The sequence below is a fragment of the Bos grunniens genome, chromosome 20 (genome assembly GCF_055505025.1).
Source record: "Bos grunniens cultivar Pamir isolate PY7600 chromosome 20, Bosgru_T2T1.0, whole genome shotgun sequence".
In the NCBI taxonomy this organism is placed as follows: Eukaryota; Metazoa; Chordata; class Mammalia; order Artiodactyla; family Bovidae; genus Bos; species Bos grunniens.
Genome location: NC_141184.1, coordinates 72,606,852 through 72,671,379, shown reverse-complemented (window position 1 = coordinate 72,671,379; position 64,528 = coordinate 72,606,852). Strand labels below are relative to the sequence as shown.

General features: G+C 51.7%; 1 protein-coding gene and 4 pseudogenes across 3 annotated transcripts; 2 read left to right on the top strand and 3 right to left on the bottom strand.

Annotated features, from left to right (window-relative positions):
* Positions 1 to 9,709: 9,709 nt before the first annotated feature.
* LOC147350724 (5S ribosomal RNA) lies at positions 9,710 to 9,829 on the top strand (annotated as a pseudogene).
* Positions 9,830 to 32,557: 22,728 nt separating this feature from the next.
* On the top strand, positions 32,558 to 39,976 carry LOC147350722 (uncharacterized). The gene is made up of 3 exons (XM_086362312.1): positions 32,558 to 32,922; positions 36,723 to 36,802; positions 39,380 to 39,976. The coding sequence occupies exons 1-3, from the start codon at positions 32,842 to 32,844 to the stop codon at positions 39,699 to 39,701; spliced, it is 483 nt and encodes a 160-aa protein (XP_086218438.1). The 5' UTR covers positions 32,558 to 32,841; the 3' UTR covers positions 39,702 to 39,976.
* On the bottom strand, positions 32,970 to 33,833 carry LOC147350723 (uncharacterized; annotated as a pseudogene). The gene has a single exon (XR_015148591.1). The product of XR_015148591.1 is annotated as an uncharacterized LOC147350723 (transcript).
* Positions 39,977 to 53,865: 13,889 nt separating the features above from the next.
* Positions 53,866 to 57,346, bottom strand: LOC147350721 (uncharacterized; annotated as a pseudogene). Its single transcript, XR_015149019.1, has 2 exons — positions 55,834 to 57,346; positions 53,866 to 55,124 (listed from the first exon to the last, which is right to left on the bottom strand). The product of XR_015149019.1 is annotated as an uncharacterized LOC147350721 (transcript).
* Positions 57,347 to 60,787: 3,441 nt separating this feature from the next.
* On the bottom strand, positions 60,788 to 60,904 carry LOC147350720 (5S ribosomal RNA; annotated as a pseudogene).
* Between the last annotated feature and the right edge of the window lie 3,624 nt (positions 60,905 to 64,528).

Here is a 64,528-nt window from a genome sequence, read left to right as displayed (position 1 = left end):
CATCCCATAGGGCATTTTTCGTTTCTTGAATGTCCTAAGTTTCCCTGGTCACATAGCCTTCCAAGATGCTATTTTCCCGGCCTGAAATTCTTCCTGCATCTCAACCCTGGTTTACCTAGGTTCAACCTATGGACCTCAACGAAATGGTGCCTCTGGAAAGCCTTCCCTGACACCCAGGTTTTGTGGTGAGGGAAGAGGCCCCTCTTATAGGTTCTCAAAGGATCTGCCTGTGATGTATCATTAGAGTCGTCTCAGTGAAAGCAGGAACTCTGTGTCTTCTTCTCTCCGCCTTCTATTCCCTGAAACTTATTACATGCCTCCTAGCTCATCGTAGGTGCTCAGTATTTACTTAGTGTGTGAAAGACAGAAAAGCTCTTGGAAGCCTCAAGGGGTCACTTGGCTCGGCACTTTTGATCTCTTTGTATGTTTGGCGATTCAATTCTTTCCTTTCCTGGGTTGATGTGTACACTATATTCGAGGCACAATCTAAGGCATGAAGACATATCCATACATAGAGGTTCTTGCTTTCAAGGAACTCGTACAGCAGATTTCTACAAGTTAGGGCTTTTCAAAGGCTCTAGAAGCATGAGAACGTTCATTATGCTCCATTTTCATTTCAAAGAACGATCGTTTGACTTCCATAGCAAAGGTGGAGACCTTCCAACGTTGAGTCCATTACTTATACCTTGACCATTTCAGGCAAGTCTTGTGGTTCCTTCTGGACGTGTGTGGCTCTTGCAGAAATGTGAAGATCTTCCATCGTCCTCAGACTTTGGTGTCATTTGCAATCATCCAGAAAGCTTCCAGGTCTAGGTTCCAGACCACCACCACACACAGTCAGTAGCCAACGGAGTGGATTCCAGGAATACGTGTTGTTCACCCGCATTACCGTTGATATTGTTGCTGCACACTCAATGCAGTGGGCAGGGCCTGGATTGTCCACTGGGTCTCATGCGGAATGGAAAGAAGGGCTTCCCCCCCCACACACACACCACCCCCACTGTTGACAGCCTTGTGACTAGAAACGGTCCCCGAAACAAGAATCAGACAAACCAGAGAAGCCCAGATGATAGTCCTTGAGATGAAGGAACTAAGCAGCTGGTTGAGATGGCACCAAGGGGAAAGGTTGCTCTTTTTGTCTGCCCCTCTACTCCTTTCTTCCTGGACACCTTAGGGCTTCGTCATGGAGATTTGAAAGAAAGTGCACAAAAGTCATATGTGTTGAATCAAGATTTTGCATTTAACCATCTCTCAAAAAGGAAGAGAGCTTCACCTGCACATGTTTCTTTCAAAAACGTCCATTGCTTTTCAATTCTGGGGTTTCTCTCTTGCCTTGTTCAGTTAGCCTTAACAGTAAAAATCAACGAAAACTACATAAAGATTCAAAGATACCAACAAAGGACAGCTTCTGTTTTTGAAATCATCTTTCCATTTAGTAGAACACGAGCTCTATTCTTTGTATTTTGCCTAGGGAATGAGCAATGTCCTGGTTCAGATGGCAAGGCATCCGCGCGCAGGAGACTGGGGTTTGATCCCTGGGTCGGGAAGATCCCGCCGGAGAAGGAAATGGCAACCCACTCCCAGTATCCTCGCCTGGGAAATGCCACGGACAGAGGAGCCTGATGGGCCGCAGTCCATGGGTTGTATTAAAGTTGGGCTCAACCCAGCAACTACGAACACAAGTATTTCCAAAGACCACACTCAAGTGTGTGTGTGTGTGTGTGTGTGTGTGTGTGTGTGTGTGTGTGTCTGTATCTCCTCTTGCCGTCTTGGAGTCTGTCTCGGAATCTTCATGTATTTCTGCCTCTGTATCTCCTGACAGCCAGCCGCCGGCCCGTTCGTCTTGCCCCCGCCTCTCCCAGGCGCTCTGGCTCTGGCTGAGGAGCTTGCGCAGGCCAGCTGTCTCCCTTGGCGTGGGTGCGTGCGAGTGTCTGTGTGTCTGTCTGTGTGCCTGCCTGTGGCTCGTCTGCTCTCTCAGGAAGGTCGAAGGCTTGGCGTGGGGGCAAAGGGGGGGCCTCGGTAGTGCGAAGGGGAGGGGCTGAGGCGCTCCGCTCGACCGCGCCTCCCTGGCTTCTGCTGGGTTTGGGCACCGGACAGGTGCCGGGCAAGTTGGGCGCTCAAGTTTCGCTGCGCCTAGGCCCGCAGGAGGTTCAGAGGCCCCTGGGCCTCTGGGGTTGGGAGGCGGCGGGCGCCGAAGACCGACACATCTGGGGCCGCGCGGGCCTGAGCGGCGAATGGGATCCGGGGGAGGCCCCGCTCAGCCAGCGCGGCCGGGTCTGGAGTTGCCGCGGGTGGGAGGGCGCCGAGACCTCCGCACCCCTCAGCCCAGCCCCCAGGCCCCGCGCGCACGCATGCACGCACGCCCTCCCGGTCAATGGGGGGTCCTGGAAGCCCCTCGGGCCCCCGGGCCCGGCCAGGCGCTTGCTGCTCTGGTGTTGGCGGTGTTCCGGGGGGCGGGCCGGCGTCAGCAGGCTGGAGTCCGGTCGCGGGTCGTGCGGCTCAAGTACAGCACGCCCCGCGACGAGAGGTGCGGCCCGTTGGCCCGACCTGCAGGGCAGAGCGAAAGGGAGGCGAAGCGCAAGGCTCTTAGGGCGCCCCGAGCCAAGCGCCACTGTCTCAGGCCGTATCAGCCTGAAGGCGCCCGATCTCGTCTGATCTCGTGAAGCTAAGCAGGGTCGGGCCCGGTTAGGATCTTGGATGGGAGACCACCTGGGAATCCCGGGTGCTCGAGGCTTTTTGCCTACCAGAAGAGGTCCTTTAGCCCCCGCCGCGCATCCCGATTCTTGGATCCCCCCCCGCAGCCCCAGCCCCTCCCGGGCCGCGGGGAGCGGCTGGCCGGGGCCCCGACTCCCGCTGCAGACCTGGGTTGCCTCCGCGCGGCCCGCGAGCCCCTCCGCATTCGCATTCGGCTTCCAGGACACCCGACGACCGGCAGTCCCGTCTCCATCTGGGGCTCCTTTGGCTTGCCTCAGGCAATCCCGGGGCTTGCACGGACTCCCGCCAGAGCCCCAGCCCCCGCCCCACCCCCTGCCTCGCAGGCCATCGCGCATGCGCATGTGCGCACGCACGCACAGATAGATGTGCCCAAACGGGGCATCTATCTTGTTCACTTATACCGTGGGTGTGTCCATGCCTGGGAGTCGGACTGCTGAACCATACGCTACTTCCACTTTTAGTTCCTTCGGGAACCTCCATATTCTTTTCCATACCGGCTCTACCCACGCCCATTCCTACTCCCCGTGGAGGAGAGTTCCCTTTGCTCCACATCTTCTCCAGCACTGGTTATTGACAGACATTGCAGTGAGGCCCAATCGGACTCATGTGAAGTGGTCCCTCCTTGGAGTTTGGAGTTGAGCCTCTCCAATCATTAGTGATGTGGAGCAAGATGACCTTTTGGAAATGCAGATGCAATGCTGTCACCTCCCTGCTCCAACGGCTCTCGTATTTTCCCAGCATATTGAAGATACGACCACTTCCCTTCAGGCTTGCTCCTCACGTTCTTCTCTGATGTCTTTTGCCTGGAATGCCCTCTGCACTCTTTGGCTTCCATCCCATAGGGCATTTTTCGTTTCTTGAATGTCCTAAGTTTCCCTGGTCACATAGCCTTCCAAGATGCTATTTTCCCGGCCTGAAATTCTTCCTGCATCTCAACCCTGGTTTACCTAGGTTCAACCTATGGACCTCAACGAAATGGTGCCTCTGGAAAGCCTTCCCTGACACCCAGGTTTTGTGGTGAGGGAAGAGGCCCCTCTTATAGGTTCTCAAAGGATCTGCCTGTGATGTATCATTAGAGTCGTCTCAGTGAAAGCAGGAACTCTGTGTCTTCTTCTCTCCGCCTTCTATTCCCTGAAACTTATTACATGCCTCCTAGCTCATCGTAGGTGCTCAGTATTTACTTAGTGTGTGAAAGACAGAAAAGCTCTTGGAAGCCTCAAGGGGTCACTTGGCTCGGCACTTTTGATCTCTTTGTATGTTTGGCGATTCAATTCTTTCCTTTCCTGGGTTGATGTGTACACTATATTCGAGGCACAATCTAAGGCATGAAGACATATCCATACATAGAGGTTCTTGCTTTCAAGGAACTCGTACAGCAGATTTCTACAAGTTAGGGCTTTTCAAAGGCTCTAGAAGCATGAGAACGTTCATTATGCTCCATTTTCATTTCAAAGAACGATCGTTTGACTTCCATAGCAAAGGTGGAGACCTTCCAACGTTGAGTCCATTACTTATACCTTGACCATTTCAGGCAAGTCTTGTGGTTCCTTCTGGACGTGTGTGGCTCTTGCAGAAATGTGAAGATCTTCCATCGTCCTCAGACTTTGGTGTCATTTGCAATCATCCAGAAAGCTTCCAGGTCTAGGTTCCAGACCACCACCACACACAGTCAGTAGCCAACGGAGTGGATTCCAGGAATACGTGTTGTTCACCCGCATTACCGTTGATATTGTTGCTGCACACTCAATGCAGTGGGCAGGGCCTGGATTGTCCACTGGGTCTCATGCGGAATGGAAAGAAGGGCTTCCCCCCCCACACACACACCACCCCCACTGTTGACAGCCTTGTGACTAGAAACGGTCCCCGAAACAAGAATCAGACAAACCAGAGAAGCCCAGATGATAGTCCTTGAGATGAAGGAACTAAGCAGCTGGTTGAGATGGCACCAAGGGGAAAGGTTGCTCTTTTTGTCTGCCCCTCTACTCCTTTCTTCCTGGACACCTTAGGGCTTCGTCATGGAGATTTGAAAGAAAGTGCACAAAAGTCATATGTGTTGAATCAAGATTTTGCATTTAACCATCTCTCAAAAAGGAAGAGAGCTTCACCTGCACATGTTTCTTTCAAAAACGTCCATTGCTTTTCAATTCTGGGGTTTCTCTCTTGCCTTGTTCAGTTAGCCTTAACAGTAAAAATCAACGAAAACTACATAAAGATTCAAAGATACCAACAAAGGACAGCTTCTGTTTTTGAAATCATCTTTCCATTTAGTAGAACACGAGCTCTATTCTTTGTATTTTGCCTAGGGAATGAGCAATGTCCTGGTTCAGATGGCAAGGCATCCGCGCGCAGGAGACTGGGGTTTGATCCCTGGGTCGGGAAGATCCCGCCGGAGAAGGAAATGGCAACCCACTCCCAGTATCCTCGCCTGGGAAATGCCACGGACAGAGGAGCCTGATGGGCCGCAGTCCATGGGTTGTATTAAAGTTGGGCTCAACCCAGCAACTACGAACACAAGTATTTCCAAAGACCACACTCAAGTGTGTGTGTGTGTGTGTGTGTGTGTGTGTGTGTGTGTGTGTGTGTCTGTATCTCCTCTTGCCGTCTTGGAGTCTGTCTCGGAATCTTCATGTATTTCTGCCTCTGTATCTCCTGACAGCCAGCCGCCGGCCCGTTCGTCTTGCCCCCGCCTCTCCCAGGCGCTCTGGCTCTGGCTGAGGAGCTTGCGCAGGCCAGCTGTCTCCCTTGGCGTGGGTGCGTGCGAGTGTCTGTGTGTCTGTCTGTGTGCCTGCCTGTGGCTCGTCTGCTCTCTCAGGAAGGTCGAAGGCTTGGCGTGGGGGCAAAGGGGGGGCCTCGGTAGTGCGAAGGGGAGGGGCTGAGGCGCTCCGCTCGACCGCGCCTCCCTGGCTTCTGCTGGGTTTGGGCACCGGACAGGTGCCGGGCAAGTTGGGCGCTCAAGTTTCGCTGCGCCTAGGCCCGCAGGAGGTTCAGAGGCCCCTGGGCCGCTGGGGTTGGGAGGCGGCGGGCGCCGAAGACCGACACATCTGGGGCCGCGCGGGCCTGAGCGGCGAATGGGATCCGGGGGAGGCCCCGCTCAGCCAGCGCGGCCGGGTCTGGAGTTGCCGCGGGTGGGAGGGCGCCGAGACCTCCGCACCCCTCAGCCCAGCCCCCAGGCCCCGCGCGCACGCATGCACGCACGCCCTCCCGGTCAATGGGGGGTCCTGGAAGCCCCTCGGGCCCCCGGGCCCGGCCAGGCGCTTGCTGCTCTGGTGTTGGCGGTGTTCCGGGGGGCGGGCCGGCGTCAGCAGGCTGGAGTCCGGTCGCGGGTCGTGCGGCTCAAGTACAGCACGCCCCGCGACGAGAGGTGCGGCCCGTTGGCCCGACCTGCAGGGCAGAGCGAAAGGGAGGCGAAGCGCAAGGCTCTTAGGGCGCCCCGAGCCAAGCGCCACTGTCTCAGGCCGTATCAGCCTGAAGGCGCCCGATCTCGTCTGATCTCGTGAAGCTAAGCAGGGTCGGGCCCGGTTAGGATCTTGGATGGGAGACCACCTGGGAATCCCGGGTGCTCGAGGCTTTTTGCCTACCAGAAGAGGTCCTTTAGCCCCCGCCGCGCATCCCGATTCTTGGATCCCCCCCCGCAGCCCCAGCCCCTCCCGGGCCGCGGGGAGCGGCTGGCCGGGGCCCCGACTCCCGCTGCAGACCTGGGTTGCCTCCGCGCGGCCCGCGAGCCCCTCCGCATTCGCATTCGGCTTCCAGGACACCCGACGACCGGCAGTCCCGTCTCCATCTGGGGCTCCTTTGGCTTGCCTCAGGCAATCCCGGGGCTTGCACGGACTCCCGCCAGAGCCCCAGCCCCCGCCCCACCCCCTGCCTCGCAGGCCATCGCGCATGCGCATGTGCGCACGCACGCACAGATAGATGTGCCCAAACGGGGCATCTATCTTGTTCACTTATACCGTGGGTGTGTCCATGCCTGGGAGTCGGACTGCTGAACCATACGCTACTTCCACTTTTAGTTCCTTCGGGAACCTCCATATTCTTTTCCATACCGGCTCTACCCACGCCCATTCCTACTCCCCGTGGAGGAGAGTTCCCTTTGCTCCACATCTTCTCCAGCACTGGTTATTGACAGACATTGCAGTGAGGCCCAATCGGACTCATGTGAAGTGGTCCCTCCTTGGAGTTTGGAGTTGAGCCTCTCCAATCATTAGTGATGTGGAGCAAGATGACCTTTTGGAAATGCAGATGCAATGCTGTCACCTCCCTGCTCCAACGGCTCTCGTATTTTCCCAGCATATTGAAGATACGACCACTTCCCTTCAGGCTTGCTCCTCACGTTCTTCTCTGATGTCTTTTGCCTGGAATGCCCTCTGCACTCTTTGGCTTCCATCCCATAGGGCATTTTTCGTTTCTTGAATGTCCTAAGTTTCCCTGGTCACATAGCCTTCCAAGATGCTATTTTCCCGGCCTGAAATTCTTCCTGCATCTCAACCCTGGTTTACCTAGGTTCAACCTATGGACCTCAACGAAATGGTGCCTCTGGAAAGCCTTCCCTGACACCCAGGTTTTGTGGTGAGGGAAGAGGCCCCTCTTATAGGTTCTCAAAGGATCTGCCTGTGATGTATCATTAGAGTCGTCTCAGTGAAAGCAGGAACTCTGTGTCTTCTTCTCTCCGCCTTCTATTCCCTGAAACTTATTACATGCCTCCTAGCTCATCGTAGGTGCTCAGTATTTACTTAGTGTGTGAAAGACAGAAAAGCTCTTGGAAGCCTCAAGGGGTCACTTGGCTCGGCACTTTTGATCTCTTTGTATGTTTGGCGATTCAATTCTTTCCTTTCCTGGGTTGATGTGTACACTATATTCGAGGCACAATCTAAGGCATGAAGACATATCCATACATAGAGGTTCTTGCTTTCAAGGAACTCGTACAGCAGATTTCTACAAGTTAGGGCTTTTCAAAGGCTCTAGAAGCATGAGAACGTTCATTATGCTCCATTTTCATTTCAAAGAACGATCGTTTGACTTCCATAGCAAAGGTGGAGACCTTCCAACGTTGAGTCCATTACTTATACCTTGACCATTTCAGGCAAGTCTTGTGGTTCCTTCTGGACGTGTGTGGCTCTTGCAGAAATGTGAAGATCTTCCATCGTCCTCAGACTTTGGTGTCATTTGCAATCATCCAGAAAGCTTCCAGGTCTAGGTTCCAGACCACCACCACACACAGTCAGTAGCCAACGGAGTGGATTCCAGGAATACGTGTTGTTCACCCGCATTACCGTTGATATTGTTGCTGCACACTCAATGCAGTGGGCAGGGCCTGGATTGTCCACTGGGTCTCATGCGGAATGGAAAGAAGGGCTTCCCCCCACACACACACACCACCCCCACTGTTGACAGCCTTGTGACTAGAAACGGTCCCCGAAACAAGAATCAGACAAACCAGAGAAGCCCAGATGATAGTCCTTGAGATGAAGGAACTAAGCAGCTGGTTGAGATGGCACCAAGGGGAAAGGTTGCTCTTTTTGTCTGCCCCTCTACTCCTTTCTTCCTGGACACCTTAGGGCTTCGTCATGGAGATTTGAAAGAAAGTGCACAAAAGTCATATGTGTTGAATCAAGATTTTGCATTTAACCATCTCTCAAAAAGGAAGAGAGCTTCACCTGCACATGTTTCTTTCAAAAACGTCCATTGCTTTTCAATTCTGGGGTTTCTCTCTTGCCTTGTTCAGTTAGCCTTAACAGTAAAAATCAACGAAAACTACATAAAGATTCAAAGATACCAACAAAGGACAGCTTCTGTTTTTGAAATCATCTTTCCATTTAGTAGAACACGAGCTCTATTCTTTGTATTTTGCCTAGGGAATGAGCAATGTCCTGGTTCAGATGGCAAGGCATCCGCGCGCAGGAGACTGGGGTTTGATCCCTGGGTCGGGAAGATCCCGCCGGAGAAGGAAATGGCAACCCACTCCCAGTATCCTCGCCTGGGAAATGCCACGGACAGAGGAGCCTGATGGGCCGCAGTCCATGGGTTGTATTAAAGTTGGGCTCAACCCAGCAACTACGAACACAAGTATTTCCAAAGACCACACTCAAGTGTGTGTGTGTGTGTGTGTGTGTGTGTGTGTGTGTGTGTGTGTCTGTATCTCCTCTTGCCGTCTTGGAGTCTGTCTCGGAATCTTCATGTATTTCTGCCTCTGTATCTCCTGACAGCCAGCCGCCGGCCCGTTCGTCTTGCCCCCGCCTCTCCCAGGCGCTCTGGCTCTGGCTGAGGAGCTTGCGCAGGCCAGCTGTCTCCCTTGGCGTGGGTGCGTGCGAGTGTCTGTGTGTCTGTCTGTGTGCCTGCCTGTGGCTCGTCTGCTCTCTCAGGAAGGTCGAAGGCTTGGCGTGGGGGCAAAGGGGGGGCCTCGGTAGTGCGAAGGGGAGGGGCTGAGGCGCTCCGCTCGACCGCGCCTCCCTGGCTTCTGCTGGGTTTGGGCACCGGACAGGTGCCGGGCAAGTTGGGCGCTCAAGTTTCGCTGCGCCTAGGCCCGCAGGAGGTTCAGAGGCCCCTGGGCCGCTGGGGTTGGGAGGCGGCGGGCGCCGAAGACCGACACATCTGGGGCCGCGCGGGCCTGAGCGGCGAATGGGATCCGGGGGAGGCCCCGCTCAGCCAGCGCGGCCGGGTCTGGAGTTGCCGCGGGTGGGAGGGCGCCGAGACCTCCGCACCCCTCAGCCCAGCCCCCAGGCCCCGCGCGCACGCATGCACGCACGCCCTCCCGGTCAATGGGGGGTCCTGGAAGCCCCTCGGGCCCCCGGGCCCGGCCAGGCGCTTGCTGCTCTGGTGTTGGCGGTGTTCCGGGGGGCGGGCCGGCGTCAGCAGGCTGGAGTCCGGTCGCGGGTCGTGCGGCTCAAGTACAGCACGCCCCGCGACGAGAGGTGCGGCCCGTTGGCCCGACCTGCAGGGCAGAGCGAAAGGGAGGCGAAGCGCAAGGCTCTTAGGGCGCCCCGAGCCAAGCGCCACTGTCTCAGGCCGTATCAGCCTGAAGGCGCCCGATCTCGTCTGATCTCGGAAGCTAAGCAGGGTCGGGCCCGGTTAGGATCTTGGATGGGAGACCACCTGGGAATCCCGGGTGCTCGAGGCTTTTTGCCTACCAGAAGAGGTCCTTTAGCCCCCGCCGCGCATCCCGATTCTTGGATCCCCCCCCGCAGCCCCAGCCCCTCCCGGGCCGCGGGGAGCGGCTGGCCGGGGCCCCGACTCCCGCTGCAGACCTGGGTTGCCTCCGCGCGGCCCGCGAGCCCCTCCGCATTCGCATTCGGCTTCCAGGACACCCGACGACCGGCAGTCCCGTCTCCATCTGGGGCTCCTTTGGCTTGCCTCAGGCAATCCCGGGGCTTGCACGGACTCCCGCCAGAGCCCCAGCCCCCGCCCCACCCCCTGCCTCGCAGGCCATCGCGCATGCGCATGTGCGCACGCACGCACAGATAGATGTGCCCAAACGGGGCATCTATCTTGTTCACTTATACCGTGGGTGTGTCCATGCCTGGGAGTCGGACTGCTGAACCATACGCTACTTCCACTTTTAGTTCCTTCGGGAACCTCCATATTCTTTTCCATACCGGCTCTACCCACGCCCATTCCTACTCCCCGTGGAGGAGAGTTCCCTTTGCTCCACATCTTCTCCAGCACTGGTTATTGACAGACATTGCAGTGAGGCCCAATCGGACTCATGTGAAGTGGTCCCTCCTTGGAGTTTGGAGTTGAGCCTCTCCAATCATTAGTGATGTGGAGCAAGATGACCTTTTGGAAATGCAGATGCAATGCTGTCACCTCCCTGCTCCAACGGCTCTCGTATTTTCCCAGCATATTGAAGATACGACCACTTCCCTTCAGGCTTGCTCCTCACGTTCTTCTCTGATGTCTTTTGCCTGGAATGCCCTCTGCACTCTTTGGCTTCCATCCCATAGGGCATTTTTCGTTTCTTGAATGTCCTAAGTTTCCCTGGTCACATAGCCTTCCAAGATGCTATTTTCCCGGCCTGAAATTCTTCCTGCATCTCAACCCTGGTTTACCTAGGTTCAACCTATGGACCTCAACGAAATGGTGCCTCTGGAAAGCCTTCCCTGACACCCAGGTTTTGTGGTGAGGGAAGAGGCCCCTCTTATAGGTTCTCAAAGGATCTGCCTGTGATGTATCATTAGAGTCGTCTCAGTGAAAGCAGGAACTCTGTGTCTTCTTCTCTCCGCCTTCTATTCCCTGAAACTTATTACATGCCTCCTAGCTCATCGTAGGTGCTCAGTATTTACTTAGTGTGTGAAAGACAGAAAAGCTCTTGGAAGCCTCAAGGGGTCACTTGGCTCGGCACTTTTGATCTCTTTGTATGTTTGGCGATTCAATTCTTTCCTTTCCTGGGTTGATGTGTACACTATATTCGAGGCACAATCTAAGGCATGAAGACATATCCATACATAGAGGTTCTTGCTTTCAAGGAACTCGTACAGCAGATTTCTACAAGTTAGGGCTTTTCAAAGGCTCTAGAAGCATGAGAACGTTCATTATGCTCCATTTTCATTTCAAAGAACGATCGTTTGACTTCCATAGCAAAGGTGGAGACCTTCCAACGTTGAGTCCATTACTTATACCTTGACCATTTCAGGCAAGTCTTGTGGTTCCTTCTGGACGTGTGTGGCTCTTGCAGAAATGTGAAGATCTTCCATCGTCCTCAGACTTTGGTGTCATTTGCAATCATCCAGAAAGCTTCCAGGTCTAGGTTCCAGACCACCACCACACACAGTCAGTAGCCAACGGAGTGGATTCCAGGAATACGTGTTGTTCACCCGCATTACCGTTGATATTGTTGCTGCACACTCAATGCAGTGGGCAGGGCCTGGATTGTCCACTGGGTCTCATGCGGAATGGAAAGAAGGGCTTCCCCCCACACACACACACCACCCCCACTGTTGACAGCCTTGTGACTAGAAACGGTCCCCGAAACAAGAATCAGACAAACCAGAGAAGCCCAGATGATAGTCCTTGAGATGAAGGAACTAAGCAGCTGGTTGAGATGGCACCAAGGGGAAAGGTTGCTCTTTTTGTCTGCCCCTCTACTCCTTTCTTCCTGGACACCTTAGGGCTTCGTCATGGAGATTTGAAAGAAAGTGCACAAAAGTCATATGTGTTGAATCAAGATTTTGCATTTAACCATCTCTCAAAAAGGAAGAGAGCTTCACCTGCACATGTTTCTTTCAAAAACGTCCATTGCTTTTCAATTCTGGGGTTTCTCTCTTGCCTTGTTCAGTTAGCCTTAACAGTAAAAATCAACGAAAACTACATAAAGATTCAAAGATACCAACAAAGGACAGCTTCTGTTTTTGAAATCATCTTTCCATTTAGTAGAACACGAGCTCTATTCTTTGTATTTTGCCTAGGGAATGAGCAATGTCCTGGTTCAGATGGCAAGGCATCCGCGCGCAGGAGACTGGGGTTTGATCCCTGGGTCGGGAAGATCCCGCCGGAGAAGGAAATGGCAACCCACTCCCAGTATCCTCGCCTGGGAAATGCCACGGACAGAGGAGCCTGATGGGCCGCAGTCCATGGGTTGTATTAAAGTTGGGCTCAACCCAGCAACTACGAACACAAGTATTTCCAAAGACCACACTCAAGTGTGTGTGTGTGTGTGTGTGTGTGTGTGTGTGTGTGTGTGTGTCTGTATCTCCTCTTGCCGTCTTGGAGTCTGTCTCGGAATCTTCATGTATTTCTGCCTCTGTATCTCCTGACAGCCAGCCGCCGGCCCGTTCGTCTTGCCCCCGCCTCTCCCAGGCGCTCTGGCTCTGGCTGAGGAGCTTGCGCAGGCCAGCTGTCTCCCTTGGCGTGGGTGCGTGCGAGTGTCTGTGTGTCTGTCTGTGTGCCTGCCTGTGGCTCGTCTGCTCTCTCAGGAAGGTCGAAGGCTTGGCGTGGGGGCAAAGGGGGGGCCTCGGTAGTGCGAAGGGGAGGGGCTGAGGCGCTCCGCTCGACCGCGCCTTCCTGGCTTCTGGTGGGTTTGGGCACCGGACAGGTGCCGGGCAAGTTGGGCTCTCAAGTTTCGCTGCGCCTAGGCCCGCAGGAGGTTCAGAGGCCCCTGGGCCGCGGGGGTTGGGAGGCGGCGGGCACCGAAGACCGACACCTCCGGGGCCGCGCGGGCCTGAGCAGTGAATGGGATCCGGGGGAGGCCCCGCTCAGCCAGCGCGGCCAGGTCTGGAGTGGCCGGGGGTGGGAGGGCGCCGAGACCTCCGCACCCCTCAGCCCAGCCCCCAGGCCCCGCGCGCACGCATGCACGCACGCCCTCCCGGTCAATGGGGGGTCCTGGAAGCCCCTCGGGCCCCCGGGCCCGGCCAGGCGCTTGCTGCTCTGGTGTTGGCGGTGTTCGGGGGGCGGGCTGGCGTCAGCAGGCTGGAGTCCGGTCGCGGGTCTTGCGGCTCAAGTACAGCACGCCCCGCGACGAGAGGTGCGGCCCGTTGGCCCGACCTGCAGGGCAGAGCGAAAGGGAGGCGAAGCGCAAGGCTCTTAGAGTGCACGGCGCCAACGGCCTCCGGCTCCGGCCGTATCAGCCTGAAGGCGCCCGATCTCGTCTGATCTCGGAAGCTAAGCAGGGTCGGGCCTGGTTAGGATCTTGGATGGGAGACTACCTGGGAATCCCGGGTGCTCGAGGCTTTTTGCCTACCAGAAGAGGTCCTTTAGCCCCCGCCGCGCGTCCCGATTCTTGGATCCCCCCCCCGCAGCCCCAGCCCCTCCCGGGCCGCGGGGAGCGGCTGGCCGGGGCCCCGACTCCCGCTGCAGACCTGGGTTGCCTCCGCGCGGCCCGCGAGCCCCTCCGCATTCGCATTCGGCTTCCAGGACACCCGACGACCGGCAGTCCCGTCTCCATCTGGGGCTCCTTTGGCTTGCCTCAGGCAATCCCGGGGCTTGCACGGACTCCCGCCAGAGCCCCAGCCCCGCCCCACCCCCTGCCTCGCAGGCCATCGCGCATGCGCATGTGCGCACGCACGCACAGATAGATGTGCCCAAACGGGGCATCTATCTTGTTCACTTATACCGTGGGTGTGTCCATGCCTGGGAGTCGGACTGCTGAACCATACGCTACTTCCACTTTTAGTTCCTTCGGGAACCTCCATATTCTTTTCCATACCGGCTCTACCCACGCCCATTCCTACTCCCCGTGGAGGAGAGTTCCCTTTGCTCCACATCTTCTCCAGCACTGGTTATTGACAGACATTGCAGTGAGGCCCAGTCGGACTCATGTGAAATGGTCCCTCCTTGGAGTTTGGAGTTGAGCCTCTCCAATCATTAGTGATGTGGAGCAAGATGACCTTTTGGAAATGCAGATGCAATGCTGTCACCTCCCTGCTCCAACGGCTCTCGTATTTTCCCAGCATATTGAAGATACGACCACTTCCCTTCAGGCTTGCTCCTCACGTTCTTCTCTGATGTCTTTTGCCTGGAATGCCCTCTGCACTCTTTGGCTTCCATCCCATAGGGCATTTTTCGTTTCTTGAATGTCCTAAGTTTCCCTGGTCACATAGCCTTCCAAGATGCTATTTTCCCTGCCTGAAATTCTTCCTGCAACTCAACCCTGGTTTACCTAGGTTCAACCTATGGACCTCAACGAAATGGTGCCTCTGGAAAGCCTTCCCTGACACCCAGGTTTTGTGGTGAGGGAAGAGGCCCCTCTGTAGGTTCTCAAAGGATCTGCCTGTGATGTATCATTAGAGTCGTCTCAGTGAAAGCAGGAACTCTGTGTCTTCTTCTCTCCGCCTTCTATTCCCTGAAACTTATTACATGCCTCCTAGCTCATCGTAGGTGCTCAGTATTTACTTAGTGTGTGAAAGACAGAAAAGCTCTTGGAAGCCTCAAGGGGTCACTTGGCTCGGCACTTTTGATCTCTTTGTATATTTGGCGAGTCAATTCTTTCCTTTCCTGGGTTGATGTGTACACTATATTCGAGGGACAATCTAAGGCATGAAGACATATCCATACATAGAGGTTCTTGCTTTCAAGGAACTCGTACAGCAGATTTCTACAAGTTAGGGCTTTTCAAATGCTCTAGAAGCATGTGAACGTTCAGTATGCTCCATTTTCATTTCAAAGAAAGATCGTTTGACTTCCATAGCAAAGGTGGAGACCTTCCAACGTTGAGTCCAAGACTTATACCTTGACCATTTCAGGCAAGTCTTGTGGTTCCTTCTGGAGGTGTGTGGCTCTTGCAGAAATGTGAAGATCTTCCATCGTCCTCAGACTTTGGTGTCATTTGCAATCATCCAGAAAGCTTCCAGGTCTAGGTTCCAGACCACCACCACACACAGTCAGTAGCCAACGGAGTGGATTCCAGGAATACGCGTTGTTCACCGGCATTACCGTTGATATTGTTGCTGCACACTCAATGCAGTGGGCAGGGCCTGGATTGTCCACTGGGTCTCATGTGGAATGGAAAGAAGGGCTCCCCCCCACACACACACACCCCCACCCCCACTGTTGACAGCCTTGTGACGAGAAACGGTCCCCGAAACAAGAATCAGACAAACCAGAGAAGCCCAGATGATAGTCCTTGAGATGAAGGAACTAAGCAGCTGGTTGCGATGGCACCAAGGGGAAAGGTTGCTCTTTTTGTCTGCTCTACTCCTTTCTTCCTGGACGCCTTAGGGTTTTGTCATGGAGATTTGAAAGAAAGTGCACAAAAGTCATATGTGTTGAATCAAGATTTTGCATTTAACCATCTCTCAAAAAGGAAGAGAGCTTCACCTGCACATGTTTCTTTCAAAACCGTCCATTGCTTTTCAATTCTGGGGTTTCTCTCTTGCCTTGTTCAGTTAGCCTTAACAGTAAAAATCAACGAAAACTACATAAAGATTCAAAGATACCAACAAAGGACAGCTTCTGTTTTTGAAATCATCTTTCCATTTAGTAGAACACGAGCTCTATTCTTTGTATTTTGCCTAGGGAATTAGCAATGTCCTGGTTCAGATGGCAAGGCATCCGCGCGCAGGAGACTGGGGTTTGATCCCTGGGTCGGGAAGATCCCGCCGGAGAAGGAAATGGCAACCCACTCCCAGTATCCTCGCCTGGGAAATGCCACGGACAGAGGAGCCTGATGGGCCGCAGTCCATGGGTTGTATTAAAGTTGGGCTCAACCCAGCAACTACGAACACAAGTATTTCCAAAGACCACACTCAAGTGTGTGTGTGTGTGTGTGTGTGTGTGTGTGTGTGTCTGTATCTCCTCTTGACGTCTTGGAGTCTGTCTCGGAATCTTCATGTATTTCTGCCTCTGTATCTCCTGACAGCCAGCCGCCGGCCCGTTCGTCTGGCCCCCGCCTCTCCCAGGCGCTCTGGCTCTGGCTGAGGAGCTTGCGCAGGCCAGCTGTCTCCCTTGGCGTGGGTGCGTGCGAGTGTCTGTGTGTCTGTCTGTGTGCCTGCCTGTGGCTCGTCTGCTCTCTCAGGAAGGTCGAAGGCTTGGCGTGGGGGCAAAGGGGGGGCCTCGGTAGTGCGAAGGGGAGGGGCTGAGGCGCTCCGCTCGACCGCACCTTCCTGGCTTCTGGTGGGTTTGGGCACCGGACAGGTGCCGGGCAAGTTGGGCTCTCAAGTTTCGCTGCGCCTAGGCCCGCAGGAGGTTCAGAGGCCCCTGGGCCGCGGGGGTTGGGAGGCGGCGGGCACCGAAGACCGACACCTCCGGGGCCGCGCGGGCCTGAGCAGTGAATGGGATCCGGGGGAGGCCCCGCTCAGCCAGCGCGGCCAGGTCTGGAGTGGCCGGGGGTGGGAGGGCGCCGAGACCTCCGCACCCCTCAGCCCAGCCCCCAGGCCCCGCGCGCACGCATGCACGCACGCCCTCCCGGTCAATGGGGGGTCCTGGAAGCCCCTCGGGCCCCCGGGCCCGGCCAGGCGCTTGCTGCTCTGGTGTTGGCGGTGTTCGGGGGGCGGGCTGGCGTCAGCAGGCTGGAGTCCGGTCGCGGGTCTTGCGGCTCAAGTACAGCACGCCCCCCGACGAGAGGTGCGGCCCGTTGGCCCGACCTGCAGGGCAGAGCGAAAGGGAGGCGAAGCGCAAGGCTCTTAGAGCGCAGGGCGCCAACCGCCTCCGGCTCCGGCCCTATCAGCCTGAAGGCGTCCGATCTCGTCTGATCTCGGAAGCTAAGCAGGGTCGGGCCCGGTTAGGATCTTGGATGGGAGACCACCTGGGAATCCCGGGTGCTTGAGGCTTTTTGCCTACCAGAAGAGGTCCTTTAGCCCCCGCCGCGCGTCCCGATTCTTGGATCCCCCCCCGCAGCCCCAGCCCCTCCCGGGCCGCGGGGAGCGGCTGGCCGGGGCCCCGACTCCCGCTGCAGACCTGGGTTGCCTCCGCGCGGCCCGCGAGCCCCTCCGCATTCGCATTCGGCTTCCAGGACACCCGACGACCGGCAGTCCCGTCTCCATCTGGGGCTCCTTTGGCTTGCCTCAGGCAATCCCGGGGCTTGCACGGACTCCAGCCAGAGCCCCAGCCCCCGCCCCACCCCCTGCCTCGCAGGCCATCGCGCATGCGCATGTGCGCACGCACGCACAGATAGATGTGCCCAAACGGGGCATCTATCTTGTTCACTTATACCGTGGGTGTGTCCATGCCTGGGAGTCGGACTGCTGAACCATACGCTACTTCCACTTTTAGTTCCTTCGGGAACCTCCATATTCTTTTCCATACCGGCTCTACCCACGCCCATTCCTACTCCCCGTGGAGGAGAGTTCCCTTTGCTCCACATCTTCTCCAGCACTGGTTATTGACAGACATTGCAGTGAGGCCCAATCGGACTCATGTGAAGTGGTCCCTCCTTGGAGTTTGGAGTTGAGCCTCTCCAATCATTAGTGATGTGGAGCAAGATGACCTTTTGGAAATGCAGATGCAATGCTGTCACCTCCCTGCTCCAACGGCTCTCGTATTTTCCCAGCATATTGAAGATACGACCACTTCCCTTCAGGCTTGCTCCTCACGTTCTTCTCTGATGTCTTTTGCCTGGAATGCCCTCTGCACTCTTTGGCTTCCATCCCATAGGGCATTTTTCGTTTCTTGAATGTCCTAAGTTTCCCTGGTCACATAGCCTTCCAAGATGCTATTTTCCCTGCCTGAAATTCTTCCTGCATCTCAACCCTGGTTTACCTAGGTTCAACCTATGGACCTCAACGAAATGGTGCCTCTGGAAAGCCTTCCCTGACACCCAGGTTTTGTGGTGAGGGAAGAGGCCCCTCTATAGGTTCTCAAAGGATCTGCCTGTGATGTATCATTAGAGTCGTCTCAGTGAAAGCAGGAACTCTGTGTCTTCTTCTCTCCGCCTTCTATTCCCTGAAACTTATTACATGCCTCCTAGCTCATCGTAGGTGCTCAGTATTTACTTAGTGTGTGAAAGACAGAAAAGCTCTTGGAAGCCTCAAGGGGTCACTTGGCTCGGCACTTTTGATCTCTTTGTATATTTGGCGAGTCAATTCTTTCCTTTCCTGGGTTGATGTGTACACTATATTCGAGGCACAATCTAAGGCATGAAGACATATCCATACATAGAGGTTCTTGCTTTCAAGGAACTCGTACAGCAGATTTCTACAAGTTAGGGCTTTTCAAATGCTCTAGAAGCATGAGAACGTTCAGTATGCTCCATTTTCATTTCAAAGAAAGATCGTTTGACTTCCATAGCAAAGGTGGAGACCTTCCAACGTTGAGTCCAAGACTTATACCTTGACCATTTCAGGCAAGTCTTGTGGTTCCTTCTGGAGGTGTGTGGCTCTTGCAGAAATGTGAAGATCTTCCATCGTCCTCAGACTTTGGTGTCATTTGCAATCATCCAGACAGCTTCCAGGTCTAGGTTCCAGACCACCACCACACACAGTCAGTAGCCAATGGAGTGAATTCCAGGAATACGCGTTGTTCACTGGCATTACCGTTGATATTGTTGCTGCACACTCAATGCAGTGGGCAGGGCCTGGATTGTCCACTGGGTCTCATGTGGAATGGAAAGAAGGGCTCCCCCCCCCCCACACACACCCCACCCCCACTGTTGACAGCCTTGTGATGAGAAACGGTCCCCGAAACAAGAATCAGACAAACCAGAGAAGCCCAGATGATAGTCCTTGAGATGAAGGAACTAAGCAGCTGGTTGCGATGGCACCAAGGGGAAAGGTTGCTCTTTTTGTCTGCCCCTCTACTCCTTTCTTCCTGGACACCTTAGGGCTTCGTCATGGAGATTTGAAAGAAAGTGCACAAAAGTCATATGTGTTGAATCAAGATTTTGCATTTAACCATCTCTCAAAAAGGAAGAGAGCTTCACCTGCACATGTTTCTTTCAAAACCGTCCATTGCTTTTCAATTCTGGGGTTTCTCTCTTGCCTTGTTCAGTTAGCCTTAACAGTAAAAATCAACGAAAACTACATAAAGATTCACAGATACCAACAAAGGACAGCTTCTGTTTTTGAAATCATCTTTCCATTTAGTAGAACACGAGCTCTATTCTTTGTATTTTGCCTAGGGAATTAGCAATGTCCTGGTTCAGATGGCAAGGCATCCGCGCGCAGGAGACTGGGGTTTGATCCCTGGGTCGGGAAGATCCCGCCGGAGAAGGAAATGGCAACCCACTCCCAGTATCCTCGCCTGGGAAATGCCACGGACAGAGGAGCCAGATGGGCTGCAGTCCATGGGTTGTAATAAAGTTGGGCTCAACCCAGCAACTACGAACACAAGTATTTCCAAAGACCACACTCAAGTGTGTGTGTGTGTGTGTGTGTGTGTGTGTGTGTGTATCTCCTCTTGCCGTCTTGGATTCTGTCTCGGAATCTTCATGTATTTCTGCCTCTGTATCTTCTGACAGCCAGCCGCCGCCCGGTTCGTCTGCCCCCGGCCTCTCCCAGGTGCTCTGGCTCTGGCTGAGGAGCTTGCGCAGGCCAGGTGTCTCCCTTGGCATGGGTGTGTGCGAGTGTCTGTGTGTCTGTCTGTGTGCCTGCCTGTGGCTTGTCTGCTCTCTCAGAAGGTGGAGGGCTTCGCGTGGGGTCAAAGGGGGGCGTCGGTAGTGTGAAGGGGCGTGGCTGAGGCGCTCCGTCGACCGTGTCTCCCTGGCTTCTCGTGGGTTTGGGCACCGGACAGGTGCTGGGGAATTTGGGTGCTCAAGTTTCCCTGCGCCTAGGCCCGCAGGAGGTTCAGAGGCCCCTGGGCCGCAGGGGTTGGGAGGCGGCGGGCCCGAAGACCAATACCTCCGGGGCCGCGCTGGCCTGGGCAGCGAATGGGATTGGGGGGGTGGGATGGCCCCGCTCAGCGATCGCGGCCGGTCTGGAGTGGCCGGGGGTGGGAGGGCACCGATACCTCCGCACCCCTCATCTCAGCCCCCAGGCCCCGCGCGCACGCGTATCCTGCCAGTTACTTCCTAGCACCAAACTGATTTTTCCTCAACATTGTTCAGTGCCTGTCATGGAGGGAAAGAGGGAGAGTTACTGAAAAAATATTCAAAGTCTCTTATAGGAAAATATTTTGAAATATTATATTTTAGAAGTATAGACTAGTAAATTTTTTTTAAAGTATTCATCCTATTATGTACAGGCTGTAAAATGCTATCAAGGGGCACTTTTGGATAAATACTTTAAAATATACGAGTCATTTTGGCCTGTGTGAAACAGACTAAATAGCCTAAGCCATGAGTTCCGTTTTAGTCTTAACTCAGATCAACTCGTGGTGGTGGTGGTGGTGGTGGTGGTCATTCGTTAAGTCGTGTCGGACTCCTTGTGACCCATGAACTGCAGCACGCCAGGCTTCCCTGTCCTTCACTATCAAAGAGCCCTGTCTTTTTCACTATCAAAGAGCCCTGTCTTTTTCGGCTACTGTTGTAAATCCCGTAGACTAGCTGATAAACAACAGAAAGTTGTTTCTTGTAGTCCTGGAGGCTGGGGAGTCCCAAGATCATCAGCAGGTGCCACATCTGGTGAGTCATGTTTCCTGGTTCCTAGACTGCCTGCTGCTTCTCCCTGTCCTCGCAGCACGGGAGCCCATTCCTTCCTGGCCTGACCCCTCCCAGAGTGCCTGCCTCCTAGGATCATCACCACATGCGGGGTGAAGTTTGAGGGCCCATAAACTGTCAGCCCATTGCAGTCCCTAAGTATACTCTGCATTATTTCAGTCTTTTGAAATAATTCGAGCTTTCCTAATAGCCCAATACATGTTCTTTTTGTTATATGTTCGTTGGGCTCTTGAAAATAATATGTATCAGTGGGAATGCAGTGTTCCGTGTGTATCAGTTCCATCAGGTATGTCACTCATGTAATTCAGCTTCCAGTAGCCACGTTGAGTAAAAGCAGAAGTAGGTGAAATTACCTGTAATATATTTTATTTTTACACACCCCAAATATTATCATTTCAGTGTGTAATCAACATGATAAAACCTAATGCAATAGTTCACGTTCTTTTTTTCATGCTAAGTCTTTAAAATCCAGCATGTGTTTCAGGCTTGCAGCGCATCTCATTGTAGAGCCAGCCACATTTCAGGTACTTCATGGTTGCAGGTGACTACGTACCAGGGAGCCCAGTTCCAGGAGAGATGTGTCTTTAACGTCTCCCACTGGGATTATGAACTTGGCTGTTACTCCTTTTCTATTTCTGTCAGTTTTTATGTATTGATATTTTGAGGTTATGTTATTAGGTACATTCAAGTTTAGAATCCTCATCTTCTTGCTAGACTGAACTTGTATTAGTATGAGATGTTCTTTTTTATTGCTAGTAATGCTTCTTTCTTTAGACACTATTTGACAGTGATGTTGCCACGTCAGTTTTCTGTCCGTGTTAGCTTGGGTATCTTTTACTTTCACCTGTCTAAAAGACCTTCCATCTTAACATGTACCTCTGAATAGTGTATAGTTTTCACTGGAATCAGTTTGAGTATTGGCTCTGTTTATAATGTTGATATTTCAGTGTGTAGACACCATGTTGCTGTGTGATTTCTGTTTGTCCCACCTAGTCTGTGTTCTTTGCTCTTGCCTTCTTTTAGAAGTATGAAGTGTTTCTCTAGTTCTGTGCTCCTCTGTCAGGTTGTTGGGTATACATTTGCAGACACAGCGTGTGTTTTACATTCAAGTCTAACTTAGTACTCTTACTGCCTCCCTGACACGACTGTTTCCTCCTTGTCACTGTCACACTTTAAACGGTTAGATATATTTTTGGCATTAACATCATTGTTTTGTAGAGTTAGTATTTACCCTCACAGTTACCTCATTGTTGGTCTTTACTTGTTTTTTATATTTCCATCAGAGACTACTTTTCTTTTTCCCAAAGCACTGCCTTAATATTTTTTTTTAGTTCATGTGTGTGGGTGATGAGTTGTCTCATTTCCATTTGCCCTCAAAGTCTCTATTTTGCTTTCACTTTCGAAGAGAGTTTTTGTTGGATGTAGAATTCCAGGTTGGTGGTTATTTGTTTTTCAGCATTTTACAGATGCCAGTCCATTATCTTCTCACTTCCTTGTTCTTGGAAAGTCAGCTCTCAGTGTTGTTGTGCCGTTAAAAGCCACACCCTTTTTCCTCTGAGTGCTTGAACAATTTGCTTCTTGCCTTAGGCACCCGCAGAGCTGCTGAAACCAATGTGTGGTTTTCATTTTTGACTCAATGGTCTGATTCTTGAACCAACTCTTACCACTGTCCCTGTCAGTCAGTTCAGTCGCTCCATGTCTGACCCGTTGCAACCCCATGGGCTGCAGCACGCCAGGCTTCCCTGTCCATCACCAACTCCTGGAGCTTGCTCAAGCTCATGTCCATCGAGTCGGTGATGCCATCCAACCAGCTCATCCTCTGTCGTCCCCTTCTCCTCCTGCCTTCAGTCTTCCCCATCATCAGGTTCTTTTCCAATGAGTCAGCTCTTTGCATCAGGTGGCCAAAGTATTGGAGCTTCAGCATCAGTCTTTCCAATGAATATTCAGGACTGATTTGCATTAGGATTGACTGACTGATTGGATCTCCTAGTAGTCCATGGGGCTCTCAAGAGTCTTCTCCAATTCCCCAGTTCAGAAGCATTGATTCTTTGGCATTCAGCCTTCTTCATGGGCCAACTCTCACATCCATACATGACTACTGGAAAAACCATAGCTTTGACTAAATGAACCTTTGTTGGCAGAGTAATGTCTCTGCTTTTTAATATGCTGTCTAGATTTGTCATAGGTTTCCTTCCGAGGAGCAAGCATCTTTTAATTTCACCATCTGCAGTAATTTCGGAGCCCAAGAAAATAAAGTGTGTCACTGTTTCCACTGTTTTCCCATTTATTTGCCATGAAGTGATGGGGCTGGATGCTATGATCTTCATTTTTTGAATGTTGAGTTTTATGCCAGCTTTTTCACTCTCCCCTTTCACTTTCACTAAGAGGCTCTTTAGTTTCAGCCCCTGGAGGCATTTCTTATTCCCCTTTCTGTCTTTTCTCCACCATGAGGGTCCCCATTTATAGTTTTTAACAACATAGTTTAACAACAGATTCCTTCAATACATTCTATCCCTTTTCCCTCTTATATATATATTGTAACCGATCCGTCCTTCAGTTCACTGATCGTCTCTTCAGCTACATCCAATCTGATGTTAAGCCCAGAGACTGAGTTCTTAAATTCAGTCATTGTTATTGTAAAGTTCTAGATTGGTTTTGATTCTCAGAAATTTTTCCTTTTGTCAAGTATATTTTTGAACAGGTGACATTTGCATCTGATACCTCTAGCATACCTCTGATACGCTGATATATATCTCATACCTCTGGATCTGGTTCAGTTCTTTTTCTCTTGGTCCTGTTTGTTGTTACACCCTCTTTTGCTTGTTTGGTTGCATGTTGGACATTATGTTTGGAAAACCCTAGAGGTTCTGAGTGATGCTGCTTTCTCCAGAGTTTCCTCTGACGCAGACCTCCAGTGGGGACAGAGCTGTCTGTTCACTCAGGGCCTGAGGGACTTGAGGCTTGGGGGTCCTTTTAAGCTCAGTCTCAGCAGCCTTCACCCACCTTCTCCCCCGACCCCAGGGAGGAGCTTTCCAGCGTCTCCAGTGTCTGGAAGCCTGGGGTGCCTCCCAGGGCCCCGCGTTCTCGGCAGGTCCTGAAGCCCACCGTCTCTCCTGAGCACCAGGAGGTGACTGATAGTCAGCGCTCAGCCGGTTTGGGCAGAGTGTTGGGTACGTTTTCTGACATCCAGACTGACTCGTCAGGCCTGCGCTTGACTTTTTGTCTCCACAGCCCAAGGAACCCTCCAGAGCTGTGTTAGCCAGCCCCCTCTGCTTGACTTTTTCCCTTCCTTTTCTTCACAGAGTCAGCTTTGCTCAGATGCCCCGAGGGAACGAGCGGCCCTCTCAGTCTCCAGCTCCCTCACTGAGCTTCGCTTTTGTTTGAAATCTTGGATTGTGGCTGCCTAAGGACCTCTTTTAAACCTTATTTAGCTTTTCTAGCTCTTGGTAGGCTGACCTACAAGATGCTTGCGTCTGTCACTGGAAGTGGAGACACCCTGGGGGGGGGGGTCTTCTGTCATCTGAAGCCACATGTAACAGTCACAGTAATTGTCTTGATCAAGTTAATTTGATACCAGGGAAAACAAGAACCAGGGGTCCTTGCTTGGTACCCATGGCTGTGTTTCTGGTCAGAGTCCCCAGCTTGCCTGGGCTGTTTCAGTGCCACGTGAACTTGGGAAGGAGGTGGAGCAGGCGGCCCACGCGGCCTGGAGACAGAGGAGCCGGTCTCCCCTCTGCCCTTGCCCCTGGCGGCCCAGGGCAGGCCTTGCATTGCCGGGCTGCTGGTGGTGGAGGCCAAGGCTGAGGAGGGAGGGGTTACGTGACCTGTATTCTGTGACATGGTCACACGTGGGTTTTCTTTTTCAGTTTGAAAAAATGACTGCTTTTAGTCTTCCCTCCAGTTTCACTTTAAGGTGGAAAATGAAGATTTTATTCGTAAAGTTGAGCACAGTGACCTTACAGTCTTTTTGAAAGCAACAGTTGATGTTTTAAGAACACATCTCAGAGAACTCCAGTAGATAAAGCTAAAAAAAGAGAACGTGTTCAGGGTGAACTGCGGGCAGGACCCCAAACTGTACCCTGTCTCTCCCAGAGTGTGTAATTGCTGAGATGGGTGGATATAGGACCCAAAGCACCCTGGGGACCGAGGTCCTCAAATGACAGCAGAGGGCCGGGCTGAGCCAGGAGCAAGTGGCCTGTGCCCTGGTGAGTGGAGAACCGCGAGGGTGGGAGTGGAGCCAGGAGAGGGGTGGGAGACTCAGGCGGGGTCTGGGAGGTGCTGGCTGTCGCGGCTCGAGGCAGGGACACCCCTGAACCTCCACCATGCAGTCCCCACGGGGCAGAGTCGTCTGGCAGCCGAGGGTCGAAGTAAAGAGGGCGAGTTCACAGCAGGTTGAATGAACCCCTGTACCCACTGTGGGTTCATTTTAAGTGCCTGGAGTGAGGTTGGTCAAGCCCTTGCTGAGCTCGAGTGAGGGTTCCGACAGGGAGGACCGAGCTCAGGGTGAGAGTGAGGGGCAGCTAGCGTGGTGAGTCCTCCTCAGCTGAGTGGGTTCTGGGGACGCCCTTGAGTTCAGGGCTGCCCTTTCAGTAGCCTCACTGGAGGCTTGTTTGGGGGGTAGAGGGGGCAGAAGCCCACTTAGAAGACGTGCTCATTCCCAGGGGTGGTGGTTTCTGAAGGAGTTTATACTGGTTGGTTCGACTGTGACCCAGTACCTTGCAGGGTCGTATTTGACAGGGGGCCTGAGCTGTGGGCACAGCCTGCCTTCTCCTGCACTCCGCACTCAATTGTTGACTTTTTGGCAGCCCCTCTCCCCTCTCTGCACCCTTGACAGTGGACCTGAGCCCAGCCCCCCTGTTGCCACGGAGCCCCTTGTGACCGAGTGGGTTCCAGTTCTGGGCTCCTGGGAGATGTGCTGGAGGCGGAGCCTTCATGCCATTTGGTGGTCATAGTGTGAGAGCAGTGGTCATAGTGTGAGAACGGTGTGTGTGAGAGTGGTGTGTGAGAGCAGTGTGTCTGAGAGTGGTGGTCGTAGTGTGAGATTGGTGGTGATAGCTCGGTAGCCGAGGTATCCTACCGTGAAACAGCGGTTGCCCCCGAGTCGGGGGCTGCCCCTATCCGCGAGGATGGGTCGCAGAAGGGCCCGCCTTTGGGCGTTATTCCAGCGCTGCAACCCCAAGGCAAAGGCGAAGACTAGGAAGGACTTGGCCTCGGCCCACGTCCTGGAAGCAGAGCAGCCTGAGGTGAGAGCAGCCGGGGGCTGGGCCCGTCAGATTGGCCCTCACCCGGCGAAGCATTGGGGTTGTGTTTCATTTTGTTAGCATGGTTGTGGGCCCTGCCGGCCAGGGCATTCTGGCCTTAGTGGGCAGGATCGACCCCAGCAGGTTTACCTTGTAAGAGGTTGTGCAGTTGCTGCATGGAGGATGGGCGGGGGCCCCACAAGAAGGGAAACACTGGCTGGAGAAGTCACTGGGGCACATGGACTGAGCTATAGAGTCAGTCCTTGAAGCAGAAAGGGTAAGGCCCTTAATGTCTCCCTTCTTGCAAAGAAAGGATATACGGGCTGGAGGAATCTCTGGGGCATGAGGATCGAGCTAGAGAGTCAGTCCTTGAAGCAGAACGGCTAAGCCCGTTAATGTCTCCCATGTTACAAAACACACACCAGTGTGTCCAGTATTTTAATGACAGGTACCTACTGCTTACGTGTATGACATACACCCTCATAGCTACACATGTCTACTGCATGCCTCTTACAAGTGCTGGGCACTGTTCTGGGTGCTGAACACTCAGTATGTAGTAGTGGATACGTAGCCCAGGATTTTTTTAATTTCTGCAAAGAAAAATAGAAGAACGAAAGACCCCGTGTGGTTCAGTTTGAGCAAGTTCACTACGTGGATGGCCCCGCATGCACGCAAATTGTGGTAAAGTACATAAAACATAAATTTAACATTTTAACCGGTTGATTGAATGACTGGGTGGCTTCTGTGGAGTCAGGCTAACAGATGGCTTTGAGGTGCCATCCGCCTTTTTCCCAGAGGAACACTCCAAAGCCTCGTGGCCTTGTAGACCTTCTTTTTTTTCTTCACTTTCCCCAGTGGCTCCAGGTCTGTGTGTCGTTTAAGAATCTCTTTATCCACTTTGTTGTTAGGTTTACGTTTTGGAAAGTTTCTCAAATGTCTCTGGGTCTTGAGAAGGCAGGCTTGGATTCCAGGTTCTCTCCTGCCACGTGCCTGCCAGGTCGAGGTGGAGGCTGAAGGCCACTCTGAGTTGTGGTGGTCTGTGTGGTCTTGGGGTCAGTGGACCCCTCTTCTCTGGAGGGGCATGGAGATCCTTTGTGTGGAGCCTGGAGAGACTTGACAGGGTCAGTCTTCACAGTCTCGCTCTCTTTTTAATTTATGTTTGCATTTAGTTTCTCATTTAACTGTTTTCTAGGAATTTCCAACTCCCGAAGGATACACCTACAGGGAGCAGCTTTGTAAAGCCAAAGAGGAAATCGCTCAGCTGAAAGCTGAAAGAAACAACACCAGGGTCAGTAGGGGGATTCTCACGTGTTGACATTTGCCCCACGGGGGTCACCGCTGGCCTCCGTGTGCTGTCTTTAAACTTTGTCTGATTTTCAAGTCATTTTCCACATCTTCCCGCTGAACAGACCAGGGTGGATCAGTTCTGGGTTCTCATACCTTGCTTCAAATTTCTGATGAGAGCTAATGTAATTTTAGTACATATGAGGGGGGAGTTCTCTTAACTTACATTTTTGTCCACGCTACACTTTGTGTGGGATCTTAGTTCCCCGACCAGGGGTTAAAACCCATGATCCTTGAAGAAGTGTGGAGTCTTAACTACTGGAACCCTGGGGAAGTCCACTCTAACTTTCGACGGAACTGGCAGGATTCCGACGTGCCTTAGCATGTTTCCGGCTATAGCGTGAGGCTGAGAGGAGTTATCGGCCCGGAATTCAAGCATGAGGTTGAAGGTGTTCCTTTGGCCCTGCCCTGCAGCTGCTGCTGGAGCACCTGGAGTGCCTGGTTTCGCGATATATTCCACCCGTCGGGATGACAGCAGGCAAGCGGCAGGCGCAGTCCCCAGCCGGCATGAGGAGTGAGGTGGAGGTGCTCAGGGCGCTGAAATTGCTCTTTGAACACCACAAGGCCCTGGACGAGAAGGTACCAGCCATCCGGCCGTCCTGGATTTGTACACTTGCTGCCTTGTTAGGCGGATGATGCACATATTTATGTAACTAGTTGACTTTTGAGCGTCTTGAATTCTTGTATATACATTTTTTTCTGTAAGAATTCAGAGTTTTATATGGTTAAAAAGCGTTGCCTGCATACATGCTCAGTCGTGTCCGAATCTTTGCAAACCTGTGGACTGTAGCCCACCATGCTCCTCTCCTCATGGGGCTTCCCAGTCATGAATACTGGAGTGGGTGGCCATCTTCTACTCCAGGGAATCTTCCTGACCCAGGGATCGAACCTGCCCTCATGCATTGGCAGGCGGATTCTTTACCACTGAGCCACCTGGGAAGCCCCCAGTTAAAAAGTATTAGTTGGCATGAATGTCTCAAGATTTATTATATTCTGTATATCAATTTGCAGTTAAAAACTGGGTAATAATTAATTTAGGAGAACATTTTGTTCTCTCAAACTTAGAATTTAAAGCTGTTAACAAGCAGATTCTCTTGACGTTAAGATCAATGAGAGACATTCAAGGTATTCTGTGACAGTATCCATGTATTAGGGTGAGTATACACTAAGAAGTGTACTAACGTATATACACACATCAACACACAGTGACTCGGCCCCTTTTATTTGAGTTGAGAGCGTGATTACGAGTAGCACTCGAAAGGTGTAGTTTGTTAGAAGAAGAATTAGGTGCCACACATAAAGAGGTAAGTTTGATCAGTCTTTGTGTAATTTCCGTGAAGGGTTTGTCATTTGAATCCTTTCATTTTAAAAAAGAATGAAGACTGTAGTGGTGGGCATCAGATGTTATTTACCTTTCTGATTGAGGACCCGCCCACCAGGGTTATTTTAATGACTAGTAAACTAGACTTGTGGCTCAGAGTTGCAGGATCTCTTAAGTACCCCTTTGTCCAGTAGAAGACAAATTCTGACTCTAATCACCTGGTGGTATTCGGGATGGATAGCATCACCATGTATTTTCTTTTTATGTTGTGTTTTCAGTTTAGAGTTGAGTTTTCCAGGTGGAGTTTTGCTGTCTTTACTTATTTCTTTACTCTGATTCAATTTTTTTGGTTTTAGCAGATGATTCTTTCAGAGGAGAATAACCAGGAAAAGATACTAACGGATAGGGTGCTTGATGTACATCATGAGCAAGAAAACATGCCAAGCGCCAATGGAAAGGCAAGTCCTTGGTCTCGCTCTCTGTCTGGTTCTCGTCTTACCATCCAGTCTGTGCGAGGCTGTTGGGACCTCTCACCGATGCACCATGTAGGTTTGAGTGGCCACGAGGGTCCTGTGAGCTCCCAGAGCGCAGAAGGCAGTTTTGACCTCACAGATTGCCCAGAAGTACTGTGTTCCCTCCCTCCCAAAACCAGGCTGTGTAAGGCTTCCTTTCCCCCTTAGAGACCCTCCGACGGCTCTCTAAGCCACAAGGAAGACATGGTTAAGAAGATGGAGCTCCAGGAAATCATAGAGAGGCAGTTGCGGGAGCAGAGCCAGATGGAGGAGCGCCTGGCAGCCCTCTCTGCCCACGTGAAACATCTGGAGGAGGACCTGGACACGGCCAGGAAGGACCTCCTCAAGTCCAAGGACATGAACAGAAAACTTGAGCGGGACATCCGTGAAGTGAGTGACTGCAGCTGTGTCTGTTGTCCTGAGGTGGAATGTGGGTTTCTTGTTCTCCCGGGGATCTCAGCCTTGGGATGGCTGCGTGAGTAAGAGCAGAGCACCGGAGAGACCACAACTGGCTGCCTCCCTGCCTCTGCATCGAGGTCTCTGGGGTAGAAGAGGCCTGGTCCAGGCGGTCCGTTGGCAGTGGACCAATGTGAGGGCAGCCCTGACGCTGTGCCGCACCCTGGGTGTGGACTCCTCATTTCCACAAGTTCTAGGGGGCCCACTGTGTTCCTTTTTTAAAAATTCATTCATCCATTCATTCATTTATTGGCGTATAGTTGCTTTACACTGCTGTGTCAATTTCTGCTGTACAGCAAAGTGAATCAGTCATCTATCTATCTATCTATCTATTTACGTATCTGTCTCTGTTTTAGATTTCCTGCCCATTTGCTTCACCACAGAGCACTGAGCAGACTTCCCTGTGCTGTACACTAGGTCCTCACTCGTTGACTTTATGTGTAGTATCAGTGCTGTATATATGTCAACCCGAGTCTCCCGGTTCATCCCCGCCCCCCGCCCCCCGCAACTGCCTGTCGAATGTGTTCCTGATGATGCTGAAATTTGCTTCTGATTCACTCAGGCGAGTCTGGTGACACCTGTGGAGCCTGTTCTCTCGGAGAGATGGGAGCATGCTGTGTGGGCTCTGCTGAGGCAGCTTGCCTGGCCATCTTCTCGAGTTTTCTGAGGTTCCGCTCCTTGAAGGGATGTGTGACAGTGATACCGGCGGTCAGACAAGTCGAGTGGTGTTTGCTCACCCTCAGATCCTCAGGCCCGAGCTGTGTAACCATGTGGAATCGTGATGTCTCTGGCGGTCATGTCTGCGGGTGTCCTGATTTATGAGAAACTCCCTAGCGGTCACTGTGAAAACAGAGAGTGCTGGGGACTCAGGCCTCTTCCTGTGAGCCTCGCCTCTCCTCTGTGCACAGACAGACAGCACCCACCCGGCCCACCCCTCCCCCATGAGACCGTCTCAGAGAGAACCCCTCCAACATGTGGTACAGCAGGTGTACTTGTTTAGTAGCTTGGTGTGAGTAATTCTGTGTGAGAACTCAAAACAGAAATATTTGCACAGGTTTGCATAAGCTATTCACACTACTCTTTGGCAACAGGAGATTAGGTGGCAGAGTTTAATACGTATAGAATTCTAGAAAATGCGTTTTCAAGACCTTTCACTTTTAAAGTTAGGACTTTGCTCTCACATTGGTTACTTAGTGACCAGGGAGGGACCTGAAGTGGATTTTGAAGTGGCGGACAGGAGTTGCACCAGCAGCAAGTTCTGGTCCTGGTTTGAGCGTTTCATCCATGTGGTGTAACTCTGCTTTTGAAGAACTAGGCTTGAGAAGGCTGCTCCCAGTTGTGTACAATTTGACTTCTGTTTCCACTCGTTAATATTCTACTTTAATTCTGAGGAAATTGCATGAGACTTTTCCAACTTTCACTCGAGGAAACGAGCCTCAGAGCTTCCCGTTGGATCTGTTGAAGGTCCCTCCCTGTTCTGGGTCAAGCCCGCCTGTATGGTGTAGCAGACAGAGGTCCTGACTTCATGCCAGATACCTTCCCTCCTGGAATTCTTGCAATAACAGGGTAGTTTAGTATACTTTTCGTTTGCTGTTTGGGTTTATTATGTAGAAAAGAAGCTTGGTAAACCAAGTGGCTGGACAGAACGTTAAGACAGATGGGTGCCAATCGTGGCAAACGTGACCTTTGGGATAGGCGCATTTTTGCTCACGTCCGAGAAAACTGCCGTGTCTAGGACTTTTATTCTGAGGATGTTAACTTTATGTTTGATTTGAAACTTAGGACGACATCAGTAATAAACTTGAAAATGAAGTTGCAAATAAGGATTCTAGGCATCGACAGGTAATGGCTTTTATGAACCGTGTCTGACTTTTATAGTAGTGAATTACTGAGGAAGGAAGGTAAAGATCTTTTCATGTGACTCCCACATTGGAAATCAAGTCCCAGTGTAAAGTTCTTATGACCCTAAAATACTGTGTTCAAAAGTGTGGATGTACATCATGGTAAATCAGCTGTACTGGAAGGAAATACATTTTTAAAAAATTGTGGGTGACTGCAACTTACAGGTTTGAATTATTTGGGACTTGGTTTAACCATTTTGTGGAATTCCATTCCTGACTCTTTTGTTTTACTTGAAGGTGAATCTGTTGGCTTGTTAGAGTTGTTACCGAAAGAGTAGAGAGCAGCAGGGAACTTCACAGCAGCTGGCTGCCTGTTGGGAACTGGGGTCACTGTGACAAAAGGCAGGGTTAGAGCTCCGGTCTGATTAGGGTTTGTACTTCCTGTGGTGTGGTGAGCCTTACTCGCTCCTGTTCCCGAGTGGTCTCAGATAATCAGGACTTAACCAGGAAAACCAAATCTGGCTTCTCCAAAACAAAGTGAGTCAGTCTGGTGTGTGCCAAAGTGTATCATTGTCCCCACCCCAAAAATAAAATACTAGAAAGCCATTGAAAAGTATGATGGGGAATGCTAATTAAAAGCATCACGATATACAAAATAATGGCTGTAAAAGGCAGATCAGAAAATACTATGTACCATATGCTATTGTTTTCTGCGGGTTTTAAAGCATAGCATATTGTTTGTGTACGTACATAGAGGAATACACACACAGAAAAAGTAAGAAAGCTGCTTAGAAACAAATGCTAACCTCTCAGGAACCTGAGCTTATAGATAGTTTAATTTTTTTTGTTTTTTAAAAAAGAATCTGTCTAAATGTTCTACATTGAAAGTTTTTCAGAGTAAGAAGATCTGTTAAAAGAATAATCGTGCATTTACAAATACTAGTTGACTGGCATTTCACCAGGCATGCTCTTATCAGGTGTGTATTTCAGAGGAGATGAAAGCCATATTTTGGCTTACACGCCCGTAGCCATCTGCGGTCGGTAGGGTTCCCTCTAAATGATGATTCTGGTGATATTTTAAGAAGGGTCTGTAGTGAACCCTTCTTCCCGTAACTTGTCGATAAGAATGAATAAGATTCTACAGATCTTCTTTAATATAGAAGAACTTTTTTTTCTTTTTTTAAGATGTCCTTGGGGAATGTTTAGGAAAAGCAAATACTCTGGCAGGAGGCATTCTGCTCACTGAGACCAAGCCCAGGAACACTGAGAGAAAATTTACCCTGAGGGAGCTTCCGAAACAGAATGAATCCACTAGACACGTGCATTTAGGTTTTGTCTCAGCTTACTTAAAGCGACAGTGGCTACACCTCTCGGCCTGTGTTGATCCTCTGCTCTCCCTTTGTAGACAGAGGATAAGAACCGCCAGTTGCAGGAGCGCCTGGAGCTGGTAGAGAAGATGCAGCAGAGACTGCGGAGGGCAGAGACGCTGCCCGAGGTGGAGGCGGAGCAGGCGCAGAGGGTGGCCTCGCTCTCCAAGGTGCTGCTCTGGGTCCCTGGGGGGCGGGCACAGGGAGGGCCTGTTCCCCTGCTCTCCCACCGCGCCCCTGCCCGTGCTGCTCAGTCCACACAGGAGCGCAGACATGGGGGTCGTGCTGCCCGTCTGAGATGGGAGCGCTCCCTGAGTGTCAGGCACGCCCCACTTCTGCATCATCCCTACGTTAATTTCCCTCCAGTTTTGTCCCAAGTTGTGTGTGTGCCTAGGACGCTTCAGCTCCGAGTCACTGCTGCTCAGAGTTCAGTCAGCCACTCAAAGCCTAGCAGGATAGAGACCTAGAAAAATCCCATTCTCGTTTAAGAGATGGCCAAAATAGCTCTGTAATGAACACAGTTTTAAGTTGTTATCCATACACTTGTTAAAGAAGTCCCAGCAGGGCACGTGCAGACCCGAGGCCCCACTCCCCACTCGCCGTCCTCAGAAGCCCGTGGGTGAGAGGCCATGTCCTTGGGATGTGGTGCTGCTGGGGGCACCGACCCCATTGCCAGCCAGCCAGCCACCCTGTCCTTCTGACGGGAAAGGTGTTGCCCTGCGCTGCCAGTGGGCACTGGCTGAACATACAGAGTCTGGCCGGGTCGGTGCTGACGTGGCTGTCGGAAGCCTTGCCAGGAGCTCAGTGAGTGCCCGAGGGGCCATCACGTCGCGGGAGGCCGCCGGTGTCCGGTGCTCACAGACCCTCCCCGAGCAGGGTCACTAACAGCCGCCAGGGGGCACCCTTCTGCCTGTGATCTTCCTCTCCAGGCTTGGTTTCTCCTCTCCCCTGGCATCTCTGCTGTCCATCCCCAGTCGGCCTTGTAGTCCGACCTTTTGTCTTCCGGAAGCTCTACCACTCAGGAGGCTAAACGGTTCGAACTTCCTTCCCAGCTTAGGAAGGTAGAACGTGTGCCTCGCATTTGCCGCTGTCTGCTGCCCACGCGGGCTCGCCACAGGCAGTCAGAGGAGGGAGTGCAGCGGCCGTGGGTGTGGGGCCTGGGGCACGGGGAGCACGTCTCCTCTCACGAGCTGGTCACCAGCATCCTCCGTGAGCCATGTGTCACACACGAAGCCGCGCAGGCTGTGTGAGCAGGCATGCGGGCATGCCCCCGGCGAACCCAGGGCCCGTGGTTCTCACAGAGCATGGCCCGCTTGCCGCCCCTGCGATCACAGCCCGCGTGCTGTCAGGACAGGGTTGTTGTGAGCGGAGCTGACGCTGTTCTTGGCCGACAGGCAGGAGAGAGAGACACAGCAGCATCGAGGATAGGCTGCGCCAGATGGAGGCCCAACTGGAGGCAAAGAACAAGGAGCTGCAGCGGGTGCCTGTGCTGACAGGGAGGCGGCGTCTGGGCAGGAGACATGGCTTGGGCGGGGGCCAGCACTGCCTTTCTCCACCAGTCCCGTCTCTGGCATCGAGTGTGTGCCTGTGTGGCCCCATCTGCTGATCCGGGCACCCACCTCCTTGGGAGCAGGGCCAGAGGTGGTCGCCCATAGGCAGTGGGTAGGAGCCAGGGCTTCCCCACATTCAAAGAGGCTGCTTGTTGCTCTGACCAGCCAGTCCGGGGAGCTGCTTGGGATACAGGTGGACCTCCCAACTGCCCCTCAGACAAACCTAGGGGTGCCAGCCCGGGGCCCATGAAACTGAAGGCATGGCACCCAGGTGTGGAGCCTGCTTGCCTCGGATGTGGCGCTGGAGTCCCACATGCCAAACTGCTGGTCCAGAAACGGTGTATGTGTAGGATGGCTGCCTCTAGACAGGAGAACCGCAGTTGCGCTGCAACAGAAGGCGCGTCAGGAAAGGGTGATGGTGGAGGCTCACATCACCCAGTCCTGAGAGAGGTTTCCTGGAAAGGTTGGCCACACGGCAATACAGACCATCCAGGAAATGGAGTGGGGATCCCGGGTCCAGCCTCACGTGTCAGTACTGTCCCCACCATACCTGTGTTCTTGGGCCTGGACTGCAGAGCCTCACAGGCGGACTTCCAGGGGGCAGTGGTTCTGACTCCCATCGTGAGACCCGCGGTGAGGCGCCCTCCCCGCTTAGGCAGAGAGCTCAATATCTCCCGATCAGGTGTGCACTTCTTACTTTCATAACTGCTGCTCAGAGGCTGTTGAGATCGGGATGCTGTTTATGACTAGACTAAGCCAATTCAAAGTCAACTTTTGTTTTGCTTTAAAAATCTTTGAATGCCGACGCCTTATTGTGGAAGCTGTGACAGGTTTTGTTTCCTTGGGCTCAAAAATCACTGCAGACGGTGACTGCAGCCATGAGATTAAAAAATGCTTGCTCCTTGGAAAGCTATGACAAACATAGACAGCATATTGAAAAGTAGAGACATCACTTTGCCGACAAACCATATACTCAAACCATATATGACAAACCATATACTCAAAACTATGGTTTTTCCGGTAGTAACGTATGGGTGTGAGAGTTGGACCATAAAGAAGGCTGAGCACTGAAGAATTGATGCTTTCGAATTGTGTTGCTGGAGAAGACTCTGCTTTAACAGAAAATAAACTTTTTAAATGTATTACGATGGAGAATTGCAAACATGCACAAAAGTGGATGGAGTAGTATAATAAATACCCATGACCCGTCCCGTCAATTAGTCTCAGCAATTTCTCATACAGAGCCAATCTCAAATAGATCATTCTTTTGTCTTCTCTCCATTTTTTTTTTAATACAGTAGGTCCTAAAACAGCTTTTTAAACCTTGAAATTGATGCTCATCTTACAAAACACAGACTTGGCAACTTTGTTATTGCATTTAAAAATTGCTTGAGGTAATTATTTCCAGTTTTTTAATATGAATTTTCATATTGGAAAAGACCCTGATGCTGGGAAAGATTGAAGTCAGGAAGAGAGTGGATGACAGAGGATGAGATGGTTGGACGGCATCACCAACTCAGTGGACATGAGTTTGAGCAGATGCTTAGCAGAAGTCGAGTTCCATTTTCCTTATGGCTAATCCACTGCTATAACACGTATAGCACTTCTGGTTTTGAACACTGAATGTGTTTGCATTATAGATGGATTTAGAGTGTGTGGCTGTTGTGTGTGGTTCAGAATTCTGAGTAGTCCTTTCAGGCATCACCAAAAAGCTCAGACAAAGCGTGAGCCATTCACGTGGACTGTGCTGTGCGTCAGAAAGATAATACGAGCCACCTACACAATCTAAAATTTCCTAAAAACCAACGGGCTACTCGACGTCCTTCTTTCACCATGAGTCTTGAAATCCTCTGTGTGATTTCCACATCGGGCTTTGCACCAGCCTGTCTCACGTGCTCAGGGGCTGCACGAGGCAAGTGACTGCCGTGGCCGACAGCACAGAGCTTCCAGGTTGAGTTGAGTGACTCACAAACTTGGCCCGTTTGACTTGTTTTATCCCATGAGCAAGTGAAGTGGGCTGTAGAGGAATGAATGTGAGGAATGCAGGTGAGCTCCATGGAGACAGTTTAAAGCAGTGAGAGGAGGGAGGGCAATAGAGTGAGTCGTGTCCCCCTGACCCGAAACCCCCGCCTGAAGTCTAGCTTCTCTCTACAGACTTCATCGTTGTTAATGGCTTGCCATGTTTCCTCCAGAGAAACCTTTTCTACACCTGAGATGGAACTTCCTCCTCATTATGGTTTATAAGGGTTAATATTGTTCTGAGTGTTTCTATTTGCTAGGGACTCTTAGAGAACATTTTCTCAGAATTACAATGTTGGGAGTTGATACCTACTGATGTAACCTGTTCTGCACATTTTGGTGCAAGTCACTTTACATCCAGAAAGCAAGCGGTGCAGGCTGTGTCATTTGCTGTTTCGTAGGACCAGCTGATTCTAAACCTGGAAACCCTGAGAGCCGAAGTGGACCAGACGAGACTGCGAGGGGCTCCCTTCCACCACAGGTAGGCTGCTCCCCCGGGCAGCTCCCCTCAGCGCTGTCGAGTGTGACAAGGGCCTGTCTGGTGTGTGGACAGTATGACTGGGTGTTGCTCATGGTCGCACCTCAAGGAGCCTGTAGCTTCGTGACCAGCGAGAGGGAAGAGACAAGCATCGTTCCTTAGGGTCAAACTTGGTACCACGGAGTGGTCGTCACAGGATTGACAACACTCAAAACCACAGCAGAGGTTTGGAAGTAGGGGGCCGACCAGTTGGTATTTGGGCGTATTCATCTGAGGGGCCTGACAGACTGTGACGCTGACGTTTCTGAAGAGTCGCAGAAGGTTAATGACCTGTAGTCTTTTGACTGCGGTGGGAGGAATCACCTGGCTTGTGAATGAGGAGAGCAGATTACTGAGCATCCTGATTTTTTCTTCCTCGTTGTTATAGGGGCGGTAATTCTTATTAAGTATTTAAATGTTTCTTTGGCTTCTTCACGGAAAATGGTCACAAGTGAGAGAGAAACTTTAGCAAAGGTTATTAAGTGCTTACTGGTGACATTCATTCATCTGTAGGAAATGGACTACTGCTTGAATCCTGACTTAGGAGACAGTTTGGAGCCCATACGCATATTTCTGTGTTTGAGTGCTTAGGGGATCCTCGCAGTCCAGAGCCCCCACCCAGCTTTCTTCTAGAGAAAAGGAGATGTCATTTGAGACAAAGGCAGAGCCAGAAACTGGTCCTGTGTCTGAAACCATGGTGGGTGGAGTTCAAGGAGAGCACGTGCCCTACAGAACAGGAGGGGACGTGGCCGGACTTGGTGGCAGAGCTCCTCCAGGGTGAGGGGCTGGGGCTGTCAGAGGTGGGGAACCCCTGCTCCCAGGGTGGACGAGGTGAGTGTGAGGAGGACTGCGTAGACAGTGGAGGAAGAGGAGGTGGACACGGCCTCCTCCTCTTGGGGGTTTTTGGGTAACGAGGAGGGACCTGGTGCCAGGAACCGAGGCCTGACACAATTGGGGGCTTCAGATGGAGAAGCCTGGGGCCTGGTCACCAGTCCCGTGTGTGTCAGTGAGAGTGAGAGACGAGAAGAGGAAGCAGCCGCGGGGCAGGAGGAGCCACTGTGCTCTGAAGACAGTGGGCCACAGCGGCTGGTGCGAGGGAGGGGTGTCTCCAGGAGGCAGCTCTGGAGGGGTCACAGCAGTGACTTAGCAGCACAGGTGGGGCCTCAGAGTGGGGCTTGTGGGCAGTGTGGGCTGGGTGGGGGGCACTGTGCTGCCTCAGGAGGGAGGGAGTGGGGACTGAAAACTGGCTCACAGGCAGGGCAGGCACGGCGTATTTGGTGGGACCTCCCAGAGGAATTGGTCACCTTGTCTCTGAGACATTCTCCCGGAGGAAAGAGCTTCGGGTGAGGAGGGGGAGAGAGATGGAGGTTGCACCCCGCGAGGGGACTGGGAGGTGATGGTTGGGGATTGACCCAACCCGGAGGCCTCTGTGGCCCTCAGAGGACCCTCGAGGGTCCCCAGTCCACAGCGGGACTGTGTCGTACCCCCCACTCAGTTCTCAAGTGTGCTCTAGCCCCAGGCACTTGGGTGGAAGTGGAGCAGAGAAGGGAAAAGTTCTGTCAGGAGGGAGGGGAGATGGGAGGGAAGACAGGTGTGGCTCCGGGAGATTCCAGATTTCCATCTCCTGTGCAGCACAGTGTTCGCAAAACCATCGAGCAGAGCAGCCTGTGACCCCGAGCAGGCTGAGCTGGTGGTTGGCCCTGGCCACTCTGCAGACATATGGGGTGTCCTGTCCTCGGAGGAAGGCCCTGTCTCCTGGGTTTAGGGACTTCTGCACATGAAGGCACCACCCTCGTCCCAGAGACAAGACTGAGCAGAGCCCGGGCGTTCCTGCAGTACAGGCGGCTCACAGTCAAGGCGGGGCTGCCCTGCCTCCCAGCAGGCCCCTGCTGAGTGAGCTCCTGGCACCTGCAGGCCCAGGCCTTAGTGCTCAGGGCCTGAGCATCTGTGCTGGGCCTTGTTCAGCCCAGACTCTGGTGACACGCTCACCTCTGCTTTAATGGGAGACACCAATGGTGCTCAGCTCCGAGCTGTGGGTCCGAGGCTTTTCTGCTGCGGGTTGTCTGAGGCGCCTTTAAAAGCACTGAGAGCGGTGCAGACAGTGTTCCAGGCAGACCGGTGATTGTGATCCACAGACTTCCCGTGGGAAAGGGAGGTCAGAGCAGGCGTGGGCCAAAGGGGAGGTGGGGTGCCAAGGGGAAAGCAAAGCAGGTGCACGCCCTGCCCTGGAACTTGAGAGCGGGCTCCAGGGGGACCCTGGACGCCCCAACCCCAGACAGCCGATCCTGTCCTAGTCAGCTCCACACCCTCGCGGCAGCACTGCCTTCCCCACATACGGGAGTTTTCCAGCTGCTGGGGATGAGCCCTGAGTGTCTGCAGAGCAGCGGGCGGCCTGTTGCTATTGGAGCCAGGAGGGCAGTGCCCTCCCGGGGGCCCTTTTGCTGTGAAATTGCCGATCTTCCAAATGGACAGGCTTTGGCTCGTCTGACAGAGTGAGCTCTCTTTTCTTCTAACAGCACTCTTCTTCCCCGTGTGTTTCAGCCGACCCCACTTGGGCAGCGCCCCGGACCTCAGGTTCCCTGTGGCGGACCGGCCGGCAGACTCCTTGGGCAATGGGGCGGTGCTGCGGTGCCCCCAGAAAGGCCGGCTGGCAGCGCTGCACGATGAGCCATCCGAGGCAAGGACCCCGCCACCCCCTTCCCATCCCTGGTTGGCACCTTGTGAGGCACCTGCCCCCTCACACTGTGGTCCTGAGGTGGGTTTGGAACAAAGCGCTGATAGATTGCTTTACGTCTCCCCATTTTCCTTTTTCTGGCTAAGAGTTTACTTTGAAGGCATGCTTTTTTTCCTTAACCAATTTTGATTATTTGTGGCCTACTGTGAGGCCCAGCATGGTACTAATTAGCACAGTTTTGAAATCGTCCTACGAGTAAATGGATACACATATCCATCAGCTTATAGTGAGAAGAATTCTCATTGGGAGTTTAAGTGCCTTTATCTTTTCGCCTCATTCATGCCATGTATTTGTTCATACATGTCTGTGTTTTGAGCTTCCACATTCAGTGAGCAGTTAGTTTGGGCCAGACATGGTCAGAAGTAGGACTCCAGCAGTGAATTAAAAACCGTGTGTGTCCTTTATCCACTGCTACATAACGAATCATTGCAAAGCTTAGTGACTTCCCAGGGAGCAGCTCACAGTCCCCAGTGCCTGTGCATTCTAGCAGGCAGGCCTGGTTCAGGGCCTCCTGAGGGCAAGGGAAGGCCCCCCAGGGCTGGATGGCAGGCTTTCAGACTCACCTGGCTGCTGGGGACAGGCCGAGGTCCCTGCTGTGTGGCTTTCCCATGGCCTGGCGCTCCTCGGAACACCCTCTGAGAGCGAGAGTGCGGGGTTTAGCCCGGTGCCTTTCACGCCCTGGTCTCAAGGCCGCACACCTTCACTTCTGTTTGCGAGAGTGAGCTGCGAAGTCCTGCCTCGCTCAGGGGCTGAGCAGGAGTTGCCCCTTCTGCCTCTTGAAGGGAGGAGGATGGAAGAATTTGTGGACCCCTTTTTAAACCCATGCAGCCTGTTGAACAGTAATGAGCAGGGAAAGGAGACCAGAGTGCCTGAGTTGTCCAAGGAGGAGGGGATGATCGTGTGTAAACAGGGTGGCCAGTGAGGTGACACCAGGAGGGTGACCTTGAACCAGAGACCCAGAGGCAGGAAGAGAAGTAGCCACTCGGAGATAGAAAAAGGGTCATGTCAACCAGCGGGGACAAGGGAGAGAGTAGGCCACATCAGGGAGGAGCCTGGGCTCAGGCCTGAGCAGCTCGAGGCCAGAGGCTGTTTCCTGAGGTGAGGAGGGCGGCTGGGGCGGGGAGCTAAGCCGGGCCTCAGCCCTGTTGAGGTGGACGAGCCCATTGGGTGTCCCGGGGACGTGTCAGGAGAACAGCTGAGTGTTCCGGCCTGCATCCGGGAGAAAACTCATTCAGGTCAGGGTGGACTTCGGGTCGTGGGCATACAGATGGCATTTAAAGGCACGAGCACAGTAAAGTCACCAGGCGGGTGCCGGTGGAGAGAGATGGGGTGCAAGGGTAGGGCTGTGGGGCATCCTGCATTCCAAGGTTGAGAAGGGGTGCAAGGGACTGAGGAATAACCGCAGGGAGGGCAAGGCGTGGAGCCCAGGGAGAAACATGCTGGGGGCAGGGGGTGGCGTGGGGGAGGGCAAGGAAAGGAAGGGGCTTGGTAACTCGGGTTCCTCGAGCCCCTGGGGAATTGCCCTGCAGGGCGGGGCTCACCGCCTGCTGGCAGAGAAGTGGAGACCTGGAGGGGAGGGGGACCATAGAGGCCACTCCCAAGGAGCTTTCAGAGACCCGCAGTGGGCGCTGCAGGGAGCCCTGGAGGAGGAATCTGCTGGTTCCCCTTGTGTGATTGGAAGGCGAGAGAAGGGAGAGGACATGCCGACCGGGCTGATGGGGGTGAACCCATAGGCAGCTGGTTCGCTGGAGCAGAGGAGGAATGATGGCAGGCGGTCCCGGAGCCAGCAAATGGGGTAGCCCAGCCCTGGGGCGGGGTTGTGATGAAGACAGGAGGCTAGGGCACTGGACACAGGGGCAGGGAGCCAGCAAGCCAGCACCTCGAGGCTGCCCCTCAGTTCCTTTGAGGTCCTGTCTGGGAAAGAAGGCAGGACCTGGGTGACAGTGTGGCAGGGGGGACGTTTTCAGAGAGAAGGGTGTGAGGTGTGAGAGCGGGAGGGCGGCACGGGGCCCCGCTGGCACTATCCCATGTGTCTCTGATGACAGAGCCACCCTTGCAGTGCGAGGAGCCATCCCCCAGAACAGCCCGAGGGCCTGTGTCCCGAGAGGAGAGCCACGGAGGGGCTGGCCCTCCCGTCTCCTGGCTGCCCCTGCTTGCGCCTCTCTGTGGGTGTTCAGACCAGCCTGGGAAACGGAGGACTGGGAGCCTGCGAGGATGGCACACTCTGGTGAACTGGTACCAGTGATGACCGCTGATAGGGACCCAGCGGCTGCCGAGCTGAAGGGTTCTTTTTTCTTATTTTCCTCCAGCCTGGCTGATGGAGGCATGGATGTATTTTTGTAATTTTCAGTTTCTGTCTCTGACTCCATCAGCCCACCCTTGTGAATAACCTCATAGGATTGCCTGCCGTCCACGCTGAGACCTGAGTGTCACCAGGCCATCTAGGAACTGGATTCTCCCCGTGCCTGTTTCTTGAGTCCTGTTCGCTTAAGAGATGGCAGTGTCTCATGAGCATGGTCCATTTATCCAGAGTCAGGGCTTCCATGTAAAATTGGGTTCAGTTCCTGATAGACTTGAGCTGCCCTGAATGTCGCTGATGAGACGTGGTCCTCTCATGCCCAGGTGCAGACCCCGAAGGAGCAGGACTGGGAGCGCACGCAGAAAGCCAGCATGCTGGCCGACGTGGCCCAGGCATTTGAGAGTGACGAGGGCGTGTCTGACGACGAGGGCGACAGGGTCACCCTCTTCAGCTCGGCCACTCAGCTGTCGCCCGGCAGGCAGGCTGATGCCAAGACTCTGACCGTGATGATGCAGGAGCAGCTGGACGCCATCAACGAAGAGATCCGGTGAGTGATCCTGAACTCAGCTCCCCAGAAACTCGGTTTCTCTGAGGAGCTGTCTTCTCCTAGGGACGTCTGAGTGTTCCATAGTAAGAAACCTGACCTCAGGTCTGCTTCAAGAATTTTCAGTTTTGAGATGGCCCTTGATTACAGAGCTCGGTCAGCCAGGGCATTCTGTCCGTGGTGTGGTGTCAGCACTCTGTGGGGGCGGGGGGGGGCGTTGTGGGGTGTCCCCCCTCAGCTCTGAGCCACAAGGTGAGTGAGGTACCGAGGCGGTGTCCCCTGTGGCCCGTGGACCCTCCTGTGTCCCTCAGAGGCCCCCATGTTCTGGTGAAAAGCCACCTGGTGAAAGCTGGGGTTTTGCGCTTGGCAAATTCCCACTCAGATCTGCATTTTCCTTTTTAACTTAATGCAGTGTGAAGATTGGCTTGTTGTAAGACAGTGGTCCAAGGACGTGTGTTTGAGTTTTTCTCATCTCATCAGTATATTTAAGAAGTTTTCTTTAGACACCGTCTTGGCAGTTATAACAATTTTCAAAACAGGATAGAATCCAAAGGCCTGCCTCGTGGTGAGCGGGGGGCCTTGGGTCTGGGTGCAGCCAGGTGGCTGGGGGCCCCGAGGCCTGCCTGGTGCCACACCCGCACAGCTATGCCCGTGTCCCGAGTCCATGTTCAGAGTGGCCGCAGGCTGGTGACCCTGCACAGGATCAGGCAGAGCTGCTGCTCAGACTGTTCTCATCACGTCAGCCCAGGCCGAGGTGCCCGTTCCTGTCGGCCGAGCGGGATGCTCCGGGGGAAAGGCAGGGGGTGAATGGGACAACCAGCAAATGCAGGTGGTGTCGCCTGCCCATTTGACGCCAAGACAGACAGCTTTGTGGGCCGTGTTTGAGCACAGATGAGCTCAGAAAGATGGTCTTTCCACGTCCCTGCAGGAAGTATGGAACGGTTATATATTAATATTTTTATTTTTACAGCAAGTTGTCAGGTAAAAGTGATTTTTCCTTATGCGACAAGTTGACTTGATGTAAATGGTCAATTCTGTCCATCAACTTGTTATCAACAGTGAAAAACTTTCCAGATGTATGAGTAGAAGTGAAGCTGGAGAGTTTACTTCCTGTAAGAATCTTGTATTTTAATTTGAAAGTCATTTTATTTGCATAATCGTGTATTTAAACTGCTATATAAAAACATCCACCACACATTAGGGGAGAAGAGCAGAAACTGTGAATTCTAGGTTAATGCAGCACATTGACATGAATCCAGGAACTCACACAAAGCTGGTGGAGAACCTCATCAAGTGATGCGTCTGTATATATACAACCTTAAAAAAAAAAAAAAAAAGATCAACTCAGCACTTCATCTGGTCTGGAGACTTGTGTGTAGAAACTGCAGCTTGTTTGTGAATTGCTGTTTTGATTATACAGAGTTCCTGATTCCCAGTGGAAAAGACTTGAGGCACTGACGTGCATCTCTGCCCTGAGAGCAGGGGAGGTAAGGGTTGTCAACTTGAGGTATCTCTTCACAGGAAAGAGAGTGGCCACCAGGGCCCCTTCAGAATGTTAGAGTAAATAAGTGAAATCAAGCGTGAATGATCAGGGCCAGTTTGTAAGACTCAACGCTAAGTTATTCTAAGTTTGAGAATATTCAAAAGAGGAAACGTAGAACCTTTTGGCTGAGATGTTCATTGAGCAACTGTTTCTGGAATTTGCTAATCATGACACAGAATGCCAGCCCAAATTTATTGTCCAGATAGGTTCCTCTGCTGACAAAGGCAGGTGACGTATTTTATTCTATTTTAGGTTGATCGAAGAAGAGAAGGAGAACACGGAGCAGCGGGCCGAGGAGACTGAGAGCAGGGAGGACAGGGGGAGCTTAGGCAGCCTCCGTCGTTTTAAATCAGTGAGCTCCCTCAACCTGCTTCCCACTTCCTCGCATGCTGGCTCCTGCCCGCCCCTGCCCAAGCCCAGAACGAGGCGGCACAGCCTGGCACAGGAGGGAGACCAGCTGGGCATCATGACTCTGGTATGTGTCTGCCTCCTCCCTGCCGCATCCCTCCCCCAGCACGCTGTTTTTTTTTGGTTTTTGTTTTTTCTCTTTATACCCAGAAGAAAATCAGGTACATTTGCTACGCTCAGAGGTCTAAAAGTTTTTAAACCGCCTAGTCTTTAATCATTCCACAATGGCACAGCAACAAATTAGTCTTGATATTTGGACCACTACTTAGCACGTCATCATGAACTCAGCCAGAGCCTGCCTCTGTAACGTTGGGCCTGGCCTGTGCTGGGCACAGCAGCTGCAGGGAAGTTTCTGTTCTCAGGGAGCAGACAGCTTCGTGAAAGTAGCCATAGGCAGCTCTCATGGCATGGGAAAGCCGTACAGCACATTCTCCATTGGGGATGCCTGGCTGCAGGGTGCAGGGCATGCGGTGGGAACAAAACCAAGAATCTACACTGGTCTGCTTGCTGATGGACCTGGCCATGCGCTCAGTCCAGCTCTGCGTGTGAAACCAGGTTAAAAGCCCAGGGCCCCAGGGCCACAGGGAAGACGTCGGGCTGCCTCAGTTTTCTGAGTCTAAAACTGGGATGACGACCTAGGGCTTTTGGTGACAGAGTGTGCGGCTCTAAAGCACATGTTCCAGCTTTCTTGTGTGTTTAGCTTAGGTGTTGTGAGTGTATTGCTGTTTACCCCCATGAAATCACGTGTACAACATTCTGCTTTGTAACTGGACTTGTATTGTCTCTTTTTTCTGTTACCACCCATTTCATGTTAGCTGCATTGTTAGTCAGCTTATAATTAAATTAACCGTGAATCATTTTAGCGGCCTGTGAAGTGGTAACCAGTCCATTTTGTGGTCTTTTGACACTGTTTTTATAATTGGCATCATTGGCTAATTAGTTGATATTTAAAATTCTTTGATGATTTCTCTGTGGTTTCATGCTTGATTTCTTTCCAAATATTTGGACAAAAACAGTTCTGTATGTTTTCCTTGCTGTTGGAGTTCTCTGACAGTGTGTCTGCTTTCATCATTGGTTTTGATTCCCTCTCTCATCCTGTTGTCTGCTTAGTCATCATGAATCCAGATCCCCCCCAGCCCCCGAGGCTGTAGTTTACCCATCCATCTCCCGTCCCCCGTCCCCTCACTTGCTCTGGTCATAGCCGTTCTGTGGTCCACAGCGTGTGTCCCCTTAGTCGGGTTTGTGCTTTGTCTTCATGTGTCATTAAATGGTGTTTTTCCCCCATAGCAGTAAGTTGAATTGGTGTATCACTGTGCAGTTACAGGAGAAGGCAGTGGCAACCCACTCCAGTACTCTTGCCTGGAAAATCCCATGGACAGAGGAACCTGGTAGGCTGCAGTCCATGGGGTCGCACAGAGTCGGACACGACTGAAGGGACTTAGCAGCAGCAGCACGCAGTTATAAGCATAATATATGTAGATGGATCCTAAACTACATATCATGTGTAATTCATAAATGAGATTGTGCTTACATGAAGAAATGATCCTCTTAAGTGTAGAATTAATGGACTTTTAGATATGCAGATGACATCACCCTTAAGGCAGAAAGTGAGAGGAACTAGAAAGCCTCTTGATGAAAGTGAAAGAGGAGAGTGAAAAAGTTGGCTTAAAGCTCACCATTCAGAAAACTAAGATCATGGTATCTGGTCCCATCACTTCATAGGAAATAGATGGGGAAACAGTGTCAGACTTTATTTTTGGGGGGCTCCAAAATCACTGCAGATGGTGACTGCAGCCATGAAATTAAAAGGCGCTTACTCATTGGAAGCAAAGTTACGACCAACATAGATAGCGTATTCAAAAGCAGAGACATTACTTTGCCAACAAACGTCCATCTAGTCAAGGCTATGGTTTTTCCAGTTGTCATGTATGGATATGAAAGTTGGACTGTGAAGAAAGCTGAGCATCAAAGAATTGATGCTTTTGAGCTGTGGTGTTGGAGAAGACTCTTGAGAGTGAGTCCCTTGGACTGCAAGGAGGTCCAACCAGTCCATTCTAAAGGAGATCGGTCCTGGGTGTTCATTGGAAGGACTTATGCTAAAGCTGAAACTCCAGCACTTTGGCCACCTCAAGTGAAGAGTTGACGCATTGGAAAAGACTCATGCTGGGAGGAATTGGGGGAAGGAGGAGAAGGGGAGGACAGAGGATGAGATGGCTGGATGGCATCACCAACTCAATGGACATGAGTTTGGGTGAACTCCAAGAGTTGGTGATGGACAGGGGGTCCTGGCATGCTGCGATTCATGGGGTCACAAAGAGTCAGACATGACTGAGCAACTGAACTGAACTGACACAATATCCTTTCTGTGTTGGTGCTTGTATTTAAGACTGTAAATCTCATCAGCTTTTGCACAGTTAATGTCTCTATTAGACTCGTTAAAAAAGTATCTTCTATGGTTAATGTAAAGACTGCACCTGCTATTATGCTAGCTTTCATTCTTACATATTTTCACAGGGAACTTGCTTTAATGAATTTATTGTGAGAAGTTTTAAATCAAATTCTGTGTCAGGATTTTACATTAATGTCCAAAAGGTGGTTAGATTTGTTCAGTGTTAAAATAGATATTATGGTAACTTCCTCATCAGTTAAATTACTAATTTAAAGTATAACATGTTTTTGATTAAGATAAACGAACTTATAGAGAAATTTGGCTGAGAATAGACACCTGTTAAGGCCCTTTGTTGTACAGAATGCTATGCTTTAATAAATCATGATGTTGTAGTAGAATGGTATCTTCTTGAGTAATAATTTATAGTGTTTCTCTAGTAAATCTCGAATAGCTTATTTAACTTCTGTGGTCAAAAAAAATGTTCTGTTTCCAGTCACATGTTCTCTAAATCCTCATGTCACTTACATGTTTGCCATCATTTTTGCTTTACTGTATTTGCCTCTACGGATTCTTGAAATTTTAGCTTCAAAGTCGCAAAGAATCTGGTTTCTCTTCATTTCTTTGCATGCATCTATCAGCCTAGTGATTTAAGGAAGCAGCGTCGAAAGGTAGACTGTTTACTAATTTAGCAGGCCTTTGTTTCTCTGTGAAGTATTGAAGAGTCCTTATCGTTTAACATGAATGAACACTGTGTGGTTATGTCTTGGTGAATAATTGATGTTTTAATGGAAGTAATGAAACTCACCCACCACTTAAAATGTGCTGATGGTTCTGTTGGAAATAGGTCATTCGTTGGGACAGTTGTAACAGTTTGCCTTTCTCCCACTTGTTTGCCTTCTGATCATCTCATGCTTGTTTATAATAGACATAGTATTATTTATTATTTTTAAAAGTTTCTATACTTATGTTTTTGGCCATGCTGTACAGCTTATGGGATCTTAGTTCCCCAAGCAGGGATCAGACCAGTGTCCCGGCAGTGAAAGTGCCAAGTCTTAACCTTTGGACCACCATGGAATTTCCGCTTAGTGTTTTCATGTAAGAAATGACTGAATCAGAGCCATAGATGTTAGATTTGCGGGAAGCCAATTTAATGATGGTGGGTAGCAGTGTGCAGGAGACTCTGTGTGCCGGGCACGTGCTTTCCAAGTCTGTCATCTCATCCCCAGGTGAGGTCCAGGCTGCTGCTATCCCCATTCAGCAGACATAGACACTGAGGCTTAGCGAGGCCGGGCACACTGCCCAGGCTCTCACACCCAGCAGCGTGGTGTGGACTGGTCTGATCAGAGCCTGGACACTTAACCATGGTGCTGTCCAGCCCGCTTTCCTCCAGAGGCTCTCGTGTCCATCACGGCATCCCTGATGGAGGGAGCATCAGGAGGGAGCTCTCTGCCTCTCCCCTCGGGTCACTTGGATGAGCCCCTGTTGTTGGAGTCCAGTGCCCCAAGGGATGGCCTTCCTTGTCCCTCTCCTGCTCCCAGCCCGCTGACCGAGCACTCCTGGGCCTTCCCGCAGGACTGGGGTGGCCGTGCTCCAGTTCAGGCAGCTCAGTGCACAGGAGACCTTCTGCTGAGCACAGCAGACCAGCGCTGTCCCCCTGGGGTTGGTGACCTGGGTGTGCTGCTCGCCTGCTCTGTGGCCTGCTTTGCCCTCCTGTTCAGCGAGGACACGGCACTGCCCTTCCTAGCCACATGTGGCACCAGTGGGGCAGCTCCCATCCTGGGGGAGGGCAGACAGGCGCAGACCCAGAGGCCTTCCTCAGGAGGAGGCCCGGGGGAAGGGGCTGGCCTGGGCCCTGACTCTGAGGCAGGTGTTTGTCTCCACTGAGTCCATAGTCAACCCAGGCGTGTCACTTCCCTGCTCTGTTCGTTGTTATTTTCTGATTTTTATAAATGCTTATTTTAACTTGAATTTGAGATTGATCCGTGTTCAGTTCCATGTGGAAAATTTCTAGCCTTTGTAGCCTTCTGTTGTCTGAGGGTTCTTGTTAGAGCTCAGGGGAGGGAGCCCAGTTTATCCAGCTGCTCTTAAATGAGTTCAGCTGTATTTTGCACTAAGTTACTTTGTTGTCACCAAGCTCCTGTGGGGCTGCACGGGATCAGTATTCTTTACAGAATCCCACCAAAAAAGCACAGGTTAGTTGGTCAAAACAACGCACTCATTGTTTATAACAATACATGCCATGCATGTTTCCTAAAACCTCCCCTGATTTAACCACACACCGAAATGTATCAGTGAGACCTGTTTGGACCCTGCAGGGTTAATCTGTTCCCACACTGTCTTTCCTTTCCTCACACCCAGGACCAGCGGAAACGCTGGGAGTCCAAGAGAGATCATCTTCTTCTTCTTCTTTTTTTTTTTTTTTTTGAAATTAGTTTATTTTTTAACTGAAAGATAATTGCTTTACAGAATTTTCTTTTCTGTCAAACCTCAACATGAATCAGCCATAGGTACCCATATGTCTCCTCCCTTTTGAACCTCCCACCGCTCTAGGGTGATACAAGATCATCTCTTAGTGAAGACCTGGGGGTGCCTTATGGAAACCACTGTGAGCGAATGACACTCGAACTGCGTGTAAGTACTTCAGTGGGTAGTCCCCAGTCTGTATGTTACCGAGAAATACGATCCAGGCACATGGTGTTCGCGTGGAGGGGTTAGGTACCTTTTCTGTGTTTCTCTTGTTGTCATGGGTTCCAGTAACCTGCATCATCACTACAAATGATCTTGGATGGTGGCACAAGCTGTGTCTTTTTCTCCTTCAAACAGAAAGGTCTGGACGGCTTTGCTGAGAGGTTTCGTACTCTAGCTGTGGTGCTTCCGAGCAGCATCTGGCGATGAGCACAGTCCTTTCATCAGGGCAGTTCATGCCGTGCAGGATTCAGGGTGCCAGCATCGCTCTGCTGTCCTGCCCCGCAGGGCCGTCTGGTCGCTGGATTCCAGGGAGGGCCGAGGCCGGCTGCAGGGAGGCTCCCGTCCGGGGTCTCTGCACTCAGTCAGATGCTCTCGTTGCCCCGTAGCCTCGCTTTTTTTGAACAAGACAGTCCTTTAAGATGGCATTAAGCTATAACAAGGGTTTTTTTGTACTTGGGGGAAAGCATAGCTAATAGATCTTCAAATAAGTTTCTGGTTATAATGTAAAGCCTGTGTGATTGCCTTTTTCAGAACAGTCTATTGTTAGCCAATTTGACACTTACCTCACTCCCTCAGCTGCCAGCTATACGGGAAGAGGTAGGAGATGACAAGACCGCCATCAAATGTGAAACCTCGACCCTCGCCTGGCCACGGTCGCTTCGGATGGGCCGCCTGCGCACAGGGGCGCTGCGCACAGCCACCCATGAGGACCTCAGGGACGCCCACAAGTAAGTGACCTGTGTGTGCATCGTCAGTTTCAGGAGCCCTGCACCTCTTGTCTTGAAAGAGTTGCAACGATGATTTTAAAGGAATACCACTGAGTTCGGTGCCTGTGTTTAGTGGTGAACTTCAGGTGCTGGGGAAGAAGAGCTCAGTGACCTCAGTGATTTTAGAAAATGTCCATCTCTACAGATTGACTCCTGTGGGAGCTTTCTTCCTGCTCTGGGTAGAGGGCACGTTCCTGACGGTGACGGCCCCATGCCTCTCGGGTTCGCTCTTGAGGGTCCCTCCCTTTTCTGCAGGGGTCTCCTCTCAGGAGACCCTGTCCCCTCCTGTGACTGACACTGTCCTCATTCAGACCACCACTTGCTAAGCTCCCGTCCTGAGCCAGGCAGCACTCGATGGGGGGCACGTGTGGTCACCTGACCAGCAGCCCTGCACGGTGATCGTCGCTCTCCTGCCACGGCCGGGGACGGTTACCCTGTGGGAGGCGGGGGGAACTACCCAGAGCAGGGGAGCTCGTCTTCTCCTGGAGCGTCGTCACCTGCTGAGCAGCGACCCTAAGGGAGGGTCAGAGCGCCCTCTGCACCAGCTGTCCTGAAGTCAAGCCCTCCTCTCGGGAGAGCTCGAGGCAGAGAATCCCAGCTTCCCGGTGCGGTTGTCTGACACCGGGGGCCTGCATTGCTCGTGTGGAGTCTGGTTGGTGAAGGAGACTCCAACTGTCAGCTGCGAGGTTGAGGCACGGGTGTTTCTGGGTGCCCGTTTCTATCAGTAGCTCTTATGGAGGGGTGTGTGTTTGCACAGGGGTGCCAGTTAAAGGTCGTTTTCTCTCCCCGAAGCTCCACAGGCTCTCAGGACAGCCCCGGGAATAACCCCAGCAGCAGCACCAGCAGCCAGGGCTCGCTGCACAAAGCCCCAAAGAAGGGCATCAAGTCCTCCATCAGCCGCTTGTTTTGCAAGAAGGAAAAGGGCCGGCCTGAACACCCCAGCAAGGAGGCGTTAGGACCAGGTGGGTGCTTCACCGTTCAGAGGGAGGAGGGCCTGCAGGCATCTCCCTTCTGTGTCTCCCCTGTCGTCCCCACGAGGCTCCTGTCAATCACGCTGGGGGTCCTCCTGGGAGCAGGAGTGGAGGAGGCGTCTGTCTTCTCAATGGGTCTGAGATGGTCGGCTGAGTTAATGAGTGGATGGTTGGATGGATGGATGAATTAAGAGTGGATGGATGGATTGATTAGTGAGTGGTGGATGGATGAACAGATGGCTGGCTGGCTGGGTGGATGAACGGAGCATGGAATGAATAAAGCAGATGATTGTACTCCAGTGCTAGAAACATATTCTACGAAATTGATTGAGTAGGAGCTGGGCGATGATTGTTTCATCCTAACAGTGACATGTGTTTGGAAACGGCCTAAGTGCTCCTCAGTGAGGGGTGAAGTACAATCTGTGGACACCCCACAAGGAACAGCCCGCCCTCCTTCCTGCCACCTTCCCCATCCCCAGGAGCTCATCAGGGGTTCTGCTCATGCCCCCCACCCCACCCGACAGCCACACAGGTCCTCCTGGGGTCCCCTCATCAGACAGGGTTATCATCAGGCCCCCATATCACTCAGCTTCCTCTCCTTGAGGACAGCGCATGTTCCTGCCTCTTCAGCCACAAATGTGTTGAGTCTCGTTTGTGCTGGGTGTGGGATTTACAGGGGTAAGTAAAGCAGATGTGGTCTGGAGCACAGTTTAGTGACAAGAGAGAAAAAGGAGCAGATTATTAAATGCTATCCCTATTAGTAGTAAATACAATGCTGAGATGGATGGTGCATTGATTATGTACCAGATGCTGTGTGTGCCCCTTACCAAGCAGGTGCTGCCCCCTCCCGATTTACAGAGGACAAAGTGACAGTCACCTGGTTAGGGAGCGGTTAGGGCAGGTTCACACCCACCCAGTGGGACCAGACACTTTGCCGAGCCCCAGCCACCTCTCTCGTGGATGAAACAGGAATGAGATGGCTCTATGGCATGATGATTCAATGGACATGAGTTGGAGCAAACTCCAGGAGATAGTGAAGGACAGGAAAGCCTGGAGTGCTGCAATCCAAGGAGTGACAAGAGTCGGACACAACTGAGTGACTGAACTAAAAACTGAGTGTGTGCTAACCTGTTTCAGTTGTGTCTGACTCTGCGACCCCAGGAACTGTAGCCCACTAGCTCCTCTGTCCATGGGATTCTCCAGGCAAGAAGACTGGAGTGGGTTGCCATGCTCTCTTCCAGGGCATCTTCTCAACCCAGGGATCGAACCCACATCTCTCATTATCTCTTGCATTGGCAGGCAGGATCTTTACCCCTAGCGCCACCTGGAAAGCCCCAGTGAATGCTGACAACTAGAAATGCAGAAAATGAGGGCTGCTCCTAAGTTAAACTGGAAGAGCAGCAAGCACAGGTTGTAAAGAGGAAAACACACGATGAGCGACAACAACGCCAACAGAAACAAGGGATGCGTTCACCCACAGAAAGAAAATGTCTGTGCCGTTCGGAAGAGGAGCCCATCAGCCCTTGGAGGGACAGTTGGAACCAGAATGAAAACCGAGGACATGGTCAGCAGTGCCCACCACACGGCCTGGGTGGCGTGGTGTCACTCACCAGGCTTCCTGTATCCCCAGAGCTGCTGGCAGTAACATCTCTGAGTGCCAGGCCGGGCAGCATCCCCGAGTGAGCTAAGGCATCACTGCTCTCCTTCCAGTGCTGCTCCGGAGCCCTCTCTAGGCGGCCACCCTCATCCCCTGCCCTGCCACTTGCTGGGGCCCAGCTGTCCCCCTGGAATCCTTTCAGCCCTTGAGCTTGGGTGTTCCCAGCCCTCTGCCACACCGGACTGGGATGCAACTCAGGACTTGGGCTTGAGATATCAAGGAGACCGTGAATCTGGAAGGACACCACCCTGGGGCCTGTGAGAGAGCAGGAGAGCAAAGCCCCTACGGGGAGGAAGCAGAGCTGGGGGAACGTGCCCACAGCCTCCACTGCCTCCTGCACAAGTGCCTTTTCTTTGTCTCTCCTTGACCTGAAACAAAGCCCAGCTGCTGCTGCTCCACAGGTGATTCCTAAAGATGCACCTCCTGCCAGAGCTATTGTCCTGCTGCTCTGGGGCTGCTTGAGTGTGCTCAGGAGTATCAGACAAGTAGGGCTGCCACACCTCATACTGGAGGTGGGGGGCCTGATACTGGGGAAGGGTCGGAGGTGGGGGGAGGGTTTGAGCGTCGGGGAGGGCCTGATGCTGGCCTAGGGCCGTGATGCTGGACTGGGGTCTGATGCTGGACTAGGGTCTGATGCTGGGGGAGGACCTGATGCTGGACTAGGGTGCATCATTTGGGTCCCCGTCAAGGTTGCCCTCGGACACCCCACGCTGTGACCGATGGCGAGCCTGGACACCTGCACTTTGTTCCCACCCTCAGCCCGCTGCCCACGCCTCAGCAGCAGAGGGGCCCTGTCCCCGCAGATGCTGAAGCGATGGAGCCTCTTGTCTCTGGAGCCAAGGGCATGAACACACCGTCGGTCGTCCTCTAGGGACACCTATGCTTCCGCCTTCTGGCCTTTCCATTGCATCCGTCCATTTCTCTTAACAGAATGTCCGTGTGATGACACGGGCTCCCATTACCAGCTCTGGTCTGTTCTCAGTGAGAGTACAGCTTACCCTCGGCACTCTTTATTGGCCCTGGGAAATTTTGCTTCAGTACTTTATTGAAAGAAAGCAATAAATAATACTATGATAAAAATAGTTAAAAAGTAGACTGTACATACTTTGTCACATATTCGGGAAGTTCACAAAAGATTAATAGGAAAATAGAATGATAACAATGAATTGTACAAGTAAATTAAAGGCGGAACCCACATGTAAAGAAACATGCTGTCTCTGTCTACCAAGATACCAGCTGCATAATAAATATCACACTGTGACCTGAACGCATCTCTTGCTGGCTTTTTTAATGTGCCGCTGAAAAAGTAAAAATTACATTTGCTACTTATACAATCCAGAATGGCTATGTCATCACAATCTAAAAATGTACGCCTAGGTCCATTCTTTAAACATGTTTACAATCATGTAAAAAGATGATTTCCATAAAAATAAGGCCTTTGTCAGAGCTACACTACCCTGTCTGTCTGGGAAGTGGCACCTTCACTGTCCAGCTCGATGGCTCTGTAGCGGGTGCAGGGCATCGAGATTGGTCCCCAAAGAGGCTCACCAGAGAGGAGGGATCCAGGTCCACAGAGACAGGGTTACAGGAGAGATTTTCAGCCTTCTTCTAGGCATCCTTTCAGCCCAAATTTCATTAGAAGCTCACATTTAACACCCAGTACTTTTAAATCACTTCACACTGTGGACAAAAAGCATTTCTTGCTAGAAAAAGTACAGTTTACGCCAGTCGTTAACATCCAACAACAATTGGTTGAAATTAAGTTTTCTTATTTCAGAGTGATTGTTGGAGAGCTTGGTTACATTCTGGAAGGATAATAAAGCACACCGTGTCATGATGATTTTACAATCACAGGAAAACCCCTTCTCTCATGGCTTAACATTGAAAAATTAAACAAGAATAATTACAATAAATGCATCATTTACAAAAGCCCTGTGTTTGTTCATAGGATTTATACAGACAAGCACTACAGTACATTCATTTGAAAGACTGAAATCAGGTATCAGAACATGAAATTGATCTGAAAGGATATTCATAGCCTGAATATACAAGAAAAAGGAAGGAATTATATAAATGAAGTCATAAGTTTACATAAATATCAGAAACATTAAATTCTAAAATATTTTCTCTATGGTATTCATGAATTTTTCACTAATTAAAAACCCTGTAATATCTTCGGGTCCATGTAACAAGTATTAACAGAGTAAAGATTCCATCGAGTTCAAAATGTAGTCTTTGTTGTATACTGGATGCTGTATAAACATCTGGAGAATTCGTGCAGGTAAACTGGAAACACACACAGAAAAGTCAGTCCTGGGTTGGCAGCTGGTGCTCCAGCCCCTGCCCCTCCTGACACCCCCACCCCCCACCCCATTTGGGGCTTCAGCTGCTTTGAGAATTCAGAGAAACATGGAGGGCCAAGCAGATCAAGGAGAGAACTCTGTGGCTGACTTTATTCTGACATATAGCTAAAAGCTGCTGGTAAAAAAACCTCAAAAGCCCAATCCAGCTTTCTAGCTGAGATGTGAACAGGACAGAGCAGACAGCCTCCTGCCCTCAGAGTTGCTCGAGCAGGGCTGGGCCCCAGGGCCAGACCCACCAGAGGCCCACCCAGAGCAGCGCCTGCAAGGGAGGGTGGCCCCTTAGCAGCAGCCGAGCCCCAGATGCCGGTGCACCTCCGTGTGAAACGCTGGCCTCCGTACGGAGAGGCCCAGGGCAGGGCAGCCTCGTGAACCCTGACGCTCTGGGCCCTGTTCCCTCTGAGAACGTGCACGCAGGGCGTGGCTGGCAGCACTGCCGCTGTGGGAGGGATACCCATGCGTCCCTATGCGAGGGGCCTTGGCCATGCTCTGACCACTCCGGCGGCAGTGGGGCGCCAAAGTCACGTTCTCTGCTGTGAGGGTTCTCCCAGGCTAACCTCCAGAGACCCACTGACCCTCCACTCCCTGGGGCGTGGGCTCCGTGCCCCCGCAGGACCAGGCCGGCCTGTACTCACCCCAAAGCACATCAGGAGCAAGTCCTGACTGTAGCAGAATCCAGCCCCTGCGTTCCCGCCACGCTGCCTGGTCCCATGAGCGCGGGAGGAAGGGTGCAAACACAGAGTGCGGTTAGTCGTGCAACGTCACATGGGGCACGAGGACACACAACGCACACCCGCAGCAGTGCCCACTCCTACTGAGGGTCTGGGGAAACTTCTAGAGGGTGGATGAGCCAGAGAGAGCGAGCCTGGGGGCTGCCACGTGGGGGTCCCTGCCACCCGGGGTGGGGGGAGGGCGGTCAATGGCACATTTGATGACGTAAACGTGGTCATGGGGACAGATACTCCACGTCGGCAGCTGCCAGTCTCTCCTTAGACCTACGGATTCACAGAGCTCCACATTCACAGATTCCACACAGTCTATTGTTATTCAATTTTACACTTACCTCATTCCCTCAGCTGCCAGCTTTACGAGAAAGAGGTAGGAGATGACAAGACCACCATCAAATGTGAGCCCTCGAGATCAGATGAGATCAGGCGCGTTCAGGGTGGTATGGCCTTAGAAGGAGGCGGCTGCCGCCGGGCGCCCTAAGAGCCCTGCGCTGTGCCTCCCTTTCGCTCTGACCTGCCGGTCGGGCCAGCAGGCCGCACCTCACCGTGGGGGCGCGCGCTGTACTTGAGCCGAACGACCCGCGACCAGACTCCGCCGGCCAATGCCGCCACGCCCCCCGAACACTGCCACCCCGCGGCCAGCAAACGCCTGGCCAGGTTCGGCAGCCCGGAGGGCTTCCGGGACCCCCAGCGGCATGCCAGGCGTGCGTGCGCGCGGGGCCTGGGGGGTGGGCTGAGGGGCGCGGAGGTCTTGGCGCCCTCCACCCCGGGCCTCTCCAGGCCCGGCCGTGCTCGGCGAGCCGGGCCTCCCTCGATCCCGTTCGCTGCCCAGGGCCACGCGGCCCGGAGGTGTCTGGCTTTCGGCCCCGCCGCCGCCCGACCCCCGCGGCCCTCGGGCCTCTGAGCCTCCTGTGGGCCTAGGCGCCGCCCAGCCAGGGCCCTGAGCGCCCATCCTGCCCGACACCTGCCCGATGCCCAAACCCACCGGGAGCCACGGAGGCGCGGTCCACCCGAGTGCCTCAGCCCCGCCCCTTCGCCCTACTGAGGCCCCCACCTTTCCCCCACGCCGCCGGACAAGCACACAACCTTCCTGCGAGAGCAGACGAGCGACAGGCAGGCACACGGACAGACACACAGACAGTTGACAGCCCGCCGTCGCAACCTCATCAGCCAGAGCCATAGCACCTGTGAGAGGCCGGGGCCAGAGGAACGGACGGGCCACCGGGTGTCAGGAGAGACAGAGGCAGAAAGAGATGAAAGTTCAGAGATAGACTCCAGGACTGTGAGAGGGAGATACAGATAGACAGACAGACAGACGCGTGCGCGTGCGCGCGCGCACACACACACACACACACACACACACACACACACGGAGCCAGAGACAGAGGGAGACACAGAGCGAGTGACAGAGAGACAGCAAACAGGAGACAGGGGAGAGAGGATGGCATCGGATCTGAGACAGACACACTGGCACAGCCCGTGACGCACCTCAGAGGAAGGTCACGCGGAAGAAGCAGCTTCCCCAAGGGAGGGGGCGTCGGCTTTGGGCTGGGCCCGGCTGGACGCGGTGCCCTGGGGCTGGCGGTCACCCGTGGGGACCCCAAGACTTCCTTGAAGCCGAGGTCTCAAAGGTCCCCTTTGGCCTGGCTACCTAAGGCGAGACCCAGCCCCCACCCCCAGGCCAGAGGGTGAGTGTGTGAGAGTGTGTGTGAGTGTGTCGGTGGGTGAGGGTGAGGTCGGGTCGACTTGGGGCCGAGTGAATACCCAGAGTGGAGGGGGGAGGGTGTGGAGGCTGGGGGTTGGGAAGCTTGCGTGTCCTCTTGCTGTCTCTCTCTCCCTCTTTCTCCGTCTCCCTTACCTGTGGTTTCTAGCTCTTGACCTGTCTCGGCGGCAGGGTGTGTGTGTGTGTGTGTGTGTGTGTGTGTGTGTACCTCCATACCCAAAGCAACTTTCTATGGAGACATAGTGAAGGGTAAATGCATTCTTACTCATCTGATATATCCTAAAACACTGGACATGTCTGGACTCAAACTTTCAGGGCCGCCTTCCTGCCACCCCTGGCAAGCATTGATGGTGCAACTGTAATCCTCTAAAGGACCAAAAGTCCTGTACAAGTGCAGACATCTGCTCTGTACAGTCTCTTCCTACAGTACAGAAAAGTATAGAACAGAATGACACATTCTTTGTTAATTGTACAGATGAATCAGCTGCTATCTGCTGCCTAGTCAACATGGTCAACATGAGGAAGTCAAGCAAGAGTTCCAAATCTCTTGATGTGGTCCTTGGAAATACTTCTGTTCTTAGTTGCTCAGTTGTGCCCAACTTTTATGCTACCCATGGACTGTGGCCAGTCAGGCTCCTCTGTCCGTGGCATTTCCCAGTCAAGAATACTGGAGTGGTTTGCCATTTCTTTCTCCAGGGGATCTTCCCGACCCAGGGATCAAACCTGAGTCTCCTGCAAGTGGATGCCTTCCCATCTGAGCCACAATACAACGAATTGCCTAGTCAAAATACAAAGAAAAGAGCTAGTGTTCTACTAAGTGGAAAGATGATTTAAGAAACGGAAGCTTTCCTTTGTTGGTATATTTGAATCTTTATGTAGTTTTATTTTATTTTTACGATTAAGGCTACTTGAACAAGGCAATGGAGAAACCCCAGAGTTGAAAAGCAATTGACTTTTTAAAAGAAACATGTGGCAGGTGAAACTTTCTTCATTTTTTAGAGTTGGTTCAATGCAAAATCTTTATTCAATAAATATGACTCTTGTTAACTTTATTTCAGATCTCCACGATGAATCACTAAGGCATCAAGGAAGAAAGGAGTAGAGGTGGAGAAAAAAAGAGCAACCTTTCCCCTTGGCTCCATCTCAACCAGCTGCTTAGTTCCTTCATCTCATGGACTACGATCTGGGATAATCTTGTTTGTCTGATTTTTGTTTGGGGACCGTTTCTAGTCACAGGGCTAGAAACAGTGAAGGGGGTAAGCCCTTCTTTCCATTCCACATCAGACCCAGTGGGCAGTCCAGGCCCTGCCCACTGCATTGAGTCTGTAGCAACAGAATCACCAGTGATGCTGGTTAACAATGCATATTGCTGGAATCCACTCCATTCGCTACTGACTCTTTGAGGTGGTGGTCTGGAACCTATACCTGGAAACTTTCTTGATGATTCCAAATCACACCAAAGTCTGAGGACTATGGAAGATCTTCACATTTCTGGAAGAGCTGCACACCTCCAGAAGGAACCACAAGACTTGCCTGAAATGGTAAAGTTATAAGTATTGGACTGAAAGTTGGAAGGTCTCCACCTTTGCTATGTAAGTAAAATGATCTTTCTTTGAAATGAAAATGGATAATACTAAAAGTTCACATTGTTCTAGAGCATTAATTTAAAAAAACCCTGAATTATAGAAATCTGATGTATGAGTTCCTGGAAAGCAAGAACCTATATTTATTGATATGTCTTCATGCCTTAGATCGTCCCTTGAATATAGTGTGCACATCAACAGAAGAAAGAAAAGAACTGAATTGACAAAGATACAAAGAGATCCAAAGTGCTGAGCCAAGTGAAAAGCTGAGGCTTCGAAGAACTTTTCTGTCTTTCACACACTGAATAAATATTGAGCACCTACTATGAGCTAGTAGGCATGCAATATGTTTCTGGAAATAGAATGCTGAGAGAAGAAGAAACACAGTTCCTTCTTTCACTGACTAATGATAAATAACAGGCAGATACTTTGAGAACTTCTATAGGGGCCTCTTCCCTCACCAAAAACTGGGTGTCAGAGAAGGCTTTTCAGACTAATAATTGAGTTGAGATCCATAGGTTGAACCAATGTCAACCAGGGTTGAGATGCAGGAAGAATTTCAGGCAGGTAAAATAGCATCTTGGAAGGCTACGTGACAAGGGAACCTTAGTACATTCAAGAAATGAAAAATGCCCTATGGGATGGAACCAAAAGAGTGCAGAGGGCATTCCAGTGAAAAGAAATCAGAGAAGAAAGGGGGGACCAAGCAATGAAGGGATTTGGTCATATCTTCACTATGATGGGAAAATACAAGAGCAGTTGGAGCAGGGAGGTGATAGAATTGCATCTGCATTTTAAAAGGGTCATCTTGCTCCACATCACTCATGATTGGACAGACTCAACTCCAAATACAACGAGGTTCCACTTCACATTAGTCAGAATGGTCCTCATGGAAAAGTCTGTAGATAACAAATGCTGGAGAGGATGTGGAGAAAAGGGAGCTCGCCTCCACCGTTAGTAGGAATGTGAGTTGGTAGAGCCACTATGGAAAAGAGTATGGAGGTTCCTAAAGGAACTAAAACTAGAAGTACCATATGATTCAGCAGTCCCACTCCCAGGCATATATCCACCAAAATTATAACTGAACAAGATACATGCACCGTCTGTGCACATATATCTGTGTGTGCGCGCGGGTGTGTGCAAGCTCGGGCGTTCGCCTGCGAGGATGGGGGTGGGGTGGGGTGGGGGTGGGGCTGGGGCTGGGGCTGGAGCTGGTGCAGCCCCCTGGGATTGCCTGAGGCACGCCAAGGGAGCCCCAGACAGAGACCCGCGGGACGGTGGGGTGGGGTGGGGGTGGGGCTGGGGCTGCGGCTGGGGCTGGTGCAGCCCCCTGGGATTGCCTGAGGCACGCCAAGGGAGCCCCAGACGGAGACCCGCGGGACGGGCGTCTGGTTTCCTGGAAGCCAAATGCGGAGGGGCTCGAGGGCCGCGTGGAGGCAACCCAGGTCTGCAGCGGGAGTCAGTGCCCTGGCCACCCACCCCCAGGAGGGGCTGGGGCTGCGGGAGCCCAAGAGTTGGGACGTGGGGCGGGGGCTAAAGGAGAGGGAAGGCAAAGAGCCTACAGCACCCGGTATGCCCAGGCGGTCTCCCACCCAAGTACTAACCAGGCCCGACCCTGCTTAGCTTCCGAGATCAGATGAGAGGGCGCGTTCAGGGCGCTATCGCCTTAGACAGAGGCTGCTGCCACCGGGCGCCCTAAGAGCCCTGCGCTGCACCTCCGTTTCGCTCTGACCTGCCGGTCAGCCATTCCGTCTACAAGTGATTTTACTCTCTCCCCTTTCTCTCCCTGCTTTCTGAGAGTCTCTCTCCTTCCATACTTGATGGTGTAATGAATGGATGCCTTAGATCATTTTCCCTCAACATTTTTTTCTCTTTATTTTTACATTGATTTCTATGAATTCATCTTCAAGTTTATGGATTATTTCTGCTAGCATCTCAAATGTGCTGTTGAACCTATCAATTTTTCATTTCAATTATTTTAGTTTTCAAATCCAGAATTTATGTTAGTTTCCTTTAAGAAAAATAATTTGTAGCTCTTCATTGAGTCTCTCTGTTTGTTGACTTCGTATCATACTGTCATCTAATTCTTCAAACATGGTTCCATTATTTCATTTTGTAGTTATCATTATTTTGATATTTTATCTTTTGACCTTCATACTGAATTTATAAGTGATATACTTATATGAGTTATCGGTGGTATGTTATACAAATGCTTTACTCACCACCATTACAACATTAGAGTTTTCTGAGTTTAACTGTATACTTACCTGTCCCAGCAGGTTGATAAAGAGTCCAAGCCTAAAGCCCCTTTAAGGAGGAGGCAAGCTTGCTTTCTTTTTCACATTCTTTTGCGTAAGACAAGTAGGCATTGTAGGGAGCAGTATCTCAGGTTCAAGGACATTCCTCTTTTTGAGCTTTGGATGTATGTTATAGGAAAGGGTGTGGGCAAAACGCTCACATCCTTGAGATGTTTTTTGTCTATTCTCAGAGGCTAGTTGAGAAGTATATATGGCCCCACTTAAATTAGTGAGCCCCTTCTGATGTCTGTGTCAGAAGCTTTTTCTGTCACCTTCACTTTAAATAAAATATACACAAAGCTCTGAGTGACTGAGACTGTCTTTGGCCCCAGAGTAATATCTTCTTCTTAGACACCATGAATCCAGTGGCATCGGTCACCGTTGACTGCTAGGTTATCATCTTGGGGGCTTGTCCAAGATCTTCAAGACAAGGTAAGAACACTCACAGTTGAGATTCTTTTGCTCTTTTACTGTGGTCTCTACTTTACTACGGAGAAGGCAATGGCACCCCACTCCAGTACTCTTGCCTGGAAAATCCCATGGGTGGAGGAGCCTGGTAGGCTGCAGTGCATGGGGTCGCTAAGAGTTGGACACGACTGAGTGACTTCACTTCCCCTTTTCACTTTCCTGCATTGGAGAAGGAAAGGGCAATCCACTACAGTACTCTTGCTTGGAGAACCCCAGGGGCGGGGGAGCCTGGTAGGCTGCCAACTCTGGGGTCTGACTCAACAGAGTCAGACACGACTGAAGCAACTTAGCAGCAGCAGCAGCTACTTTACTAAATCAGAAGCATGTGGACTGAATTTCTTTTCCCCAGTCAGCTTTTCCTGGTCCCTCTGACAATTTCATATCTGCTTGGGGAATTAAAGTTATTAACCTTGTGTGCCGGATTGTAGACTTTCAAGGGACTTGCAATCCATGCTGTTATTGTGCTTTTCTAGCAAGGCCCCCACTCCAAGTTTTACAGGACACTGCAGATAGGAGCACTTTAGGGAGCTAGCTGGAGCTCTAGCTCCAGGGACATCTCTCAGACTAGAAATCACCATCCTGATCCCACAGACACACAGGCAAGTTCTTGTCATGGCTATGCCTCTGGACTATATGGATTGAGGCATTGCTGGTGAGCATGAGATTCCTGAGGACACAGATTGGGACACCCCAGATTTGGGCAGATTGAAAGTGCATTGGGCTTCTTCCCTTAGTAACGCTAGCTCTTAGCAGAGCAGACGAAGCCCTCCAGTGGCTCTTGTCTCAACTCCTTAGGTATTCTTTTTGTACAGTCTGATGGACAGGAATAAAAAGGATGATGTTGGCACTCCATGAATATGAAGGATTAGTTTTTCCTCGCAGGCGGGCCCTCCATCGCCTCCTTTGTTATTAAATAGACTCGTGTGGCCACTCTCAGGAGGATGTCTTGGGTTTTCTGTTCATCCCTTTATGACTTGCCACTTATACTGTTATGAGGAATGTGCGCAGGTACACAGAAGTTGGGTGCTTCCCCTAGTGGTCTTGGCTCGGCAAGCATCCGGAAAACTACTCTGTTCCACCCCAGGTGGTGCCGGAATAAAAGGGAAATCAAACCAAGGTTTTAATGGTGAGGACCTGGACATCAATCTGGGATGCCATCAGGTCTAACCCTGGTGCATCTCCACCATGCCTGGGTGGTAGAACGAGGGGGGTTGGGAGTAGGACACCTTCACCTGTAAGAGACAGGTTAGCTCTGGCCAGGGAAGGAAGCTTAGGTGGAAAATCAGTCTCCAACCCCGTCTAGAGCAGGGGCAGACACCTCTGGTAGAAAAAAGCCATGGCACTGGGCACTGCTTTTTTCTCTCTTACAGATGGGGCCTAACAGTCCAGAACCACCCGCCTTGAATAATATCTTGAAAAACTGGGATAATTTTGATCCTCAAGGCCTAAAAATCCCTTATATATGGGGTTTCTTTGCTTTAAGAGAAGACCTCACCTGCCCAGAGAGAGAATCCCTGCTGGGACATCTTATCGATCAGTCTACCCCTGTCATCAGAGCCCATCTGAGCACTCTCTGGTTTAAAGTTTAGCTATGAAGCTATGACTACATGAAGGAGAAATGACATTTTGAACCCTGAATGGCCATGTGTATTCTTTAGACTCCGGAGAAAACTAGGTAAAATGGAATCTTTTTGAAATTGCAAAACTGGTTCTTTTTGCACATGTAATTACTAAAAGTTTGACTTGTGAAAATACTCTTTTGGGGAGCTCTGATCCTGCCTGAGAAACAGAAACATGCCTGGGGGAAAACCTGAGTTAACTCTTATCATGTCCTTGAGATACACAGCCCACTCTATCTGGGACTCCAGCCATGAGCTGGAACTCAAGCCAAGAAAATAAAAGGGACAAAGAGACATTTTAAATTTCAGGTGGAAAACTGTGAGGTTTCTGTCTGTCCAGATTTGTGTGTGTCTCGGTGTATGTCTCCATCCTTGGAAAAAATTGCTAAAGGCTAAGTGGTTCAATGCGCTCTAATTAATTGGCCTAAAGAGAAGTCAGTGCTTACAAATCAAACAATTCTAAATTAAAGAAAATTAAAGTAAATGAATTTGAGGCTTGTGTGATCTGGGAAATAATCATTACTGAACTGATACATGATATTGATGTTTGTTTATTGATCTAATTAACAGAGGCATTGTGAAGATACTTTTATAAATGATATAACTTTGGGTGATTTATCCTTACCAATCTACAGAATGATGATGTAAAGTACAAGTCATGGTTTCTGAAGAAAAGTAAGACGTGTGTTTTTAATAAAAAGTAATAAGGAATGGAATTCCATTCTATTAAGGGAAAGCAAAGTAAGTCTAAACATACAGGTGGCTGTCCTCTAAATGGACAAATGAAGTGATGAATACAGAAAGTGTAACCAGGTGTGTTGCAAGTGAAAGAAGAGTTTTGTGCATGCTACAAGTTTGTTAAGACATTAAACTGCCTTTGAAGTCTTATTGTTACTATGACTAAGTGAATAA

Excerpts from the sequence above, each read along its gene's own strand:
- LOC147350722 (XM_086362312.1), top strand. The coding sequence starts at position 32,842 with ATGCAGCAGAGACTGCGGAGGGCAGAGACGCTGCCCGAGGTGGAGGCG. Across the intron at positions 32,923-36,722 it reads GGGTGGCCTCGCTCTCCAAG|GACCAGCTGATTCTAAACCT; the intron begins GTGCTGCTCTGG and ends GCTGTTTCGTAG. Across the intron at positions 36,803-39,379 it reads GGGGCTCCCTTCCACCACAG|CCGACCCCACTTGGGCAGCG; the intron begins GTAGGCTGCTCC and ends CGTGTGTTTCAG.